This window comes from Hevea brasiliensis, chromosome 3 (assembly GCF_030052815.1).
Source record: "Hevea brasiliensis isolate MT/VB/25A 57/8 chromosome 3, ASM3005281v1, whole genome shotgun sequence".
NCBI classification, from domain to species: domain Eukaryota; kingdom Viridiplantae; phylum Streptophyta; class Magnoliopsida; order Malpighiales; family Euphorbiaceae; genus Hevea; species Hevea brasiliensis.
In genome coordinates this window covers 8,235,450-8,297,374 of record NC_079495.1, presented here as the reverse complement: position 1 = coordinate 8,297,374, position 61,925 = coordinate 8,235,450, and the positions used below count along the sequence as shown (strand labels likewise).

The 61,925-nt window shown below is 34.2% G+C and overlaps 3 protein-coding genes across 5 annotated transcripts; 2 read left to right on the top strand and 1 right to left on the bottom strand.

The window, feature by feature from the left end:
- Positions 1–4,781: 4,781 nt before the first annotated feature.
- LOC110652048 (protein cornichon homolog 1) lies at positions 4,782–8,919 on the bottom strand. 2 transcript variants are annotated; one of them, XM_021807542.2, is made up of 4 exons: positions 8,567–8,916; positions 7,715–7,896; positions 7,177–7,299; positions 4,782–5,145 (listed from the first exon to the last, which is right to left on the bottom strand). In XM_021807542.2, the coding sequence occupies exons 1-4, from the start codon at positions 8,639–8,641 to the stop codon at positions 5,097–5,099; spliced, it is 429 nt and encodes a 142-aa protein (XP_021663234.1). In that variant the 5' UTR covers positions 8,642–8,916; the 3' UTR covers positions 4,782–5,096. The 2 variants fall into 2 exon arrangements, with proteins under 2 accessions (XP_021663234.1, XP_021663233.2); XM_021807541.2 differs by lacking the exon at positions 4,782–5,145 and adding an exon at positions 6,700–7,037 and having other exon boundaries at positions 8,567–8,919.
- A 2,205-nt stretch (positions 8,920–11,124) lies between these two features.
- On the top strand, positions 11,125–17,069 carry LOC110652047 (OVARIAN TUMOR DOMAIN-containing deubiquitinating enzyme 4). Of its 2 annotated transcripts, none has more exons than XM_021807538.2 (6): positions 11,125–11,341; positions 14,118–14,723; positions 14,850–14,971; positions 15,323–15,363; positions 16,553–16,651; positions 16,808–17,069. In XM_021807538.2, exons 2-6 carry the CDS (start codon positions 14,129–14,131, stop codon positions 16,977–16,979), a joined length of 1,029 nt encoding a protein of 342 aa, XP_021663230.1. In that variant the 5' UTR covers positions 11,125–11,341; positions 14,118–14,128; the 3' UTR covers positions 16,980–17,069. The 2 variants fall into 2 exon arrangements, with proteins under 2 accessions (XP_021663230.1, XP_021663232.1); XM_021807540.2 differs by lacking the exon at positions 11,125–11,341 and adding an exon at positions 11,382–11,515.
- Positions 17,070–26,827: 9,758 nt separating this feature from the next.
- LOC110642880 (receptor protein kinase-like protein ZAR1) lies at positions 26,828–31,284 on the top strand. Its single transcript, XM_021795064.2, has 2 exons — positions 26,828–28,428; positions 30,570–31,284. Exons 1-2 carry the CDS (start codon positions 27,102–27,104, stop codon positions 31,205–31,207), a joined length of 1,965 nt encoding a protein of 654 aa, XP_021650756.2. The 5' UTR covers positions 26,828–27,101; the 3' UTR covers positions 31,208–31,284.
- Positions 31,285–61,925: the final 30,641 nt, after the last annotated feature.

The window sequence follows — 61,925 nt, the reverse complement described above, 5'->3', positions numbered from 1 at the left end:
TATCCTAAAAGAGAGATCATCAAGATTTTTTTCTATATTATTATTTTTATTATTATTTCTGTACAAGCTAAAGCTACTTTTTTTTTTCATGCAATTGAATTATAATATTGAATTGATTAGATATTTTAATGTATAAAGTAATTCAATCACTTATATAAATCTATATTAAAAATGAATTAAAATGTAATTTGCTTAGCATCCTCTTGTAGCTTGTTTGAAATGAAATTTTTGAATGTTAGAGATAAGTTTTTAAAGTACCATACTTATTTGGGATAAAGGTCTTTTAAAGGAGATAAGGTTCTTGGAAGTTTCAAAACTTCCAAAACTCTTACTTTTCCAACCTATCAAATTGGTAGATTGAGAGGATTTTCTACCTTATTTTCTATTACTTTACTTTACTTTACTTTACCTTACCTTATTTTATGATACATTTTCTCACTCTATCTAAACACACTGTTAGAATTTAATATGGTATTAGAACATGAATTAGGTTATAAGTTTTAACCACTTGTAAAATTATATAATTGGGCCCATAATGAGTTAATACTATCCAATTATCAGGATAAATTTTAATAGCCATCATTGAACTTTAGATGTTGTAACAGAGTCCTTCCTAAATTTAAAAACATAAAACTTATTAAATTTTGTACAGAAAAACCCTTTTGACTCTCATAATTGATTTATAAATAATACACTAATATAGAAAATCCAAAGTGGCTATGTTATTTTTTGAAGGTCAAGTCTTTCTAATAAGTTTTTATATATTTAGTACTTTATTATCTCTTATGGCTGAAATTATTTTATTGTTAATCCATGAAAAAAGTCATAACTGATTTTACCACTATCACAGAAAGGATCGAGAATTATTCATATCACTGTTATTCTGAATTGTAAATCGGCTAATGAGGATTAAAAAGATTTTACTGTATAAAATTTTAAAATTTATGTGATTTTATATTATCTTTTTAACTTTAAAGATGATATTATTATAATTCTTAAAGTTTAATAATAACTCTTGAAAGACAACCGTGTAAAATTATTGGTCAAATATCGAATAAATATAAATGATAAAGTTATAATATTAAATTGATTAATTATTTTAATATATAAAATAATTTAATTATTTATAAAAATTTATATTAAAATAAATTAAATTATAATTTACTCAACATTTTTTTCAAATTTAACATTTTCAGAACGGAATCTCCCACGTGAATGAAGCACATTCTTTGAATAAAAGCTAAAATTGAAAATTTTTCTTAGCGTGAGAAGAGAAGCCCATGCATGGGAGTCGGCGGGGACAAGCCCTGTGCTCAGAACAAGTTTCCCAAACAGCAAAAGACGGAAGATAAGAGAAGTGGGTTCCACACCTTTATTCAGTTTCCCAAAAAGCCCTCAAGATCAAATTATCTGTAGGAGTAAAGCGTCGCTAAATTTAGTATTTATTTGACGTTACGATCGGAGATTTAAAATTATTTTTTAATAAAAATATTATTTTAATTATTATTAAAAAAAATAATTAAAAAAATATTTTATTATTTTAATATTATAATAGAAAGTTATATATATATATATATATATATATAACTTCCTATTAGCCGAGTGTTTATACAGCTGGGCCAATTGACGGTGACAGCGACAAGAATAAAATGACCCACCTTTGTGAGCGAGAGAAACCAGAGAAGGAGAGGTTGATAATGTTGGGTCCACAAAGGGAAAATAAAGAAGACAACTGCAGTCAAGTCCATGGAGCGAAAACGACCCAACATGCCAATAAAAGCCAGAGACCCATTGGTTAATGTAGGGTCCAGCCACATCAAGTGGTTAAAAATTTCCCATCAGGACTTGGACCCCTCAAACTCAGAAAGCTGAAGTAAGTGGGTCCCCATGGGCCGCCATGATGTTCATCAATAGGCCCAATTCTTCCATTATTAGTATTTATTTATTTATTGTGCATTGAAAGGCAAGCTGTTGTCAAGCTGCCTACAGTATGTCGGGTCTGGCAGCCTGTTGGGTATACGACATTTGTTGGACTGGAAGATAAAGTGGGCCCAGTACTTTTTTATGGCCTGGTCATTGTCAAGCCCAGCTAGTAAAAATAAAAGAACAACTTATCAAGGATTTTTATTTTTTAATTTTTATTTTTTTACAAGTTCTCACTTTATATTAAAAGGAATTTTAGAATAATCTGTTATACAGTATTATGATTATTAATCATAATAGATTTTATATGTGAGTCGTTGTAAAGCTATTTTATTATTTTAGTTTATGTTTATTTTGTGAAAAATAATTTATGTATGAAAAATATTTTTTAATATTTTTCGTTATTTAGTTGTAATGTTAAATCAATAATATATATTTATGTCACATATGTATAAGTATTTTTATATTTTAATAAAATTATTAAAATTTTAAAAATAGAAATAATTTTATTTTTTTTAAATGATTTAATTTTTTTTAAAAAAATATTTTCTGTTGACCTATTTTTTAATTACCTATATAGTAGAAAATGCGAAAAATATTTTTTATAAAATAAATAGAACTTTTGTGTTTTAATAACTAAGACTTATCAAATTTCAAGTACATTTGTTTAGTGAAAAATAATATATTTTTCATGAAAATATTTTTTTTTTATTAGATTAAATATTAAATTGATGGTATGTGTTTATATGATATATAAGTGTTTTTTAAATTTTAATAAGATTGTTAAAATTTAGGAAATATGTCGAGAGAAAGTCATTTTCAATTTTTTTAAAAATAATTTAATTTTTTTAGTTAAAAAAAATATTTTTTAATAATACATTTTTTAATGTCCCATGTTAATGTAAGCGTTGTTGTTCAAATAGTAACTGTAGCTAATTGCTTTTGTAAAGGATTTTAGAGAAACTTGTTGGCTTCCCTTGAAATAAATAGTAAAGAATTTAATTTATACTTATTTTCAATTCTTTAAATAAAAAAATTTAAATTAAAATAAATAAATTATTTTATTTTAAATATAAAAATTAATAAAAAAATCAATCGAATTAAATTTTTATATAATTTTACATTCAAAATTAGGGATCTAAACCGTGGATTTAAAGAATGTCAATTGTACATTTCTGCTTTAATTTGTATCTAATAAGAAATTAATATATATCTACAAAGAGATAAAAAGGAATTAATTTATCATCTTATGCACTTTTGAATTACATTGTGCAATTTCGTACTTTATATTATAATTTTATAATTCATAAGCAATTACATAATTTATCTAATAAATTATATAGTTAAATATTACAATCATATATTTTATTATATTGCAATTTTATACTAATTACATAATTCATTTAAACTTAATTATCAAACGTGTTTATTAACCACGTTCTTAAAGACCGAATAATTATTTATAAATAAAAAAAAATTATAATATAATTCTTAAAATTTGACAAAATAAACAAATTAATACATATTTTGTCAAACTCAAATGATTTAATCCCATTTTTATTTTTGTTAACATATTGATTCCTCTGTCCAATTTATCATTAATTAAAATAAAAATTACTAAAATACTTTTGATACTATTTTCATTCTAAAATAATTAAGATTTTAAATTTTATTTTATTAAAAAAATAATGTTTTTTAATTTAAATTTTATATTTAAATAGTTAATATATTTTATATTTAAATAATTCTATATATTATAATTAAAATATAATATAAACACATATTATGACTAAAATATAATAAAATTTATTAGTGAAATCTTCTCTTATGTATCATATCATCAAACAAAGTGAAGACATTACCTACCTACAAAAGTAAATACTAATTATTGTTTACCAAAGCTAACGAGAGAACAAGAATAACCTGATTGATTTTAGGTAAATAATAGTATTAGTCTGAAAGATAAAGTGGGCCCAGTACTTTTTTTTGGCCTGATCAACCCATTTGCATCCTAAACCGATCAATCTTGGGCTCCACCGAAAAGAACTTGTTCAACAAACAAGTGTGTGGACAATCCGCTTGTTCAACTCCAGTAAATGTTCAGACCAATCCGCCCGTTCAATTGCAAGTTGGGCCCAAAATCTTTGCAAATAATGTACCCCTCTTTTTCCTGTAATAGCATCATCTGACAATGAGCAGAAAAAGAAAAGAGAAGGAATTGACGCATTATTTGTGAACCAGGACATCTCTGAATTGAGCAGAGCTCGAGAAAAATCCATTACGAGGTGATCTAACATGGAGGAAAGACATTAAAATAGTAAATATCACAAGATTATTAGCCGTGCAATATTCATTAACGGATCATGCAATTGCTCATGAGGGAAGCAAAACCAGATTTGCCTCCAAGACAATGTGTGGGACTATTTATATTAGCTGCACATTAGAAAGGAACACCACAAACTCAGCCTGATCGGAAGATAACGGGCTGGTTAACTATAATACGGATGTGCCTCGGATCATTGCGTTAGAAACCCAATCTTCATTCATACTTCATAGAAACAAGGGCTTCTGCCTGTAGGCAATAATATGGTATTGCATTGCTTTTGTGAGGCTTGGAACCCGGCATTGAATTTCAAGGCACCACTTGATACATAATAAAATAGGTAAAGATAAAGTGAATGTTTCAGACATTCAAATTCAAATATTTACTAGATCAAAACCCTCACTGCCATAGATAACAGAGGCTGCCCACCTCTCAGTGGACCGTGCGAGCACTAAGAAAAATATAGCTCAAAAGACACACCATCTACTATCAAGCATTAGGTATTAGTGAAATACAGATCAGAAAATATAAGTAATTTAGAAAAAGGAATGCATCACCGTTGAATCATGAGTTGATACATGTTCTGTCTATAATAGGTCAGTCTTTGTTTTAACTACCTAATTATAAACTCATGCCTATAAGCATTTTGTGAATCATTGGAACACTTGAGATCAAAGTTCACCATGTCAAAAACAGTTCAATGAAACTCATCCTAAAATGAAAGTTTGAATACATCTAATTTTGTATATGCTACAATTCACTTCCTTTCACATGATTCAGGGATTTAAAAACCCACTTACAAGCAGCTATCACTCCTGAAGCCGTAGCGGTCAAAATACACTGAATGTCATCACTCATCATCTTCATTTCTTAGAATGTAGAAAGCATTCAATGTAATCCTGCAAGTTACGATCTTCATATCAGGGGATGGAGAGAGAGAGAGAGAGAGAGAGAATAGATAACGTCCCTCTTCAGGGAGGTAGATAAATACCATATTCAGATAAGTGGACACAAAATTGTAACCTACCCTCCTCTCCTTAAACAAAATAAAAATAATAATAAAATAGTAAACCCCCCAACCCACAACATCCTTCCCCAAAAAAAAGAAAACCAAAATAATCTTATTTTGCTGGTTTCCATAGATACATGTACAAGTTATAGAAAAAGTTGTAAACGACAAATAAGAGAATACTGTCTCATTCAAACCTCAAATGCAACCAAGAAAATATGCCTCCCAAGATGAACCCACTAGACCAAGTTAGGTCCCGAATGGCTCTCTAAGAAAGAATTCAAAAAAGTTCATAAGCAGTTCTAGCTATAAAACACCAAATGAAGAAGAGAAAGCAGTCCTCCTCAACCAGCACATGTAAATAAACAACTATCTAAATGCAACAGCATGCCTGAACTTGATGGTTTTGAATAACAAGTACCTGAATGATCATGCTTTCTTAGAGAATCAAAGAGGCTCCCCTAATCTTTATACCTAAAATGTTCAAACCTTTCTTCTCAAAAAAGAAAATGCACAAACATTGCTAGATCTACAGGGACCAGCATCAGACTTAATCATGGCCGATCTGATAATACAAATCACTTGTACTTTCATAAAAAATGCTCATGATTTCTTGGAGAATTGAAAAGGCTCCCTAATCTTTATACCCATCTACAGAGAATGCCATCAAACTTAATTATGCTTGATCTGATAATAAAAACCACAGCTTGTACTTTCACTGAAAAAATACTCATCCTTTAGCTTGATCTTCAATAAATTCCTTTGCTTAAACTTTTTTCAATACTCCTGCACAATCTTAATATTTTCATAATATGAGGGGCCAGATAGGGCATTACTCAAAATTCAAGACAGAGAAAAGATACCCTTCACTTATAAAGGCATATTTTTCTCTTTCTTTTATAGTAAAAATCAGGTTTGGATTGGACTTTGCAAATCCTTTATTGAGCAAATTGTATCACATCTACATCATTGGAATACCAAGTGAAGCTTTTCTTTTGTATGATGTGTGTTTGGCTTTCTGTTAGAAAAAACGTAAAAACTGCACCAGACACTAGCTCCTTATTCTGCCATGTCAGAAGTTCCCAGTTATAAAGTCATCTGTATATTTCAGTAGTTTCTACTTCTTTACACGTTAACATCTAACCAAATGGCATTTCATGTTCGTCAAATGAAAAAGTAATGCCACAACATAGATTAACATCATGCACATATTACATTCCTGTAACATTCTCGATGTTTTCTTCTTTGATGATCTTTTTCACATGACCTTATGCCTGGTGTAGAAGGAAGTAAATGCAAAAATGTCCAAAAAGATGCATATAATTTCCTACTATTGTGCCAAAAAATTAACAATGTGAGTTGACATTTTAGGCTAAGCAAGAATTCCAAATTTCAAAAATCAGATGCCTGAATCATTACACAAACACACACATATGCAAAGATGTACAAGATAAAAAGTGACCGAATTAAATAACATGATTGGAATGTTACTAGCAATCTATATAAACCTGTATACAAACATCGAAAAGAACATGGACCTATTACAAAAAGATTGGCCAAGCACTTCAGAACACGATTTTTTTCCTGCCCTTGAAAGAATCTAAAACAGAAGGGCAGAAATTTTTGAAACTTTCAAATTTTATCTAATGCTTAACCCATTTCAAAGCAATCAGAGAGTTACAGATCCAACGAAGATTACAATGAAGTTTCTATAAAGTGAGAAAAGAGGAGTGGAAGTCTATATCTTCAGAGCTGTAAATTGATAAGCTGCCTGCAATAATTCTATACCCAGCCAGTATGGAAAGCCTTGATTAGACCAGAGATAAGTGAAAGATGCTCTTACACCAAAGATGGGCATGTCAAAGGAATAAAATAACCAAATAAGAAGCCAGAATAATTATGTACTAAGGGCTTAACAAACCTGAACATTAAAATGGCGAAGAAAATCAAGTAGATACCAAGCTTGATCAGTCTAAACTTCTTCTGAGAATTAAGATTTCTGAAAACTTCAGTGACATCAATAAGATGCTCTCGTTTCATAAACCTGAATTTTGAAAGAGATCAGCTAGATTTTAGATACAATCAGGCAAGTGTAGAAAGCTTAAACAAAACACTAAAACATTTATGGTGGACTAGGGAATTTGCTCATTCTTACACTTTCCCACTTCTTTCCGGCATTTATTTTCACAGAAAAATGAAAACGATCATATCATTTCAACATAACTTATAGCAACATCACTGGCCATTATGAAAGACAATGGCCGCACCACAAGATAAATATGGGAAGTTTTCAAATGCATGCACTTTTTAAGCTATTACATATCTATTGGGAAGACATCTCTTGTGAATCATATCACGGTTAGTAATAGATTTGGGCTTCTGACTTCTAATTATTTCTCTACCGGTTAAAGAACTATACAAATTTAAAGCTTTTACATTTGATGACATGTTACACTTACAGCATCACATGATAGATAGTAAGGGGTGCTGCCATGAGAAACATAACCCAGTGTCCTGTCAAAAGGAAGAGAATGCAGATAACCCCTTGCAACACAAACTCAGGCAGAATCCACTTGTTAATGGAAGCTGTTGCTTCGAAGGGATTCATATGGTCAGCCTCCAAGTCCGTTAAGCACAAAAGCTACAAAAATTATCCACAGATGTTAAGAAGGAACTAATGCATCAATGATCCATCAGATATTCAACACATATCTTCCTGCCTCTTATGTAATGCTAACATATGAGGGCACAGCATTGAAAATTCCTAGAAATTTGATAAAAGCTTGAAGATGCATCTAATAACATGAGTCAAATTATATTGCCATACTATACAACAACTAATTGCGACAATGTCATAGTGTTTATATGAATTTCAATATGCACAATAGTTGTTTGGCATCAAATATCATATTGTTTGATCTATATTTTCCTAAATTTTCTTCTCTGCCAATAATTTAAGATGTAACAATCAAAGATGGAAAACTGGAAATAATTCCAAGAGAAAACAGATAGTGAGCAAATGTGTGTAATTTTACCGCTCCTTTGTCTAAATGCCGAGAAAGTGAAGGAAAATAAGAGCCGAAACCTCACGAATTCAGCTTTTTTCCTTCAGTAATCAACTTTAGCAGGAATATTCAGTCGAGTTGAAGTGATTCACTTCCTTTATCAAAAAATCAACACGAATAAACAACTAAAAAGGAAAAATCCGACATCAAAACTTTGAATCTCCGTTTGCGGAAACTCTTTTTTCCTTCTGGTTTTCTCAGGAACCAAACAAGGGTAGAAGCGGTGTTAGGTTTAAAGATGAATACCTCGTGAAAGACCATAGCGAGGAGGCCAAAGTTCGCAAGTAAAGAGAGAAGCCAGAAAACCAAGTCCAACACCATCTCCAGTTGAGCAGCCAAAGAGAATGGGAAAGGGAGGGTAGGGTTTTATATTAGTATTTGATTTAGTTAAAAGGAAGCAGAGGGAATGCAAGGGTTGGATGCGCAAAAATGGAGTCACAATGCCGTGTTCTGTGTGGCAGCACTAAATAGTGCAAGCCACACCGCAGTCCTCAGCTACGAAAATGTCGTTCCAGCCTTCACTCCATGTACAGAGATTTGAGAATTGTTGTGGTGTTTCAAACCAGTGACGTTAACACTGTGCTTGGAGCGGAGAAAGGAAAATAATAATAGGAAAAAAAAAAAAAAAGAGGGCAATAATGGTGAAGAAAAAAAAAAAAAAAATATATATATATATATATATATATATATATATATATAATATGTTTAGACAATGAAAAGAAGATATAAAATAGGAAAATTATAATTTTATTTTTAAATTAAAAGATAAAAATTTATATAATATAGGGTTATATTTATAATTTTATAAATATTTATTTTAGAGAGAAAATAGATATGGATAAAATTTTTTTATTTTTTTATTTTTTTTTTCCTGTTTAAATACAAAATAATGAAAAATAAAATAAAATTTTCTTTTTTTTTATTTTCTTTTTTATCTAAATATAGTGTAAGGATCTATTTGATGACGATAATAGAGTGGTAAATAAAGTTAAATTATTACAATATATCTAAATTTTAATTTATAATACACACCATTAAAATTATTTTATTATAAATTTATAATTTTTTATGAATCTGAGTATAACATTAATCTATATAATAGAATTTGATTTTACTCCCAAACTTCAAATGATTGAAAATAAAATAATTTTTATATAATCAATTTTATTAATTTAAATTTATTAAATAATGTAATATTATTATGGGCCAAGATGAATTTTGAAAAATAATGATACAATATAAATAAAAGTAAATTACAATTAGGATTCCATTTATTTCACGAAAATATTTTTTGTATCTTCTGATATTTGAAAGCACTCAAAAAAATTAGTGAATAAAAAATATTTTTCTGATCAAAGAAAAAATTAAATTATTTTTAAGAAAAATGACTTTTAATTTTTAATAGAGAAAGTCATTTTTTATTTTATAAACTTTGAAAATTTTATTAAAATGTGAATATACTTATTCATACATTAAATAAATAAATATCATTAATTTAACATTATAACTAAATAATGAAAAATATTTTCATAAAAAATTATTTTTTAAAAAATATTTTTCACATAAAATATTTTTCATATAAAGCCATTTTTCGTGAAACAAATAAAACCTAAGTCCTTGAAATTTAAGAAAACTCGTAAATTAATCACTAATGTAAATTTATAATAATTTAGTTTATAAATTTTATTTTCATTAATAAATTAGTTCTCATATTTTACTTTTATTAATAAATTCGTTGCTATGACTTAGTGAATTTCAAGGACTAATTTATTGATAAAAGTAAAGTATGAAAATCAGTTTATAAATAAAAATAAAATTTAAGAACTAAAAGATTAATTTATAAATTTTATTAAACCTCGCGACTTAATTGTAATTTATCCCATAAGTATATAGCATGTGGAAGTTTTAAAATAGGAAAAATTATTATTTAATTTTTATATTTTAACGAAATTAATTATTTAATTTTTGTATTTAAAAAATATATTATTTAGTCCATATATATTATTTTTATTAAACTATGTAGTTTATCTGTCAAATTTTTTATTATTCAAATTATTATTTAATCTCTATATTTTAAATAAATTAAATAGTAATTTGAATGTATATTTTTTTTAATTTTTAATTTTGTAGACATTATTTTTGTATATTTTTTATTGAAAAATAATTTTTTTTAATTACTTAAAATTTAAGAAAAGTTATTAATTTTTTTATGTATATAATTTATGTTGTTTTTATCAATAGATGAAAATAATTAGAAAATGAGGGGAAGAAGAGTATAGGCATAGATGATAAAAAATTACGAAAAATAATAAATAAGAGAAGATAAAAGAGAAATAAGGAGGAGTAGATTATAGGCGTAGATGAAAAAAAAATAGATAATGAGAAATAAGAAAAGATAAAAGAGAAAATATTAGAGTAATTTAAGTATAAAAAATAATTATTAAACTAAATAGTTAACAAAATTAAATTATGATGACTAATTAATATATTTTTTTAAAATATATGGATTAATTACTTAATTTATTAAAAATAAAGAAATTAAATAGTAATTTGACTAATATTACTAATAAAAAAATTAATGAAGTGACTAAATAATTTAATGAAAGTACATTATAGAAATTAAATAATATATTTTTAAAAATATAAAAAATTAAATAATTAGTTTTGTTAAAATAAGAATTAAATAGTAATTTATCCTTTAAAATAAACTCAAAAACAAAAACTGTGTACGTCGTCGTTTAAGCGTTTTCTCGAAGATACTGATTTTTGCTGCGCAAAATCTTTCAAAACGGAGTCGTTTCTGCTCTGGCATCGACGAAGCAACAGGGTCAAGGAGACGATTACGAACGAACAAGGCAGCGGGAGTGGAACAGTAAGCTGCAAGCTCCTAGTTCACTGATCCGGATCGAAAAGCAACTAAAAACTGAGCTGCTTATTTAACAATCTAAACCAAAATCGAAAACATTGAATCGTATAATCCGTTGCTTCTCTGATAAAAGTTATTTTCTGGGTCCAAAGCAGGTATAATTCTTTGCTTACAGGCCCTCCTTTTCTGTCCACTTCTATAATCTACACGTAACAGCCTTTTGTTGCTTGATTTCACGTGCTTCTCTTTCTGGGTTTTTAAAATTCTTAAAACCCAAATCATTTACTGTGTTTCTTCTTCTCCTTCTTCTTTCTATGACAATTCTTGAGGTTCTCTTCATTTATCCTTTCCATTTCTATATAGCTTTTAGATGCTAATTGAATTTTGGGACACTTGCATTTTTGAGTTCTTGATTCCTTTTCTTTGTGATGTGTTCATTATGTTACTGTGTGTACATGATTGAAATCCAGTTAGCATCTGTCCTTTCCTTCTTGTTTTCCCTTCTTTCTGTATGGTAGTTGGTATCTGTAATCTTAGCCAAATCATTTATTGAAATTGAAATCTTAGACCTTTAAATTTAAGTGAAAGAGTTGTGATGAATTTGATATATTTGTTCAAGGCAATTAGAGATTTGTTGGCTTTCTCTTTGATATTTCAATTAAAGTGAAGGTTTTGTAGGTTTCTATTCTCCACTTTCTGCTGTCAATTTTGATTAATTATTATTTTTTATTATTCTTAATACAAGAATTTTCAAAACTTAAATGGGTGCTTGCTTGTTTTCAAGGATTTCAATATGAATTAGGAGAGTTAATCCCCGATTACGGTGATTGTATCTCAGCTCGTGAAGTGTTTGCTTCTATGATAAATTCGTGATTCCTCAGAAGGCATTGGTAATTGCATTAAAGATCATATAGAATCTAGGTAAATTGCAAATTGTTGATGATGCCAGAGCATGCTAGGATTTTTGGTTTGTATTATGTAGGTGGATTCATATGCTTTGTTATACTTATAGCATGTGTAGCATTTATCACTTGAAAAGACAATAGATAATTTGACCTTAGGAATGATAACAGTATATATATGTGGCGAAACAACAGTTTAGAATGGTAATCATATAAGTGCATTGAATTAGACTTTATTCTTTTATGAAGTTGAGTTGACTTCAGGGCAGTTTATGATCATAATACCATTTCTTCTGTGATTTAGAAGTGAGCTGAGAGAATGTGAAAATCACAACTTTCAGTCGTCATGTGTAACTTATAGCTTACATGACTCTATCAATTATAAATGTCTGTAAGATAATTGGTTCGGTTTGTCGGTTTTGTACAGAAGGCCAAACACTATCATTTTTCACTCAAACAATGTTGCCTGATACCTAGTGCCTAATCTCCAATCCCAGCTGCCATCATCGAAACAAATCAATCCTAGCAGCCGAAAACAAAATCCCATCCAACAATCCCAATAATCACATCCAGAAATTACAATTAAAATTCAAATAACAAATTTAAAAATTTGAAGAACAAATTCAACAAAATCCCCATCTCATAATGAATTTCAAGAAAAAAAATCAAAGCTTGTGGGCTATGGGGAAAGAGGCATTGAGGTCAATCCATGAAGGCCGAAAGGTGGTGTCATGGTAGTCAAACTGTCCAAATGGTACAACAGTGGCTAGTGAGAGCATACATGGTAGTTGGCAAATGCATCAAGATGAGAGTCTGAGAGAGGGGGCAATGAGCGTCGTGTTTCTATAGGCAGAGCATTGGGTCTGGGCTAGAAATTTAGAGTGAGGAAGTGAGCAATAGCAGAGGACTTGAGGTTTTAAATATATGTAGGCAGATCTAGACGACGTATAATATTTCTGTTTGGTTAGTTCAGGTTTTCTGCGTAACTAACTGAATTGAACTGAAAAACTGAAATTTTTTAAAACGATAAGTGATATCGAACTGAATAACTGAATTAGATCGCTTCAGTTTGGTTTTTCAATTAAAACCAAAATCTACTCCCCATGGTGTGAAATGTGTGATGAAGAATGAAAGATACTGTCATTATGAATTCTGTGACTGGTTACCTTGTGCCTTGAATTTATTAATCCCTGCTTATATATCCTTCACTGCAATCCAAATGATGTTAATTGTAGCTGAATTTATGTGAGTGTGAAATCATCCAAGGTTAAATGTCAGGATGATATGATCTTATATATTATTTTAAGATTTATTTTGTAATCTCCTTTTAGTTTTGGGGGCAGTTGGGCTCTTCTTGTTTTGTTGGCATCAAACCTTAAACAAATGAAAGTACCATGTTTCCTATCAATAGTTTTTACATCAATTCAAAAGCTATCAAAATTTATAACTGGTCTAAGCCAAAACTTCAATCAGATTCAAGTGTTATGAGAACTAAACTTAGTAGATTTTAACCTATTAACATAAATGGAATGCCAATATATCCCTCTAAAATTTGCTTTTTGAGATGCTTAAGATAGCGTGATGGTAATGTCAAGGCTATATAACATCACATTTCCTCCAAACTAATGCCAAATACAAAAGCATCATAAACAACTTGGATTCCTTACATAGCAAACAACATAATAGCATCTTATTCTAGGATTTACGTTATTTTTCTATTTCCAAAGAAAATCAAATAATTCACAGAAGAGCATGTATTAGAACTTGCTTGTATTTATAGCTTATGCCTGGAGCAGTACCAGGAAAAGTAATGACTAAGTAGCATTTGCTTTTATATATTTCTATAGGAAGGAAAGGATTTCTCTATGCATGAAGGTTTGTGCATTTTGAGATCGCTGTCTTAAGCTAATATCTACCTGAAGATCTCCTTATATGGTTCTACTTTTAATAGCCTGTTATTTATTTACTTTTTTCTTTAACATTAACTAGTTGGTCATACAAAATGTCTCACATTGTACTTCTGCCTCAGGCTATGCCAGCATGATAGTTTGTTCTCCTATCACTACATGTGCAAGAAATGCTGTCTACCTGAGTGGGCATGTTCAACATATGGGTAGCACTGTTTTGAATTTGGTGTCCAGAGGACAATCCACTTCATGTTGTTTTTGTTTCTCCCCTACACATTCTAGGGGAAATTATGCTCGCTTATCTGTCTCAAAGACCTCTAGTCCATCTGTTAATAGTTTTCACACATTGCATAGAAGCTGTTTTGGGTCTGCCTCATCCAAGCAGAGTGGCAGTTGCCAATCGTTTACTGTGAAAGGTTTATTCAATGCTAGAGGTCCTTTAAAGAGACACTTCAATATTTCACTAGCATATCAAAATTTGAACTTGAGACTTTCAATGTCAAAACGAGGAATGCTGTCCAAAATTAAGAGTAATGTGGGATCTGTATCTTGGTCACAAGAATGTGCTTCAGCTGGCTTAATTTTTGGTCTCTTGGTTTGTCATTCAAGTTCTGAGCCAACACATGCTGAAGCAGCTGCAGAGAAGAAGGATGAAGAGGATGACTCTGACTTGCCATATGTTAAATTGTCGCATGGGAAGAAAGTCTATACTGACTATTCCATTACTGGTGGGCACCAACACATTGTCCGGATATTTACAGTTAGTTAATGATGTATTTATTTATCTAATCGTTTCTGCTCAACTTGAGACTCAATTTTGTTGTTTTTGATGTGCCTGTATCTGTGCTTTGCAGGAATACCAGGAGATGGAAGGTGTTTGTTCCGCTCTGTGGCTCATGGGGCTTATTTACGTGCTGGAAAACCAGCTCCAAGTGAAGGTCTTCAGAGAGAATTAGCTGATGACTTGCGGGCTAGAGTATCTTTCTAATGTCTTTTTCGTAATTTTGAGTCTGAAATTTGGTTTCTGTGAAAAACATGGTTCTTGGTGCAACTTGCAAGATTGCCATCCATTGCCTTTTCCTGAGTTTGCTTTTTGCTCTCTCTCTCTCTCTCTCTCTCTTCCATCCCTTCTTTGGGAATGTTTCTTCAAGGTAGAACTTTTGACTGAAAAATGATGACTGTATATAGGCTTAGATTGACTTATACATTACAGGCAGTTAATTAATTATATGTTTAAATATGCAATGCAGGCTTCAAATTTCAATTGTTTGCATTATGTTTTCATCAAAAGGACTTATGGTTTCTGTTGGTTTGTTAAATTTGTCAGGTTGCTGATGAGTTTATCAAGAGGAGGCAAGAGACAGAATGGTAAGAAATTTTAGTTGTAGTCACTGTTGTCAAGAGGTGCCCAGGTGAGGCAAAATCCAGGCACCTCTCCTGGGAAGCCTCTAGGCGAGGTGCCTTCAACTAGGCACGCCTAGGCGTCTAGGCCAGGCTGAGGTGAGGCCTCATTAGGCGCCCCAAAGCGAGAAAAAAACCGAGAAATTAAAAAAAAAAGTTGAGAAAAAGAAAAGTTAACTTGATTTGTTTTCACCTCTAGGCATCCACACAATGACTAGAGAATTAGGATTTTGAGTTTGCCTGACATAATGAATTAAATTGAATAATGCCATGTAGAATTTTAAATTATATTATGTGCTTTATGGTTTTTGCTTTAACATTTTGTGTTATTAGAAGAATTGCTTTTTATCTTAAAATTTAAAACATATAATGTATCATGAAATATGAACATGAAATTTGGTAATTTATTGATTGTGTAATATGTTAGACTTTTTTACATTATATATTTAATTATTTATTATTTTAGAATAAACTAGTGCCTCACTTCGCTAGGGCAAGTGCCTAGCACCTCGGGTGATGGAGGATCTTCTCGCCTTAAAGGTGCCTAGTGCTTTTGACAACACTGGTTGTAGTCTCATATCATTTGACAGTAAACATACTAATGACATTGACCAGAACCAACGTATATCTTACAACCAATTAAAAAAAAAAAGAAAGAAGACCTTATATTCATCTAAGAAAATCTTGAATACTGGTTTGATGGTTTCATAAAACCTGATGGAACTTTTCCTACACGGCCTGTTCGAAAACTAGAAATTTGCAAGAATTTAATTTAATTGATTTCTTGTTATCAAATCTCACACATGAGAACATAATAAGTGAAAGAATTCAATTCATTTAACTTAAAAATGAAAGAAATCATTTTAAAAGAATTAGAAATCAGGCCAAAAGTTGTATGATTGAGTGGGAATTCAATTTAATTCTTTTCTTGCATATGATTTATTCCAAAGAAAGCCATAAAGAACCTACAGATGACATTCTAGTCACATTTAGCAATTTCACTTACAGAAAATTTTTTTTTCAAGCATGTTATACCTTTTTTATGGAATTTAAAGAACTCATAATAGTTTTCCAGGTCAAATGATATTACATTGAGTGAAGATGCTGTTGAAACTTTACTTATTAATTGTTTTTATGGACTTCACCGTGCTGATAGGTTTGTGGAAGGTGATTTTGACACCTATGTGGCACATATGAGGAAGCCACATGTATGGGGGGGTGAGCCTGAGTTGTTCATGGCTTCACATGTTCTGAAGTAAACTCTCTCTCTCTCTCTCTCAACATGATGCCTGCTAACTGAATACTCTTGGATAAAGAATGTGAATATGCAATATTTTATATTTTCTTTTTTAGTCTTTGGAAAAATGCATTGACATTGTATTAATGGAAGCCATGATACTGATAACTGTAGGATGCCAATAACTGTTTACATGTATGACGAGAATGCTGGTGGGCTTTTATCTATTGCTGAGTATGGTCAAGAATATGGCAAGGACAATCCAATTCGAGTTCTATATCATGGTTTTGGTCATTATGATGCATTACAGATTCCTGGAAGGAAAGGTGGGAGATCAAAACTCTAAATTACTTTTTTTATTGAAAGGATTGTTAATTTTTGTACCAAGAAAATATACTGTGAGAACAATCATATATTAAATTTCTTCCTTCTAGCATATCTTGCTGTGATTGGCGACTGCTAGATGCTAGAATTGATATAATCCTATCTAAATTAGTGATATTTGGAGAGAGAGAGAGAGAGAGAGAGAGAGAGAGAGAGAACAAGTTTTTCTAGAGAAGAAAACCACATGAATTACAAATATGCAAGGGAAAATTATTATTAAGTCCTTATATTTTAACGAAACTGACTGTTTGGTCCCTTTATTTTCAAAAATACACTATTTAATCTCTATACTTTGTTTCCTTCAAATTATTTAGTACCTCCATCAAATTTTTCGTTATTTATGTTATTCAAACTATAATTTAGTTCCTCTATTTTAAGGAAATCAATTAGTTGATTCCCGTATTTTGCAATACATTACTATTTAGTTTCTCTATTTTAGTGAAACTAATTAGTTGGTCTATTTTGAAAAATACAATATTTTAAAAAATATATTCTTATTTTAGTGAAACTAAATAGTAATGTTTTTCAAAATAAACCATACTAGACTAGATAAAGTTAGTAATGAGAGTATTAGAGTAAAGGTAGGAGTGGTGCCAATTGAGGATAAGTTGAGAGAAGGTAGATTGAGTGGTTTTGTCATGTGAAGCGTAGACATACGGAGGCTCCAGTTAGACAACTAGAGCACATTAGGTTAGAGGATAGAAAGAAAAAAAGAGGTAAACCTAAACTGACTTGGAGGAGAGCAGTACAACATGACCTAGAAGCATTACACATTTTCAAGAATTTAACCCAAAATCGTTTAGAGTGGAGAAAAAGAATCCGTACAGCTGACCCCAAATTTTTGAGATAAAGACTTAATTGAGTTGAGTAGAGTATTCTTAGATAAAAATATAAATTTTGCTATGTAGAGATTAAATTTGAATTTATATAAATATCTAAGAATATATTTTTTAAAATATTGTATTTTTCAAAATAGACCAACTAATTAGTTTCACTAAAGTAGAGAAATTAAATAGTAATGTCTTGCAAAATAGGTCATACTAGACTAGATAAAGTTCGTAATGAAAGTATTAGAGTAAAGGTAGGAGTGGTGCCAATTGAGGATAAGTTGAGAGAAGGCAGATTGAGTGGTTTGGTCATGTGAAGCGTAGACATACGGAGGCTCCAGTTAGACAAGTAGAGCACATTAGGTTAGAGGATAGAAAGAAAAGAAGAGGTAGACGTAAACTGATTTGGAGGATAGTAGTACAATATGATCTAGAAGCATTACACATTTTCGAGGATTTAACCCAAAATCGTTTAGAGTGGAGAAAGAGAATTCGTATAGCCGACCCCAAATTTTTTGGATAAAGGCTTAGTTGAGTTGAGTAGAGTATTCTTAGATAAAAATATAAATTTTTCTATGTAGAGATTAAATTTGAATATATATAAATTTTCAATTCTTTTAACATCATTTTTATGTTTTCTCTATCAGAAAATAATTTTCCTTAATTATTTAGAAATTTAAGGAAATTAATTAACTTTTTGATGTAGACAGCTTGTACTATTTTTATCAACAGATAAGAATAAAGAGAGAATGAGAAGGAGTAGGGTATGGGTGTAGAAGAGAAGAAACATGAAGAGAGAGAAATAAAGGAAAATAAGAGAGAAATATTGGTGAGGGGATTAGGCTAGTTTAGATATAAAAATTAATTGTGAGACTAAATAATTAACGAAGTTAAGTTGTAGAGACTAACTAAAATATTTTTTCAAAATATAGAGATTAATTAATTAGTTTTATAAAAATAGAGAAATTAAATAGTAGTTTGACTAGTATTGACTAATAGAAAAAATTTAACAGAAGTAAAATATAGGGATTAAATAGTATATTTTTTAAAATATGGGGATTAAATAGTTAGTTTCGTTAAAATATAGGGACTAAATTGTAATTTATCCAATATGCCATTACCATAGGAAAACATGGTCATTGTGAATGAATATTTGTCTTGAAATACTATCTCTAATCAGCAAAGTGGCCTTCAAAGCATAAAGATAGGTCATTTCAGCGACTGAATACACAGAAAGGATGAGTAAATTCCACAAGCTATCACTTATAAAGAGCTTTTTCTGCACTCCACTACCTCTCATTGAAAAGAAGCCATAACCAACTTTGCGTGGTGGATGTATCTCAAAAGATTTACTTCATCAATGGAGGAATCAAACAAATTTATTCATCAGACGTGCGTACGTGTGATAGATATGTTACTGATATGACAAAATTGTGCTTAGTTTTCACATCTTTTATAAGAAATTTTTCAAAAAATTGAGAGAGATGATGAGATAAATTATATTACCATAATAGTTTTACAAATCAGTAGATAAGATTTATGGTATGTTTGATTTAGCTATAGCAATTAATCATGAGTTTGATGGTTAGTGATTAGTAATGAGTGGCCAACTATTTATAATCAAAGTCTATTCAGCAATATTTACTGTTTTAGTAGCTATTAACTATTATAATAGCTATCAACTGTTTTGTTTTATTAATGGTTAGCTATTAGTGATTAGCTGTTTATATAGCAATTTAAAACATAAGTGTTTGATAAAAATAAATGTAAAAATAATGGTATCATTTTTTTAACTTTGATCAAAATATTTTTTCAATCATTCCCTAAATTTTTAAACACTAATATACACACTATATCACCGAACAATAGGGGTGTGCAAACGGCCGGTTCGGTTTTGAACCGAACCGAACCGATAAAATCGAAAACAGAAAATAAAAAATTTTAAAAATCGAACCAAATCGATTAATAAGAGAAAATCGAACCGATAAATATCGTTCGGTTCGGTTTTAAACCGATCAAATCGAAATTTATAAAATTTCATATTTTTAACATTCAATCTAAATAATAAAACATAAAAACAAAAAAAAAATTAGAAATCAAAACTAAAAAATCTTAAGGTTCGGTTCAGTTTTCTTTGATTTCGATTCGGTTCGATTCGATTTGATTCGATTCGATTTTCTTTGATTTTCTATATATATTAATAATTTTGGTTCGATTTGATTTTTTTTTAATTTTTTATGAAAATAACCGAACTGAATCGATTAACCAAAATTATCAAAATTATAAACTGAATAGAACAGATTGAATTTTAAAACTGAACCGATTGAACCGAATTGAATCGGTTCAGTTCAATTTTTCGGTTAAAATTGAAAACTGCTCTCTCCTACCGAACAATATAAATAAAAAAGATAGTGTTTTGTCTATGGTCAGAACACTTAATACTACCTTAAAAGTTATTATCGAACAAAGCCTTAGTTATTGTAATTATTCATAAAGTATTTAATTATTAGTGATTAAATTTAATTTACTATAAGTTTGAATTTATAATATTACTATATGTTAATGGTGTGGTGTGATAGATTCTTCAAACTCTAACTTCATTTGAAAGAACCTAACCATCTTCTAAAAGATGGGAAAATTAGATTCAGTATCTAAAATCTATATTTAAATTTGATAAGATTAAAAAGTGTGTTGGAAAGTTATTTTTGTTAGAGTAAAATAAAATAAAATGAAAAAGAAAAATCAATAACAAAATAAAAATAATTCAAAAAATAAGAAATCCAAAAGAAAAGGAAAATAAAAATATCACCCACATGATTTAAAACTAATAGTCCAAGTCCCATCTCCACCTTCACATGATTGTAATGGGCAAAATTCCAACCATGACATCCACTTTTAATGATAAATGAGGAAACTATTTAAAAGTGAATGGAAGTAGAATTCTCTTCACTAATGTTAAAATAATAATAATAATAATAATAATAAATATTAAGTGCAATGGCAATGTCCATTAAATTTATAAGAAGATAATTCAGATTTAATTTTTGAATAAAACATTATTGAGAGACAGTCATGAATAGAGACCAAACCTTATTAGAACATGACCCTCAAAAATTTACAAATTTTATTGATATGTAATATATTATAGTATTATATAATTATTGTAATATATTTTTATTGATTTGCCTCTCTAAAATATATACTAAAAAATATGGGCTAATAATATAAAAATTACAATTTTAAAAATTTTAAATTAAAGCACTCTAACTCAATTTATTAGTTATATATATTTCAAATATTTGATCATTAATTTTTTTTAATAGATTAGTAATATTTGAATTTGTTTTATTAGTTATTTATTGATTAATTTAAACTTTATTTATTAGAAAATTTGTAAATTTTTTTATTGTAATAGAATTACTTGTACAATAAAATTTTACATATCACTTTAATCACATTATACTTCTTATTTAACCCTTCAAAGCATCGAGCTTTGCCACTAACTACAAATCATGAAATTATTGTAGGAGTCCAACTGTATGAATTGATTTTTTTTTTAATTTTAAATTTTCATTAAGAATTGTAAAAAAAATATATTTTATACATATATATTTTTATTTTTTTAATATATTATATATAATTAAAATTGTAATACGTGTATATATATAAATTAATTTGTCTTTAATTATAAGTATATATATTATCTAATTTATTATTAATATATTATATAATATGCTTTTTAATATGAAGAGTGTCGAATGAAAATTGACTTTATGTCATACTTGTTGATTTAACATTATTTTTATAATAAATGTCTGGTATTATCTATGTTTTGATGTGAGTATTTTTAGTTTGATGTTAGTATTTTTTTTAATTATATATTTTAATTAGTTTTATTTCGTGAAAAAAAGAATAAGAGAGTATTTGATTTAATTATTTTTTTAATTTAAAATATATTTTTTAATTTATAAATTAATTTAAAACTAAATAATTAACTGTTTAATAAAATTATTTAAGATTAATTTTTAAATGTTTAAGCATTTGGTTAAAAGACGTTTAAAATTAATTTGACTTGTCAAAATAATAAAAAAAAATATTATTAAGTGTTGTGGTTATTAAAATGAGAATAATATTAATATTTTAAAAAATTATTAAGATAATATAACTTTTTACCTTGTTAAAATATAATTTTTTAAAAGAAGTAGATAAATAAGAAGTTATAAGTCATAAATAAGATGTGACTTCTTATTAGGGCTATGCACGATTTTTGGGGTATTAAACAAAACTAAAAAATTGTAATGAACCAACAGAAATTGTACCAAATCGAAGTTATTTTAATACTTTGATTCGATTTTTGTTATTCATTAAGAGCTGAACTAGAGTCATACTCAAACCGAACCAAGAATTGAATTTATTCATATATTTTTTTAATGTATTATATACTTTAATATATATATATATATATATATATATATATATATTTAATTATAAACTAAATACTACATAATATTATATTTTATTTCTCTATATTTTCTTAATAATTTTAGTTATAGATATATTAAATTATCCTATAATTCTTAATTATAAATATGTTATTATATAAATATATATTAATTCATAATTATATTTTTATCTTGTAGTTAAATATTATATAATTAATAAATAGTTAAAATATATATCATACAATATATTTATATTATTATATTACATAATATACTTAATACTAAATTATATATGCAGTTTATAGTCAAAGATTATATGATTTAAAAATGGCTAACGTATATATTATGTAATATTTTATGTATTAATAATATAATTCAAATTTTAAATATTAATTTAAATATAATTTTTTTAAAGAAATAATTAGATAAAATATTTCAAGAACTGAGAGTTGTATCGAACTGGAACTAATTGAGAACCATATCGAATCGGAATTAAAATAATGAAAAATCGAACTGAACCTATACCAAAATTTTATGATAAGCACCAAAATGAATATTGCCTAAGGATGCAGACCTCTAATGGAACCCAAAGATCATCAACACTAAAACAAGTTTTATTTGAACAAAATAAGATGCAATCTTTATGGAAAAAGAAGCACCAGAATATATATTTCAAAGAGAAACAGATTAAGTGTCAACACAATAACCCAACTTGTGGGAGATTACATTGATCATCAAGTAAAATAGGCAAGTGATCAAGTTGCCTAAATTTTAGTTCTTCTAGAAACTAGTAAGAAAGAAAACTCAAACTCTCTCTAAGGGAGGCTCTCTTCTACAGCATAAAATGAAAACCGAAGGAAGAAGATAGTATTCTCTTCCTTATAAACCTAGGGTTACAGAAATACAAACTAAAATTATTAATACAAAAGTTACAAATAATTGTGCCATGTTGGCTATCCTAACAAGAATAGTAAGTGTATTAATTATAAAGACAAAAGATGGCAACAACATTAATTGCAAAAGGACAAAAGGTGGTAGCAATTAATTCTTATTTGTAGCAGAATATTAGGGCCCACTTGGTCAAAAAGTAGCTCTATTTAATTCAAATGAACAAATGAGCTCCCTCCACGTGGTGTGAACCCTACAAACACCTAGGTGGCTGCCAAGTAGACTCCAAGGTGGCATGAGGCATGTCCAAAGTGGCTGGTGATGTGGCTAGTGACGTGGCAATGGAATCTGACATGGCTGGTAACGTGGCAATGGTAGCTCCAACTTGGCACATGGTGATCCACTTAAATTCTTGGAGCAAGCAAGTTAGGTCTTCCTTATGCAGCTTCCCTCCTAAGCCGAAAATCCTTTTATGGTTCATGAACATGTTTTGAAGTTGCTTAGCTCTCGCCCTAGTGATTGCCTCTTTGAAGGGTGGTGGTACTCCATAATGATCCTCATCATTTTAGTTTGGTTTTGATTCATAGGCAGACTCCAAATCGAATCAGAACTAGATACTCCTTCTTTTGACTTATTTTAAATAATATTTTTTAACCTATAAACCAAATAAAATACTAATCTACGTATGATTTTCAATTTATATATAGATTTGATAGATTTGTAAATTAAATCAAATACCCTTTAAAGTATTTATTATTTTATATTATTATGTTAATACGTCATTGCACCATTAAAAAATTAGCTTGAATCATTCAATAAAATTTTATATGATTTTTTTTATTATTTCTGTTATTTAGGAAAATTTATGTTAAAATTTTATAATTATTTTTAAAAAAATATAATTTTGAATATATAAATTGAGATTCAAACTAGAATTAAAATTAAAGTAAAACTAAAAAATAAATTAAACTTAAAATTAAATCAATATTATTTAAATTCGAATCTAATTTTAAAAAAAATTCTAATTTTAAATTTGGCCTGATCTGATCGTACAAGTTATTTATTAATTATTTTAGCGAAGCACTAATCCACATTAATTAATTTTTTTATCTAAGCTTAAGCATATATTCTCTTTAAGGAAATAACGAGAAAGGATTGGAGGATACAAATTTTTACTTTTTTTTCTCCCGTTGTCTTGTCTTTTCCCCTGGGCCTTTTTTGAATCTTACCTGCGTAAAATGACCAAATTAACCCTGTCAGTGGAAACTGAAAAAGCAAAACGCACAAGCCACAAGCATCTCTCGTGTCCGCATCTGTCCACTGCGGCAGTGATTTCTGACACTGTAAACGCCGAAATTACATGGCCGTCCCTACCTAGCACTTCATGGAATTGGATTACTTTATTCTCTTACCTTTCTTGGCTTTCCTTTTCAAGGGTGAGAGAAATTAAATGACTTAATTATTTTCTAATTACATCATAAAATATAAAAAAACTATTATTTAATTTTATATTTTAATAAAATTAACTATTTAATTTTTATATTTTAAAAAATATATTATTTATTTATTATATTTTACTTTCGTTAAATTATTTAATTGTTATGTTATTTTTTTTATTTGTAATTAAACTACAATTTAATCATTTTATTCAATGAAATTATTAGTTAATTTTTATATTTTTAATAAATTAATTATTTTATTTTATTATAAAGAAACTAATTAGTTAGTTTTTATATTTTAAAAAATATAATTTTTGAAAAACATATTTTTAAATGAAAAATAAAAATTTTTATCACATAGAGACTAAATTTGAATTTTTTTAATTATTTAAGTATAATTTCATTAATTTCTTAACATTATTTTTGTTTTTTTTTTGTTGAAAATTATTTTTCCTAAATTATTGCCTTGATTACTTGTAGATCTAGATAAAATAATGCTTGATAAAATATTATTTCTATAAATAATTAAATAAGAATACTTGAATAATTTTAAAAAATATAAATTAAGATTTAGTTTTCATTCAATAAAATTTTTATTTTCCATTTAGGAATATATTTTTAAAATATAAAGATCAACTAATTAGTTTCACTAAAATATATAATTAAATAGTGATATTTTTAAAAATATAATGACTAACTAATTAGTTTCACTAAAATATATCAATTAAATAATAGCTTAATTGATGTTAAAATCGATTGACTAATAGAAAATTTGATGAAGAGATTAAGTAATTTAACAGATTAAAAATAAAAAAATAAATGATGTATTTTTTAAAATAAAAGGACTAAATAATTAATTTTTAAAATGTAGAGGCAAAATAATAATTTTCCTAAAAATATAAATGTTGAACCATAAAATTAAGGAGTTAGTGATAATATAAACTGAAATTTTAATAAAAATTACAACAATATAAGATTCTGTTTGTTTAAAGAAAAAGGGGTGTTTAAAAAATTTGATCAAAGAAAAATAATTTTAAAATAAGCGAAAATAACTTCCCATTTTTAAATTTGAAAATCATTTTCTTAATTTCTCTTTCTCAATTTTTATAATATTTAACTCCATAGATTTTATAAATAATGACATAAAATATTAGGTATATATCAAATAGACATAAAATATTAGGTATATATCAAATAACAGAAAATATTTTTATCTTAAAAAATAAATTTTATAAAAAATATTTTTCACATATAAATTATTTTTTCGTAAAATAAATAGGACTTAAGAGATCAAACTTTTTATTTTTTATTTTTTTAAAAATTATTTGTCAATGTAAAAAATTTTAAATTTAATAACATTATTTTTTTATAAATTTTAAAATATAAAATTACATTAGTATTATTTAAACTTAATAATTGAATGATTGAATATTATCTTATGATATAATAAGTTAATTTTAAGTCTTAATTCTCTTAAAAAGAACTTAAATTATAATAACTCTCTTCTTTAAAAAAAATTAATACAAAAAATATAATGATTTCTGAAATAAAATTTAAAAACTATATGAGCACTTTGTTAAATATTTTTTGACTAAAATAGGGAAATTAGTAAATAAAAATAGCTCATGTAAAAATAAAAAAGGGAATAATTGCAAAATTATAATTCCATGATGGGTCAATCTCTCTATCTTCAATTTGTAATCATAGTTGCCTCATTTGTACACTCAATCTTCTTTGCTTTTCATGAGAAATGATTCAATTGTTTATCCAAAAGTAAGAAAATTGTATAACAATTATAATTTTTTTTGGTTAAAATTATTATTATGTTTAAAAAAATACTTCAATTAAAATTTAAAAATCAAGTGTGAAATATAATAAATTAAATTATTACAATTTTCACTTAATTAATGGTGAATTTTAATAAAATAATTATTTTATTTTACATATATATATAAACTAATTTATTTTTTAAATAAAAAATTAGGTTATAAATTTTGTAATACCTAAAATTAACTTGTAAATTGCATTTTTATTAATGTTCTAAATTCTAAACCTATAAATAAAATCTTTATTTTTGAAGGAAAAAAAAAATTAAGGTTGTCTAATTTAGTAATTTACCTTTATTTGTGTAATAAAAAATTGAAATTTTAAGATATTGAAATCATTTAAAAAAAAAAAAAAACTAAAAGAGGCTACAGTAAGTTATGCATGATTGGAGATGAGAATTCAAAATTTGCGTAGTCACAGTGTTCCACGTTCCTCGCCGCCTCGATATCCCCAGAAACAAAGTTCAAACTTGAAGCCCAGAGCCAGAAACCTTCGCTTCTTCTCTTCTGCTCATTCACTCCTGTCTCATTCTTAGTCTCCTTCGTCCTCAGCCAGACACCACTCAATTCTCTGCAACTCCTCGTTGCTTTCTACATTTCTACCTTTTTCTGAGATGGCCAAAGATTGATTCCTCATCTAAATCTTCAATAACCATTGAAAAATGCTACTCAACTCGCTTTCAATCATCACTGCATTGCCATTTCTGATTCTTCTCGCTACCCCACTCTCTTTCTCTCTTACAACAGATGGCCTAGCTCTGTTGGCTCTCAAAGCTGCAATTACCACCGACCCAACTCAAGTTCTTGCCTCTTGGTCCGATTCTGATCTAACTCCATGCCACTGGCATGGAGTTACTTGCATTAATCACCGTGTCAGCTCTCTCATTCTCCCAAACAGAGGCCTTACTGGTTACCTTCCATCAGAACTCGGTCTCCTTGATTCGTTAACTCGACTTTCTCTCTCTCACAATAACTTCTCCAACCCCATCCCTTCCCATCTTTTCAATGCCACCCGTCTATACTCTCTTGATTTGTCTCATAATTCTCTCTCTGGTTCCATCCCAGACCAGATAAAATTATTGAAAGCTTTAACCCATTTGGATTTATCTGCAAATTTCCTTAATGGATCTCTCCCTGAATTTATTGTTGAGCTCAAAAACCTCACCGGAACTCTGAATTTGTCTTATAATGCATTGTCTGGTGAGATTCCGGAATCATACGGAAAATTTCCAGTGATGGTCAGTTTGGATTTGAGGCACAACAATCTTAGCGGCAAAGTACCTCAGGCGGGATCACTGTTAAACCAGGGTCCTACTGCATTTGCAGGAAACCCCAGTCTTTGTGGGTTTCCATTGCAGAATCCATGTCCAGAAGCTTTTAACATTACGACCACCAGCGGAAACCCAGAAAATCCTGAAAACCCAAGGGACACTAACCCCGATTTCGTTGCTGGAACTGAAAACAAAGAGAATGCGAAAAATGGGTGGGTGACAGTTCCTTTAATTTCTGGTGTTTCGGTGGTGATCGGTGCCGTTTCGGTCACGGTGTGGCTGTTCCGGAAGAAATGGGGTTCTGGAGAGGAGAAGCGCGAGATGGGAAAAGAGAAGCACCTGGGGAACAGTGGTGACAACAACGACGAGGGGCAAAATGGTAAATTCGAAGTGATCGACGAAGGGTTTAACTTGGAATTAGAGGATTTGTTAAGGGCATCGGCTTACGTGGTGGGAAAAAGTCGAAGTGGGATAGTGTACAAGGTGGCAGTGGGCGGAAGAGGATCTGGTACGGTGGTGCCTGTTGTTGTTGCAGTGAGGAGGTTGAATGAGGGTAATGCCACGTGGAGGTTGAAGGAGTTTGAGTCTGAGGTCGAGGCAATTGGGAGGGTCCACCATCCTAATATCGTGCGGTTGAGAGCTTATTACTATTCTAATGATGAGAAGTTGATAATCTCTGACTTCATACGCAATGGAAGCTTATACACAGCGCTGCATGGTAAATTTCCTCTCAACTTTATTCAATTCTTGTTTTTATTTATTTATTTATTTTTATTTTATGGAATTATTCAATTCTTGTTAAGTAGAAATAATGTTAATAATGCTAGCAGATTAATGTGAAATTTTTACAATAAATTTCTGTGTTATGAGAAATGTGAATTTATTTTATATTTATTAAAATTTTTAATTTAAGGCTTTGTTATTTCATTAAAAATATTTTTCTGAAAAATATTTTTTTATATTTTTAATGTTTAAGACACTCAAGAAAATTAATTAATAAAAAATATTTTTCTGATCAAAAAAATAACTTTTATTTTTTAAAAGAGAAGTTTTTTTCGTATTCTAAATTTTAATATTTCTTATTAAAATATAAAAACAATTATATATATATTATTAATTTCACATTATAATTAAATAATGAAAATATTTTTTATAAACAAGTTAATTTTCGTAAAGAGGGTAATTTAGGACATGAGAAAAAATAAATTTCAATTATGAAATTATAATAAACATAAATTATATGAAATTTAATTTAATTATATATTTTAAGTTATGTCTATTGGTATTGAAATTCATTTCAAATAAATTTTAACTACAATTCAATTAAATTTTACAAAATTTTATATAATAGAATTGAACTGAACATCATATTAATCTAACTGTTATGAAATTCATTTTCATACGAAGATTGGCTTATCTTAAATGCATAATTTAATAAAAAAAATGTTAATTTAATATTATTAGCTTTATGCTTCATTTTTCCATAATATCACGATCAATTGTGTCATAAGTTGGACTAAATTTCGAAATTTTTTTTCTCGAGGTGCTCTGTGTAATGCTTATCTCCCAATTTAGTGAGGTTTTGCGTAGCATTCTTCTCTCAAAATGAATAAGATATGTTTAAGCGGAGCAAAATTTCGAACCAATAAGTAGTAACTTACTGTGAATATTAAATTTGGTTTTCATTTTTAAAGTTAGTTTTTTTTTCTCCATCTGAAAATTAAAATTTTATAAAAAATTTAATTTAATTGATTTTTTATTTGTTAATTTTCATGTTTGAAATGAAATAATTCAATTTTTTTAATTTAAAAAATTTTATTTAAAAAAATAATTATGTAAAAATTTAATTAAATTCTTTTCTTATAAATGATTTATTTTAAAAGAAGAATATGCTAATAACATAAGTTGGATAACTGTGTCAAATGTTGTTGTCCTAGATTTAGATGCATAGCAACAAAACTTAATTTGAGATGATAGAGGACCAATTTAACTTGGCTACTTCAATACTTGTTGGGGTTACATATTTCACTTTGGGAAAATAGAAGAATTAAAAGGTGAATATAAGTGGATAGGTTACGATATTCACTTGATTTGTAAAGTAATCTAAGCACTTATATAAGTTCGAATTATAATGAATTAAATTGTAATTTGATTAATACTCTACCTGAATTTAATATGGTATCAGATCTCGGACTGAGTTATGAATTTTTAGCCGTCTATAAGGATATATAATTGAGCCTATATTGGATTAAATATTAACTAATTGTCAAGTGATAACTATGTAGTTGCACTTGAAAAGAGTGCTGTAATTACATTTTTCACATTTTCACATCGAGAAAATGGAAAAATTAAAGGGTGAATATAAGTGGATAGGTGGATTCCAATGATAACTTAGCTAGTTATTGTGATGTGTAAAATAATATAAATATTTATATAAATTTAAATTAAAATAAATTAAATTATAATTTGACCAACACTCATTCTGAATTTAACAATACTACTTTTCCCTGTTTTGTCCTTTTTAATCAATTCTTTTGGTGATTATAACTCTATTTAGGCCTTAGTTTGAATGTTAGTTTTGTCTTCATTAGATAGTCTTGTCTTCCTTCACTAGTTTCAGAACTTATAATACTGATCCATGTGGTCCGCTTGATCAACCATTGATTGCTCTTTGAAAAATAAGTAGGGAACCCAAAAAACTTGGCTTTCCTTGATGTTGACAAAAAATGGACCACTGGTCAGAAATGCTGATGCATCACATGCATTTGTTGTTACTGTTTTCTCTTTGAACTCTTTTGATGGTTGATAGATAGCAATTTCAATGCTGTTTTTCTTCTATGATGTTATTAATCATTGCAGGAGGACCTTCCAATGCTTTGCCACCGCTCTCATGGGCAGCAAGATTGAAAATTGCTCAAGGAACTGCAAGGGGTTTAATGTATATTCATGAATACAGCCCTAGAAAGTATGTTCATGGCAACTTAAAATCAACGAAAATCCTTCTCGATGATGAACTCCAGCCTTACATCTCGAGCTTTGGACTCACCCGTCTCGTCTCAGGAACCTTCAAGTTCACAACTTCAACATCCAAAAAGCAGTATTTGAACCAAACCATTGTATCGTCTACAATTGGCTCTAGAGTTTCAGCTCCCTCTAATTGTTACTCGGCTCCAGAGGCTCGAGCGTTTGGCACCAAGTTCACTCAGAAATGTGATGTGTACTCTTTTGGTATCATCCTGATGGAACTTTTAACTGGTAGGCTACCTGATGCAGGACCAGAAAATGATGGGAAAGGACTAGAAAGTCTCACGAGGAAGGTTTTTCAAGAAGAACGCCCGCTGTCTGAGATTGTAGATCCAGCATTATTGAGTGAGGTTTATGCAAAGAAACAGGTTATTTCAGTGTTTCATATTGCACTCAATTGCACTGAGTTAGATCCTGAGGTTCGTCCTAGGATGAAAACCGTCTCTGAGAGTCTCGATCGCATCAAATTGTAATGAAAAAGATGGCTCTTGTAAAGTTTTGTTTGCGGTAGCTGACTTCTGGTGCTGAAGTTGTTTTAGCTTCAAACTCATAGTGTAAGTTTGTTTGCTGGGATGCATATGCAAGTTCCAATCATTTAGTCCGTGGGGACTTCTCAGGGACTATATGTTTGTTCTGTTAAATAGAATAAGAGCCTGTTTGATATTGCTATTGAAAACTGTTATTAAGAATATTTGATGTGTTCTGGTCATGAGAATTTCAAAATAATGAAACAGTTTTTTTTAAATTATTTTTTCAATAATATTTAAATGATTTTTTTTTTCTAAAAAGCATTTTTTTATCCAGAATTTCAATGCTAAATAGGGCCTAATTATTTTCAATGTATTTCTCAATGTGTTGATACCCTTTCTACCATCTTTACCTATATGGGTTTTCTCCTGCAAATTTGGGCTCTTAGTTATGTTTGGATGGAAGGAAAATTGCAGAAATAGGAAGAGAAGAAAGGGAAGGTCATAATGCTGTTTTGGTTGCAAAGAACATGAGAAAGAAACTATGTTTCTATATAATTATCAATATTATATAATATTTACTAACAATTTCATGAAATTTGTAATATCCAAAGTCAAATCAAGACAAGAGATCAAGAGAGAAATAGTTTGTGCTAGCCATTTTAGGGGATAAGGCTTGGGCCTATTCTCACAAAATTACTCCATACAAGCAATGTTAGAGCTACTGTGGGCCAAGAATGTATTTTCCAAAGGCTTGTATTTGACTTTTTTTAAAAAAAAAATTGGGGAATTTTCCATTATTTAAAATGCATGTGTAGTTGGTCTAATTAGTATTTTAATTGCAGAGAGTATTTTTATATTATATAATAAAATGGTCTAATATTTATTATTTAAAATTAGTAAGGGCATTTATGTTATCAAGGCTTTCATCTAAATCCATTTTATATTGCAGAAAGGTATTTATATATAAATTTAAGTTAATATGAGAATAAATTTAATAATTATTAAATTAAATATTTATATTAAAATTTATATAAAATTAATTAAAATATACATAATAAATAGATTAATTTAAATATAAATATTTAATTAAATAGTTGTTAAATTCATCCTCATTCTTATTAATGGTAGACTTGAGCCAATGAATCGGTGGGATGATTAGCCCTTAAAAGTTTTGATATTTTTCCAATTTCTTTTTCAAATTCCATTAATAAATAATTTATTATTGTTATTTGTTTACAATTTCAAATAATTTAATTTTTGAAATTTTATTTTATTAATAAAATAATTTTTATATCTAAATTTATATTTAGGTAGGAATTTATTTTAAATAATTATATATTTTATAAAACATTAAATAGATAATAATAATAACAATAATATGTTTTTGAGATAATTAATTTAAATAAAAATTTAATTTTGAATGTAATTTTTTAGATTTTTTTATAAATTATAAATAAATTATAAATTTAAACAATATATTATGTATTATCAAATAAATTATATTAATCACATCAAAACTTTTTCACATAATTTTTCTTTAAAATCATGTTAAAATAATTTTTATGATTATTTATTTATTAAAAAATATTACTATATATAAAATAAATTTTTTACAAAATTATAAATCAAAATATGAAAAATGTTTACAATTTAGTAAAATATATTGTTTAAAAATAAATAAAAATAATATATACTAACATTTACATTATAATTAAAAAAAAATCCATTTACTCTCAGGAGAAAAAAAGAAGGGATATTTTATTAGAAGGATCAATTTCGGTGACGATTATGTCCATTTAAGTTGTATTGAGTTGTATCATTTAGGTCTGGGCATTTAGCTCATTGTAAGTAGGGAACAACAGGGTGGGTTGGGGTAGAAATTGCTCCCCATTCCTTTTTCATTGGAGTTTATTGTCGGGGTGAAGATATAGGGCGGGATGGGACGAATATCCTTGTATAAACTTTTTATTTTATTTTAATTTTTCATTTTAATTTATTGTCATATAAAATAAATTTATTTATTAAAAAATAAAATATAAGCAAGAAATATAAGTTTTAATCATAATTTTAATAATAACATATTTATTTATTTATTTTTGTTAAAATTATAATATTTAAATATATGAATACATAAATAAATTAGCTTTTGAATTAAAATAATAATATTGTTATTGTGAGGGGTTGTCTATCAGGATTCAGAGCAGGGCGAAGGCCCCCGTTTCTATGCTAAAACAAGGTTCCAAAATACAAGGTTCCTATACTAAAACAGCTAAAAACTAGCCAATAAAAGAACAAGCCTAACCCAACTACAAAAGCCCATGCCCATTCACATGAAACCTTAAGCTAAATTAAAGGAGACAATCAAACTAGAAATCACCGACACTGTTATAGCAGATCCAAAGCACCTTTGGCGTCTCCAAAGATTCATCTTCAAAGAGTCCAAATGCTAAGTAGCACAATAGGACTAGCAAGCCAAAGGCCAGAATAAGAGATCCCCTATAAAAAGCAATCACCGGTAGAGCGAAGATGCTGGAAAACAAGAATCAAACCAAAGCAAAACACGTAAGACCTTGAGCCAAGTAAGTCGGTGGAGCATCAGAATAATTATCAATCGGTGAAAGGAGGAGAAGGCAATGCCCTTCGTCTATATTTAATTTGAAATCTTAAGACGTGAAATTTGAGGTTTATGCCAAGCTAAGAATTTGATTCTTACGGCAAAAACATTTGCTACTTTACATCACCTTGGGAGGTAGAAAAATGAGGAGTACTGGTTTTTTTGGGTAAAGCCAAACTGTGAGCTCTTCACCGAACTCCCATGCTCTCTAAAAAATAGGAAAGACAAATTCTTTATTCTTCGAAGCAAAAATCCTTGTGGTTTCAAGGGCGTTCCGAGGAGTTAGAACTATCTAGCTAAGAAACCTCGGGGAGTGATTGTCTTGAATCGGGGTGAGGATGCAGATGTGTCGGAATTGAAAAGTTAGGCCAACACCTGTTGGTATTTAAATGCCAATATTGTGAGTGCCGAACTGAAACGCTGGTTGGCCAATGTGGTGAGCACATCCCCTTGCAACTTGCCGATCTCGAATCTAGAAAGGGTAAAAACCCTAGTTCTTACTCTTTCAACTTAATATAAACTCACTAACTTCTTTTTATGTGCAAATGTGGCTGAGATCGAAGCTGAGAAAACTACAAAGGAAAGGAAGAGGGAGCTTGCTAAGCGAGTTCTTTAGAAAAAAAAAAAGGCAGCCTCTCAAGTTGTTGTTGCGAAAGCTGGTAAACAACCGCCACAGAAGAGGATTTGAACTGAATAGACGAGCTAACTAGCTCGTGCTTAGAATGAGCCTACCAATATTAGATCTCTTTTGATTCAGGATCGGCTTTCGAGTCAACTGTTGGTTTCTACCACCTCAAGTGGTGGTTCGTCTGGGCAGCTAGTCTCAAGGGGTGCTCAAGTTCTTTCCCAATCTTTAGAGAGGAATCAATTTATGAAGAGCAACATTAATCTGGCTAGGGTTACTGCTAGGACCCTATATCTCCCTAAAGATCGCTTTCGAATGGGATCAGAAAGTATCGAAGATCTCCTTAATCAATCCATGAGCCCAAACCTAGATGTTACTGCCACTTAGCATATGGTGAGGGAGAAAGTGAATTTCCTTAGGCAAGAGATGTCTAAGGCGATCAATGAGGCTATAGCCTTAAAAAATAACTTGACCGTTACTGGTGCTAAGGTGCAGGAGTTAGAAGACAAAGTGAGCATGTAGCTCGGCTGTAGAAGGAGTTGGAAGATGCTAAGGCGAATCAGGCCACTGATCTTCCTAAATTTGCAACGAAGCTTAAGGAGAAAGAAAATGAGATTATTGAAAAGGAATGCCTATGTGCAGGTTCACAGTGATCTTCTTGCCGAGCTACTGAAATGCTATTCGAATGAGGACTTCTGCTAGCTTAAGAAGCTCGACCTTGGTGCTGGAGTAGAGAGTGAGAGTGAGAATGAGGAGGCCAAGGTTCTACTAGTGTAAATGATGATGTTCAGACCGATGGGGATCCACCTGCCAAATGACTTGTACTTCTTCTTTTAGTTTGATGAAATAACTCTTTTGATCACATCTTATTTTTCAATTGATCCTTTATTTATGCTAACCTATTGATGTTTAATTAGAGATCTCTTTTGATGGTTGTTATAATCTTTTTTAGCTCGAAAGTCTTTAAAAGTCCGTGTCTTAGGTAGGATAGAATTTTAATACTTTTGGTATTTTTTGGTGCTAAGAGCTCAGTTTGTCGGATGAGATCCTGGTGACTTAGAAACGTCTTAGTGCCTTAGATGAGGTTTGTACCTCGGATGAGGTGTTAGTGCCTCGGACAAGGTCTTTGTGCCTCGAATGAGGTCTTGGTGCCTTAGATGAGGTCCTTGTGCCTCGGATGAGGTCTTTGTGCCTTAGATGAGGTCTTAGTGCTCGGATGAGGTCTTTGTGCCTTGGATGAGGTCTTTTGTGCCTTGGATGAGGTCTTGGTGCCTCGAACGAGGTCTTTTGTGCTTCGGATGAGGTTTTAGTGCCTCAGATGAGGTCTTGGTGCTTCAGATCTTTAGAGATAGGCAAAGATTTATGAAGATCAAATGTCTCTTTAGAGATCAGATAATGCTTTTTGAAGATTGAATTTATTAAACTAATCTCATTTATTGATAATATTTTTTCAAGTTGCAAACATTCCATGCCTGCGGGAGCTTACAAGCTCTTGGTCAAATTACTTTAGAAATTACATATGGTCCTTCCCAATTGCTTCCTAGTTTTCTTACTCCTGTTACTCCTCCTGAAATATCCAGTCTTTCATAACTAGATCAGCAATGATAAAGGATTTATTTTTTACCTTTTGGTCATACATGCTTGTCATTTTCTGACGATACTTTGCCATTCTGATGAAAGCTTGGTCTTTTATTGTTTTTGCTAGATCAAGATTGAATCTGAGGTCTTCATTGCTCATCACTGCTTCTGGATTCTCTGTTTGGGAGCTTAATATGCTAATATCTGCAGGGATTACTACCTTTAAGCCATATGCTAGGGAGAAGGGGGTTTCACTGGTTACTGATCTGGGAGTTGTTTAGAATGCCCACAATACTAATGGGAGTTCTTCTAACCATCTTCCTTTTACTTTATCTAATCTTCTTAGTAGCCCACTGAGGATAGTTAAGTTGGTGACCTCTGTCATGCCATTGGACTGCGAATGATATGTTGAAGTAAATCTAAGATCGATTCCCCATTCAGTGCAAATCCTTTGAATTTGTGTCCTTCAAATTGAGTTCTATTGTCCGTGATGATAACTTTGGGGATGTCGCTACAGTAAAAGATATTTTTCTTGACAAAAGATATAGCCTCGTCGGCAGTGATGAGTTGTGTTGCTTCTGCCTCAAGCCATTTAGTAAAGTGGTCTATGGCAATGATTACATACTGCCTGGATCCAAAAGCTTTGGGAAATGGTCCAAGTACATCAATTCCCCATTGTTAGAATAGCTAAGGACTTTCGATCGCTGTTAATTTTTTTACAGGGGTCCGAGGGATAAAACTGTGCTCTTGGCATTTTCTGCATTGCTGAACTAAATTTTTTGCATCGTCTATTGCTGTAGGCCAGAAGTATCCTTGTTGGAATGCTTTTTCAGTGATTGTCTGAGCTCCTTCATAACTTCCACACAATCCCTCATGAATATCTATCATGACCTCTGTTCCTTTTTCTGACGACATGCATTTTAACCATGGCTGTGTGAAAGGCTTCCTATAGAGCCATCTGTTGAGAACACTGTAGCTTGATTACTTTTGTACAACTTTGATCGCCTCCATAGGCTCATCGAGTAAGGTTCCATACTCAAGATAATTAAAAATTAGGGATATCCATGTTGAACCGATGTGATTGGGAGGATCTCTTCTTGGTTAATTATTGGTTGACTTATTTCCTCGAGGTAGATTGGCTGAGATAGTGGCTGCTCCCCTGCTACTACGATTTTGGCTAGGGCATCTGCATCATAATTCTCTCCTTTGGGTACGTACATGATTATGACATCTCCAAGGTTTGATCAGATTTAGGTTATTAACTTTTGTATTCTGGCTTTGTATTTCCCCAGGTTCAGATCTCGCACTTAAAAGTTACCCTGACACTGATTTACTACTAACTGAGAGTCAGAATATGTAGTAACATTAGGGGTTCTTACCTCCTTAATGATGCGTAGGGCGATAAGTAGAGTTTCATACTCGGCCACATTGTTTGTAGCTTTGAAGCTCAGCCATGCAGTATACTTTAGTTTTATGCCTTGAGGGCCCTCCAAAACGATCCCAATTTCTAATTCATTGGTACTTATTGCTCCATCGACCCAAACACTCTATGTTGATTTCTATTCTGTCTCCGCTTTCGGCAGTGGTGTGAATTCAATAATAAAATTGGTAAGGACCTGTGCCTTTAGAGCTATTCAAGGAAATACCTGATATCATAAGCTCCCAATATTACTGACCAAGTGGCTATGTGACCTGACGTGTCCGGCTTCTATAAGATCTTCGTTAAAAGGTAGTTTGTGTGTACTTTTGTAACACCCTCATTGTAGCAACTCCGTATATTCTACTGTTTCGGTGATCGGTGTCGGTCCCAACAGCTAGAACGTCTGAAAAAATATTTAAACTAAAGTGAGGAACCATAATTAACTCAAACATTAATAAGAAAAATTTAGGAAAAATTTTAGAAATAAAATACAACCAAGTTAAATGAGCCGGTGCCCTAGCGATAGGTAACCCAATAGAAAGTTGCGGTTCTCGCAACTAGAAGCCATAGACCAGGGAGAAAATTTATAAAATAATTTTTGGGACTCCAGAGAAGAGTCATTGAGGGTTCTATGGAATTAGAATGCCAAGAAAATGAGATTAAATGACAATTTTGACATCACATGATGTCATCAACCTTTTTTCATCAATCAAAATTAAAAGTCACTAAATTAAATAATAAAAGAAGATAAAAGGAAACAAAAATCAGAAAAAGTTATCAGCTTCTCCTTCATCAAACCAGCCGAAACACACCTCCCATACCCAACCTCCATTAAAGCTTACCAAAGCTTTAAACCTCACCAAATCTCACTTGAAACCCTTACCTAGCTTCACAAAAAATTAATCTTGCAACTTGAACATTCTCTAGGCGGCCAAAAGATGAGGAAAAAGGAAGTTTGGTTGACTTGAAATTCAGCTCCAACAAGGTTAGTGTCCAAACTTTTACTATTTTGATTTAATTCATGTTTAATGGCATGAATTGTGTAGGAATTATAAGAAAATAAAACAAACATGTGTGCGTGTGCACCTTTCAAATTTCGGCAGCTAGGGTTAGTTAGGGTTTGATGATTTTTCTTGATAGCAAAATGATTATGAGCAGCCTTTGGTAGTGGATGAGTGATTGAACATAGTTAAATAAGTGAAATGCAAGAATTGTGCATGTAGGAACATGAAAAATTGGACACTTGAACAACTTTAGGGTTTGCTCTTGTAATGGTATGTTAACCTTGTAATGGTTAATTAGTGACCATTTAAATGTGTGTGAGGAGGAATCGAAGTGAGTAAGGATGTTGGAGTTGAAATTTGGTGTGCTGCCCTTGGTGACCTATAAGACTAAGTGTGAGTCCAGCAGGTTTGGGCAGTTATAAATGGAGTTGTAGAGGTTGAATTGGTGCAAGGCCAATTGAACATGAAACTAGACACATAATGGCACAACTTTGGTGTAGAAACCCTAACCAGAAAACCAAACCAAGTTGACCTAAAAATTATCCTAATTCGGGTGACTTGCATTCTGCCTGGGCAAAATGACCAAATGAACAGTGTTTATTCATTTGGTCATAACTCAGTGTAGAAAGATCTAATTGACCTAAAATTTTATCAGTATAAAGCTGAGAATAGACCTATAACTTTCATGAAGAAACTAAACCCAAATTTTGATCATAACATGTTCAAAAATTGATCTGCAGTCAGTATATAAAACACTGTAGATTTGGTTCTGACCTGAAAATCTAGAAAGTTTGCAGTCCGGCTAGTTATGGTGTTTAGGCCATAACTTGAGCTATAAAACTCCAAATGGAGTGATTTAAAAAAAAGAAATGTAACTAGACACAATAAGGAACAACTTTCATGAAGACAACTTTGCCAAATTCCTACTGTACAAATGACCAATGGAACAGTAAATATAATGCTTGAAATCTGAAAATTGTGAATAACTAACACTAATTTTAGAAATGGTATTGCTAACCAATACCAACAACTTTAAAATGCAAAATGTGGTATGTTGGGAGTATTAGAACCAATATACTTATTGTCTATGCAAAAGCGAACATTTTAGTTGACTAATGAAATGAATAGTAATACCTAAACTTAAATTTCAAGAATTGAAAAATTTAAAAGTATAACATGCCCTAGTGCACCTAACAAGATTGGTTTGGATAGGTTGATATGCCACTAGGGTTCAATTAGCAGTACTGCACATGGCATTATGCCTTTCTATGATTTCATGGCTTTTAGCCATTCTGAAATTGTGTTGATACTTGGCCTTGTGCCTAATGTTATTACAGCTTATTAGCTGTTCTGTTGCACACCGGGAGATACATATGTGACCGATGGTGTGACAGCCGAGGTACTTGATACCCAGTGCCAGTTTATCCGTTTATCCAGTCCAGTCATCTAGTATAGGTTACTTGGGCAACCAAAAATAAAAGTGGATAAATTTCATGAAATAAGGAATATAACAAGTAAAAAATAAATAAGACTACAAATAAATATCGAAAAATTGTCTGCAATAAGACATCGATGCATTCATTGCATATTTATTTCCTGTTAGTTTTTTTATTTTATTATTAGTACCACTAAGCATTATTGTTTAGCGCATTACTTTTTGCCACGCGTAGGTTCTGGAGAGACCAACAGAGAGCCCAGTAGACCACAGACTGGGTGAGACCATCTACCGCTCTGCATAGTATCCGTGTCACCACACCGACTTCAGTGCATTGGTAGGACACTAGGTTTCATTTGGTATTTTGTAAATAACTTTTATTTTCTCATGTATAATTGAGACTTATGTAATATATTTTGGTATTAATATAAATAGTGGAAATTTGTGTTTATAAATGAAAAATTGAGTATTTATTTATGACTTATATATGAATATCATGTGAAATGAATGAATGAGAAATGGAAATATTGTTCAAAAATATTGAGACTTTGTTGATGAAATAGAGTTTGGGAATAATTGAAAACATATTGAAAGTGTTTTTCATAGATTTCGAAGAACTGTTTTCTCCGTTTCTAGCCTGTACTCTGCCGGATTTTTTTATAAAATTTGTGAAACCTCAAATAAATTTATGATTTCAATAAATAACTTAAACGAATTATACTTCATAAATTGTACTTCATAACTATATAAAAAAAAAATAAATAAGGAAGGATAAAAATAATTGAAATAAAATATGGTGTTTCGGTACACTGTGTGGCATATCTTACTCGGCTACACTGTAGACGGGTAAGGGGTGTCACATCTAGTGGTATCAGAGCACGGTTTAGGCGTTTTTGGGTCTAGATCGAGTCCATACCATGCATTGCATTTGTAAGAGTTGAGGTGACACTAATGCAGATCTGTTTGTCTTTGTTATTTTGAATAGGATATGGACCCCACATCTCATAGGAAAGTTGAGGAGGAAGTGGAGAGTCATGCTCCACCTGCGGCAGCTGAGACTGGGGGTAGGGGAGTACCTGCTCCACCAGCTCCAGCAGAGCCTGCTCAGCCTTCACAGGCTATGTTTCAGTAAATGGCCGAGTTTTTCAGGCAAATGGCTGAGTTTTTCAGACAAATGGCTAGGGTAATGCCACCACCACCACTACCTCCACAGCAGAAATCACATCTGGAAAGATTAAGAAAATTTGGAGCAGTGGATTTCTTTGGCAAGAGAGAAGAAGATTCTGTTGCAGCCGAAAACTGGTTGAACAGAACAGGGAGAGTTTTAAAACAACCCCACTGCACTCTAGAGCAAAACCTAAAAGCTGTTGTATCTCTGTTGCAAGGTAATGCCTACCAATGGTGGGATACAGTGTCTAGTGAAGTGCAGCCAGAATTAATAACTTGGGACTTCTTCCTCTCAGAATTCAAGAAGAAGTATGTGGGTAGTGTATACCTAGAAGAGAGAAGAGAAGAGTTTATTAACCTGAGGCAGAGACAGTTGACAGTGGCAGAGTATGAAAAGGAATTTATCAGACTGAGTCGTTATGGAAGGGAGATAGTCCCTAATGAAGCCGAGAGGTCTAAGAGATTTGAAGAGGGATTACATGACAATATAAAGATAATGATCACTACCTTGGGAATCACAGACTTCACCAAGTTAGTGGAAGCTGCAATAAAAGTTGAGAAAGTCAGAATAAGTGAGCAGATCAGGAGAGAGAGACAGCAGAAGAGGGGCCCAGGTCAGTCTTGTAACAGCCCGATCCTTCTCCAGTTAGTATTGTCCGCTTTGGCCCATGGGCCTCACGGATTTGTCCCTTGGGAGGTTTCATTCCCAAAAGCGCGCTGACCAGGTGAGGAAGACTCCCACATATATGGCCCAAATCTTTTCTTCCCGTTTCCTATGTGGGACATGAAGTTTTCACCCCAGTGCGTAGCTGGTTGAACAAGCATGTCCCAACCCCATCCCTGGGCCATGACAAGCCCACCAGCTTCCGCCTGGTGCGTCCTCGCACCACACATCGTACTAGAGGGAGTCCAGCTCTGATACCTCAATTGTAATGGCCCGGCCCACTAGTGATATTGTCCGCTCTGGGCTGAAGCCCTCACGGTTTTAAAACGCGTCAATAGGGGTTACGAACTATCAACTTATGAACCCAGCATCTCTCCCGTGTTTTATCGATGTGGGATTTGCCTAGGGTGTTACAATCCACCCCCCTTATGGGACTCAGTGTCCTCGCTGAGGTTTGCCCCACCATCGTTCAAGGTTGCACGCGGAGCGGCTCTGATACCACAAATGTAATGGCCCGGCCCACTAGTGATATTGTCCGCTCTGGGCTGAAGCCCTCACGGTTTTAAAACGCGTCAATAGGGGTTACGAACTATCAACTTATGAACCCAGCATCTCTCCCGTGTTTTGTCGATGTGGGATTTGCCTAGGGTGTTACAAGTCTAGCTCATCTCCTGCACTAGGAAAGAAGTTCAAAGGTCCACCTGCACAGAGTTCAAGTCAACCACAAGGTCAGGGTCAGTCCCAGGGGTCCAGGCCACAGTTCACCCCTAGAAGAGGTCAGTCCACACCATCAGTGGGCACCTATCCAGAGACGGGGTTCAGGGGACCAGCCCTAGCATCTTCTGCATGTCTGCATTACCTGAAGTGGCATAAGGGAGAGTGTTGGAGAGTAACAGGTGCCTACTTAGGGTGTGGGTCAACAGAGCATCAGTTAAGGAACTGTCCATGCAGAACTGTTACATTTGCTCCAACACAAGCAGACAGACCTGCTCTTGCACCTCAAAGGGGTAGGAAATCTGGTAAATCTGAGGCAGTGGGACCATCACAGAGGCATGCATCTGAGCCAGTAGAGAGGCCAGAGGCCAGAGCACCTACCAGAGCCTATGCCATAAGAGCTTAGGAGGAGCAAGATGCCCTGGACATCATCAGGAGTATGTTCTCCCTCTACAATACATCTGTGCATGCATTGGTGGATCCAGGATCCACTCATTCATACATCTGCATCAACCTACCCGTAAAAAGGGGGATATTAGTAGGGGAGAGTGACCAAGACATCTTAGTCACTAATCTATTGGGCCACAGTGTAGTGGTAAACAAGGTGTACAAAGGTTGCCCGTTAAGGATTCAGGGGTATGAATTCTTGGCAGACCTGATTGAGTTGCCTTTCCATGAGTTTGACGTGATTTTGGGAATGGACTGGTTGTCATATTATCAAGCAATGGTTGATTGTAAACTGAAGAGGATTTCTTTGAAAACTCCTGAGGGTAATAAGATCATAGTTGTGGGGGAAAGGATAGATTTCTTGTCCAATATCATCTCAGCCACAGTTGTAAGAAAACTGATGAGAACAGGCTGTCAAGCTTACCTAGCACACATGGTGGATACTAGGTAGGCTAAGCCAGATCTGTGTGACATACCCACAATAAGAGACTTCCCAGATGTGTTCCCTAAAGAATTGCCTGGCTTGCCACCAAAAAGGGAAGTCGAATTTGCTATTAAGATACTGCCAGATACAGCACCAATATCTATTGCTCCTTATACGATGGCACCCACAGAATTGAAGGAACTGAAAATTCAGTTACAGAAGTTACTGGATAAGGGGTTCATACGCCCCAGTGTGTCACCATGGGGAGCTCCCGTACTGTTTGTGAAAAAGAAGGATGGGACTTTGAGGTTATGCATTGATTACCGGTAATTGAATAAAGCAACAGTGAAGAACAAGTATCCATTGCCTAGAATTGACAATCTGTTTGATCAATTGAAGGGAGCAGGAATATTTTCTAAAATTGATCTCAGATCAGAGTATCATTAGTTGAGGGTGAAGGATGCAGATGTGCCAAAGACTGCATTCAGGACCCGGTATGGGCATTATGAGTTTCTAGTGATGCCCTTTGGCCTAACAAATGCACCAGCAGTATTCATGGACCTTATGAACTATATCTTCCATCCATACCTAGATCGGTTCGTAGTGGTCTTTATTGATGATATTTTGGTGTATTCCAAGACTAGTGAAGAACATGATGAGCATTTGAGAATTGTCCTACAAACCTTGAGAGAAAAGAAGTTGTATGCTAAGTTGTCCAAGTGTTACTTCTGGTTGAATGAAATTGTATTCCTTGGACACATGGTGTCAGCTGATAGAATTAGAGTGGATCCCAAGAAAATAAAAGTAGTGATGGAATGGAAGCCTCCCAGAAATACAACTGAGGTTAGAAGTTTATTGGGGCTAGTTGGGTATTACAGAAGATTTGTGAAGGGATTTTCTTTAATAGCTGCTCCAATGACCAAGTTGTTGCACAAGAATGTCAGATTTGACTGGAATGACAAGTGTCAGGCCAGTTTTGTGAAGTTAAAGGCTATGTTGACTGAGGCACCAGTGTTAACATAGCCAGTGTTGGGAAAGGACTTTGTGGTCTACAGTGATACCTCTCATAATGGGTTAGGGTGTGTATTGATGCAAGAAGAGAAGGTGGTCGCCTATGTTTCTAGGCAGCTAAGGCCGCATGAATAGAATTACCCTACCCATGATCTAGAACTTGTAGCAATTATCTTCGCACTGAAGATATGGATGCACTACTTGTATGGTGAAAAGTGCTATATTTACATAGACCACAAAAGTCTGAAATACTTGCCAACCCAGAAGGAGCTCAACCTTAGACAAACGCGATGGATTGAGTTCCTGAAGGACTATGATTGTGTGATTGACTACCATCATGGGAAGGCAAATGTAGTTGCAGATGCTTTGAGCAGAAAATCCATCACAGCTTTAAGATCATTGAATGCCCGTCTATCCTTGGCTCGAGATGGAGCTATTTTGGCTGAGTTGCAAGTGAGGCCAAACCTGCTACAGCAGATTTTAGATGGGCAAAAGGTAGATGAGAAATTAATGACTATTGTGAGTAAAATCTCAAAAGGGAAAACAACTGACTATGAAGTGAAATCAGATGGGTGTCTGTACTACAAAGGAAGAGTATGTGTACCAAATGATGGGAAATTGAAAGCCAGTATTTTGAAAGAGGCACACACCAATGTTTATGCTATGCACCCTGGAAGTACAAAAATGTATCATGATCTGAAGCTTCATTATTGGTGGCCCAGTATGAAGAAGGACATAGCTGACTATGTGACTAAATGCTTGACATGTCAGCAAGTCAAGGCAGAACATCAAGTTCCATCGGGTTTGCTACAGCCTATATGCATACCTGAATGAAAATGGGATCGGGTCACCATGGATTTTATAAGTGGTCTACCTCTCACCCAGAAGAAGAATGATGCAGTATGGGTGATAGTAGATAGATTGATGAAGTCAGTACACTTTCTGCCAATTAGGACTGACTACTCACTGGATAGGTTAGCAAAATTGTATATCAGTGAGATAGTTAGACTGCATGGAATTCCACTTTTTATCATATTTGATCGAGACCCAAGGTTTACATCGAGATTTTGGAAGAAATTGCATGAATCTTTGGGTACACAACTCCACTTAAGCATAGCTTTCCATCCTCAGACGAATGGGCAATCCGAAACAGTAATCCAGGTAAACAATTGAAACCAATTGAACTAATACAAATATTGAACTGAAATGATAATAATAACATGAAATATATGTCAGGTCCTTGAGGATATGCTGAGGAGTTGTGTTATTGAGTTTGAGGAAAGTTGGGATAGATATCTTCCACTGGCAGAATTTGCATACAACAATAGCTACCAAGCTAGCATCCAAATGGCCCCGTATGAAGTACTGTATGGAAGAAAATGTAGAACTCCAGTATGCTGGACTGAATTAGGTGAAGATAAACTAGTAGGGCCAGACCTGATGAAACAGACTAAGGAGAAAGTAAAACTAATCAAAGCCAATCTGAAGGTTGCCTTAGATAGACAAAAATCCTATGCTGACCTGAAGAGAAAAGAAATAGAATATGCGGTTAGCGACAAAGTGTTCCTCAATGTGTCACCATGGAAGAAGGTATTAAGGTTTGGAACAAAAGGTAAGTTAATCCCTAGGTTCAGTAGCCCATATGAAGTCATTGAACGTGTGGGTCCAGTAGCCTATAAGCTAGCTTTACCACCAGAGCTGGATAAGATTCACAATGTGTTCCACATGTTTATGCTAAGAAGATACCGCTCAGATCCTTCACATGTCATCTCCATGAAAGAAATTAAAGTATAACCAGATTTGACATATGAAGAAGAACCCATACGAATTCTGGCTCGGGAAGTGAAAGAGTTAAGGAATAAGCAGATTCCACTGGTGAAAGTGCTTTGGAGGCACTACAACACCGAGGAGGCAACTTGGGAAAGTGAAGAGACGATGAGGCAACAGTTCCCTCAAATTTTTGCACCAGGTAAATTTTGAGGACGAAATTTAAATTAAAGGGGAAGAGTTGTAACACCCTTACTGTAGTAACTCCGTACATTCTACTGTTCCGGTGACTAGTGTCGGTCCAGATAGCTAGAACGTCTGGAAAAATATTTAAACTAAAGTGAGAAACCATAATTAACTCAAATATTAATAAGAAAAATTTAGAAAAAATTTTAGAAATAAAATACAACCAAGTTAAATGAGTCGGTGCCCTAGTGATGGATAATCTAGTGGGAAGTTGCAGTTCTCGCAACTAGGAGCCCTAGACCAAGGAGAAAATTCATAAAATAATTTTTGGAACTCCAAAGAAGAGTCACTAAGGATTCTATGGCATTAGCATGCTAAGAAAATACTTAGAAAAAATTTTCAATCGGTACAGATAATTTTAGTCTGTTAAGTCAAACGGAGGGCATTTTGGTCATTTCGCCATTAGAAGTGATTTTTGGCCGACTTTTCCAGTTAACTAAATAATTATTATGACATAAAATATGAATAAATATTGCTAAAAATTAAATTAAAAATGAGTAGAGAAGAAAATAAGAGAAAATGAGATTAAATGACAATTTTGACATCACATGATGTCATCAACCATTTTTCCACCAATCAAAATTAAAAGTCACTAAATTAAGTAATAAAAGAAGATAAAAAGGAAACAAAAATAAAAAAAAGTCATCAACTTCTCCTTCATCAAACCAGCCGAAACACACCTCCCATACCCAACCTCCATTAAAGTTTACCAAAGCTTTAAACCTCACCAAATCTCACTTGAAACCCTTACCTAGCTTCACAAAAAATTAATCTTGCAACTTGAACATCCTCTAGGCAGCCAAAAGAGGAGGAAAAAAAGAAGTTTGTTGGCTTGAAATTCAGCTCCAACAAGGTTAGTGTCCAAACTTTTACTATTTTGATTTAATTCATGTTTAATGGCATGAATTGTGTAGGAATTATAAGAAAATAAAACAAACATGTGTGTGTGTGCACCTTACAAATTTTGGCAGCTAGGGTTAGTTAGGGTTTAATGAATTTTCTTGATAGCAAAATGATTATGAGCAGCCTTTGGTAGTGGATGAGTGATTGAATATAGTTAAGTAAGTGAAATGCAAGAATTGTGCATGTATGAACATGAAAAATTAGACACTTGAACAACTTTAGGGTTTGCTCATATAATGGTATGTTAACCTTGTAATGGTCAATTAGTGACCATTTGAATGTGTGTAAGGAGGAATTGAAGTGAGTAAGGAGGAATTGAAGTGAGTAAGGATGTTGGAGTTGAAATTTGGTGTGCTGTCCTTGGTGACCTGCAAGACTAAGTGTGAGTCCAGCAGGTTTGGGTAGTTATAAATGGAGTTGTAGAGGTTCAATGGGTGCAAGGCCAATTAGACATGAAACTAGACACATAATGGCACAACTTTGGTGTAGAAATCCTGCCCAGAAAACCAAACCAAGTTGACCTAAAAATTACCCTAATCCGGGTGACTTGCATTCTGCCTGGGCAAAATAACTAAATGAACAGTATTTATTCATTTAGTCATAACTTAGTGTAGAAAGGTCCAATTGACCTAAAATTTTACCAGCATAAAGCTGAGACATAGACCTACAACTTTCATGATGAAACCAAACCCAAATTTTGATCATAACATGTTCAAAAACTGACCTGTAGTCAGTGTATAAAACACTGTAGATTTAGTTCTAACCAGAAAATCTGGAAAGTTTGCAATCCGGCCAGTTATGGTGTTTAGGCCATAACTTGAGCTAAAAAACTCCAAATGGAGTGATTCAAAAAAAGAAATGTAACTAGACACAATAAGGAACAGCTTTTATGAAGACAACTTTGCCAAATTTCTACTGTACAAATGACCAATGGAACAGTAAACATATTGCTTGAAATCTGAAAATTGTGAATAACTAGCACTAAGCTTAGAAATGGTATTGGCAACCAATACCAACAACTTTAGAATGCAAAATGTGGTATGTTGGGATTATTAGAACCAATGTACCTATTGTCTATGCAAAAGTCAACATTTTAGTTGGCTAATGAAATAAATAGTAACACCTAAACTTAAATTTCAAGAATTGAAAAATTTTTAAGTGTAACATGCCCTAATACACCTAGCAAGATTGGTTTGGATAGGTTGGCATATCAGTAGGATTTAGTTAGCAGTACTGCATATGACATTATGCCATTCTGTGATTTCATGACTTTTAGCCATTCTGACATTGTGTTGATACTTGGCCTTGTGCCTAATGTTATTACAGCTTATTAGCTATTCTGTTGCACACTAGGAGATACATATGTGACCGATGGTGTGACGACCCGAGGTACTTGATACCCAGTGCCAGTTTACCCATTTATCCAGTCTAGTTATCCAGTATAGGTTACTTGGGCAACCAAAAATGAAAGTGGATAAATTTAATAAAATAACGAATATAGCAAGTACAAAATAAATAAGACTACAGATAAATATAAAAAATTTGTCTGCAATGAGACATCGATGCATTCATTGCATATTTATTTCCTGTTATTTCTTTTTATTTTATTATTGGCACCACTAAGCATTATTACTTAGCACGTTGCTTTTTGCCACGCGTAGGTTCTGGAGAGACTGACAAAGAGCCTAGTAGACCACAGACTGGGTGAGACCATCTACCGCTCTGCATAGTATCCGTTTCACCTCACTGACTTCAGTGCATTGGTAGGACACTAGGTTTCATTTTGGTATTTTGTAAATAATTTTTATTTTCTCATGTATTGTCGAAACCATATTTTGGCCAATCCCCGAAATCAATAGACTTTGAAATCAATCCCCAGCACCAAGTCTCCATGTCATTCAATTCATTACCGATCTCTCTTCATAGGGATCAAACAAACACCAAGTCTTCATTACCGATCTCTCTTTATAGGGGTCAAACCAACACCAAGTCTTCATTACTGATCTCTCAAACCAATTATCGGGTCGCCTCGCCAGCCGATCACATTTCCGATCTCCCGTCAAACAAAATCCAACCGACATTAAGTCTTCATGCCATCCAGTCTTATTTTCGACCTCCATTTTATAAATATTGTGGATAATCGTTAAATAAAGTTAAGGTTTCAATCCGATCCAATCTCTGTTGTGGATAATCGTTAAATAAAGTTAAGGTTTCAATCCGGTCCAATCTCCGTTGTGGATAATCATTTAATAAAGTTTTCAATCTGGCTTAAGGGTGCTTCCGATCTTAAATGTTCAAATCAGGTTTCCAATTTTAATAATCTTAAGTTCCGTTCGGTGTTTGTTCTTGGCTTAGGCCGATCTCATGCTTACAATGTTTTTCCGACCTCTCATACATAGATTAATAATCATTTTCAAGTTTGGTGTTCTAATATGTTCAAACAATCAGGCGCTTATACAACTTAGATACTTTCCGATCTCATCAAGTCATTGAACAAAGAGAGAACTTCATTTCATTTCAAAGAAAAAAATACAAGTCATTTGGCTGGAGGATCACCCCCAGCCTGTTCTACATTTCGCTCACCCTCTCTATCTCCCTCGGCCTCCTCTTCGTTCTCCTCTTCGTCTTGGGGAGCGAGGTCCACCATCCAGGAAAAGTCCTCTTCAGGATAACGCTTCTTGAGCTCGGCCAAAAGATCCCTATGGGCGTTCACATAAGCACCGGCCTCCCTCGTCACTGCCTCTTCTTCTTTCGCTCTAAGTTTTTCAGTGAGGCGAACGACATCAGCAGCTCGGAGAGCCCGAGCTTCTTCAAGAGGATGAGACTGCTCGGCCAATTTATCCTCATAGAATTTCATCCACCCCTCAATTTCAACTATATATTCCCAGGCAGATGAAAGTTGGGCTCGGGCAGAAGCTGCTTCCTGACCCGCCTTCTGGATCTCCTACCTTAAATGATGAGCCTTTTCCCTGATGATGTGCTGGTTCACTAAGCTCTCCACACTCAAGCTCATCGTTTGGGCCATGAGATCATCGATGTTGCCACTGGTCACCGGGTGTCGATCGGGAGCTCGGCTGAAGAACCTTTGCCAAGCCCGGATTCTCCCGGTCGGTTCTTTCGAGGAGTGAATCGACACGAGCCACTGGGAAAGGGTCTTCGAAGTAGGTTGGGAAGGACCCCCTTCCTCACTCGAAGCAACTGGTGGAGGTGGTGGCGGCTCTTCTTGTCGAGGAGGAGACCGAACCACTTCTACTTTAGGGATCGGTGGACCCGAGGGTCGAGACGAACCTCCCTGCGTCTCTCCTGGATCGTGCCTTGGCGTCTGTGAAGCCTCGGCACGCTTCATCTCCTGCACTTTCTTGGAGACCTCCCTCTTACGCTTTTGGCTCTCTTTGGAAGCCTCGCTGCCCGCCATACCTACACAAAGAAAAGTCAGTGAGTTCGCTAAGGCCCAGAGATCAGAGATGTAGAAAGTACCGAAGCCAAGGTCAGAGAGCTGAAGCCCTCGTTCTTCGCTGGTAACCAGCAGCATCATCCAATGGTGCAGTTCGGCCATCACCGCGTCTAAACAAGAGAAATTTTGAGTGGACGCCTAATCCTTTAACTCCATTACCATTGCGCCTTCTTCCCTATTCAGGGTGATGTGCTTCGGGAGTGATGGGCCCAGATGCAGCCAGCTACGCGGGAAACCCTTAAAACCGTTTGGAATCTTGCTCCTTAGAATAAAGAAGCGATTCTTCCAATTCTTCAGTGAGGAGGGCAGATCGGTAAAGAGCCCGCAATGCGGTTTCACCTGAAAGAACCAGTACTCATCGTCTTTCGACGAGTTAGCCTATGTAGCTCAGCGAACACCTTCGCCATAGAACTGAGTCCCTTAGCTCGGCAGAGGCCTCGGAAGGCTACTAGGATCCGCCATGAGTTTGGATGTACTTGGGCTATACATAGTTGGTGGAATTTCAGAACTTCCTTAAAGAAGTCATCAAGAGGAAACCGCAGCTCGGCTTTTAATTGCTCTTTGTATATCATAATCATATCATTCTCTTCGAAGAAGTGATCGGCTCGGAGATCGCCATGACATCTGATCAGCTCGTATGAATCGGTCCGAAGGTTGTATTCTTGGCTAATCGTCTGCAGATCGGTTTCTTGAAGGATTGACGGCAGCTCATCCACGGGAAGGTTTTCTCTCCCTGAGGAATGCGTTCGTCTTGAGGGTACCGCTTGACCACAGGCTGGAACGGAGGTTATAGGAGGTTCAGATCGCCCGCTTGGTCCGACCACTTCAACCTCATCTGACGACCACGAGACATGAACGGAAGGGGGGCTCGCCACTCTCTGATCCTCGGCGCCGCTCATTTTCAAAGAAAAGAGAAAAATTTAACTAAGAGAAAGATCAAAACCCTTACCGGAGCGTGATTGGTGTCGGAAGAACTTGAAGAAACGAGAGAATTTTGGAATCGCTTGCGAGGTGCTGAAAATGACATAAGGGAGCAACTGGCTAACCCTTCCCCTATTTATACCTGTCTGAGCATTCAATGCTCACAGTGTCCCAAGTGACGCATCGGTTAGCAGAATTTACCAGCTTTTCTGACACGTCGCAAGAACATTCCATAAACTCCATAAATAAATAAGGGGAGATTGGCATGGTTAAAGATCGGCAGATTAATGAAGATGTTCAAAATTACAGATCAGCTAAGGGCTATTCAGTTAGGGATTAGATCGAATATGCACATTAGAGATCGGAAAGTAATTAATGCAATAATAATAAAATGATAATTGTCAAAATAAAATTTCATTTCCAAAAGAGCAGATTACATCATTTGGTCGATCTCAAGAGATCGGATTACATCCTTTAAAGAGCAGATTACATCATTTGGGCGATCTCAAGAGATCGGATTATATCCTGTAAAGATCAGATTACATTATTTGGGCGATCTCTAGAGATCGGCAGTACATTCTACCTAGTAAAGACCTATGTCAAAGCCCAGTCTCGAGGCTAAATCAAAAGATGTGTCTGATCAGAAAGCCAGACATAGGTGGCAGATAGATGTACAGCTCAGATGGAGTGACTATGACTCTCATGAGGATGAGGAGTCGCCGTCAAAGTCATCGACCAGAACCGAGCTACAGTCGGGACGCCTGATATGGTGAGGAGCCAAATGAACTTCAAAGGTTCAAAGGGCAGTCACCGATGTTAAGCGGGAAATTAGCAGCCTTCTCGCTCGAAATGGGCTCACCGATTATATCAGTAGATTGACTCGAGATCGGTATGATCGATATTTTCGATCTTGATCGGTAAATTAGTCTGGTTCTCTCACTGTCATCAAATATGGTTATCATGATTTTCCGATCACGGGGTTGTAAATTTTCAGTCAGGGAGCAAAGAAAATAGTCAGAAAAAGATCAAAAGTAGTCACCATAGCCATAATGTTACCAGAAAACTAGAACAGAAGAAGAGAGAAATAGAAAGAGGAAGGAATGAAATGTGGGAGAAATTCCTTGATTGAAGCATATATATATAGGGAGGGTCTGAGCATTTATTACTAGCGGAAATCGAAGCGGATGCCTCGAAAATCGAAGTAATAAATGCTTTAACTGAATCAGCTCGGATAGGGGAGAAGGTGCGAGAATGGGAGAGATCGAGAAAGGGACTTGACATGAGAGATCGGAAAAAGGTCATGATGGAAAGATCAGAAGGGATGAGAGATCGAAAAGCAAGGAGAGGATGAGACAACTTTCAATAACTGTCGTCATAATCAGAGTCGAGTTAGTTAAAGCATTGCAGACTAGATCAAATCTTCACCGCACGCCTCATTTGCAGAATCGCCCACATTGCTGACAGGTGCCAGGACATGTCATGACAGTCCTGTACATCTCGATCTCCACTGTTGATCTTACTTGTAAGGACAAGACCGGAGCCCTTGGATCAAAGAGAAGACGACAAGACCGGTGCCTTTTATTCCCGACCCTCAGATCTCCCTTGACAAGAAAATTTTGAACCGTTGGATTAAAAAAGAGAATGGACAAATATTCTAAATAGGATCCTAGCCGTCCATTTTGATTCTCTTCAATTCTCAGGCATCGGATCATGTCCTTTAAAATCTAAACCTTCCATCTCCCTCAGAGGAAATCCTGATCCTTCATTGAGATCATGTTCCCTATAAATGCCGGCATGCAATACTTTGGGGGGACGGAGAACAAAAAGGATGGTGATTATAGTGGAAAGGCTCTGAAAATTGATTCAGTCTTACTACTCTGCTATTTTTAAGCTTCCAAAATAGAGAAACTTCAGAAACCAGTTTTCTAAAGTATTTCCATTGAAGGAGTATTGGACACTAAAACTCTTCATTTTCAGTTTGTTCATTACTCTGTGATACCATCTCTCAGTTTCAGTTTTGTCTCCATCATCTTTATATCCACCTTTTATTCTCCAAGCTCAACCTCATTCCAACCCGGTTACTGTCACTTCAGCTCGATTACACTCTAACTTGCTATTCTTTATTTCAAGGCAAGCATTAGTCCCCAGACTATTAGCACGCTGCTCTACAACATTTGTGACTCCATAGTTAGTTCAATAGGTTCAACTCCTTACAGGTGAGTGTCTAACCGTTGCCCTATCCAGTGTTTGTTTTTATTTTCTTTATTTTCATGCTCATAATTTTCATCAAATTTATGTTATGTTAGAAAGCCCCACGTAGGTGGTTATTCTCTTGAGTTTATCTTTTGATACATCAGTTCATGTTATTTATTTGTTCTTAGTCTTTATTACCTCCAAATGTAGGTGTTCTGGTTACGGGTAACGTATAGGTAGTTTAATAAAACATTGGTAGCTATATCTTAACATGAGAGTTTCTTTAAAATAATTAAAGTTTGGGTAATAAATCGGAGGAAAAGTTATGAAGTCGAACCACTAAACACGCTCAGGAGATAGCCTGTATAGTAGGGGATCGAGGTAAGACCGGATCCTAGACTAGTAAATGAAAGAGATCGAACATTGCCTGTCAAAAGGTACTGGTAAGGCGATCATAAAGGAGATCGATAAAAATTCAGTCTAATATTCCCTACCTAGTTATAAGGTATCTATGGGTTAAGCCTTGTTCGGGTTCCCAGCGTTTTGGATGCCAGAACCTTTAGTTTAAGGTTCTTACGGTATACGATCGTAATCAAATTTTAAGAGGTCGGGGGAGAGTTCTTACTCGATCCTCGTTCAAACAAAAATAGGAGATCGGAGAAGAGCTCCTATCCGAGATCCTTCATTAAAATTAAATATTTAAAGAGATCGGAGGAGAGTTCTTATCCGATTCTCAATCAAAATTTTTAATTAAATATTTAAAGATATAGGAGGAGAGTTCTTATCCGATTCTCAATCAAAATTTTTAATAAATATTTAAAGAGATCGGAGGAGAGTTCTTATCCGATTCTCAATAAAAAATTTTCATAAATATTTAAAGAGATCGGAGGAGAGTTCTTATCCGATTCTCAATCAAAATTTTTAATTAAATATTTAAAGAGATTAGAGGAGAGTTCTTATTCGATTCTCAATCAAAGATTTTCATAAATATTTAAAGAGATCGGAGGAGAATTCTTATCCAATTCTCGATCAAAAATTTTCATAAATATTTAAAGAAATCGGAGGAGAGTTCTTATCCTGTTCTCAATAAAAAATTTTCATAAATATTTCAAGAGATCGGAGGAGAGTTCTTATCCGATTCTCAATCAAAATTTTAATAAATGCTTAAAGAGATCGGGGGAAAGTTCTTATCCGATTCTCAAATCAAAATTTTAATAAATATGCGAAGATCGGAGGAGAGTTCTTTTCCGAGATTCCCCACTCAAACTTTAAACAGATTATTCCTAGAGATCGGGAGAAGCTTTTACCCAGATTCCCTCAAATCCAAACTAAAATAACACAATAAACAAAGTAATCCTCTAAACCAAAACCGCTACGCAGCATCAACTCACTAAGGGTCGTCTCATGTACTTATGTATCTGGGTAACCCGAACTAGTGAAAAATCAAATTTTCCCTTTTATCTAAGGGATTAACATCATCATCCTAACCCCCCTAACTATCGATTTCAATTTGCAAAGAGCATAATATTAAATCTGTTTGCCCTTATAGAGGGACGAGGCGGGGTGCCTAACACCTTCCCCACCCGTATATGGACCCCGAACCTAGAATCTCTGTTTTCGAAGTGGTTTCATTTTAACTTATTTTCACAAATAGTTTTCTTTAATTTTCCTCAAAATTAATGTGGCGACCCCTCACTCTTTCCCACTTCGGTGAGTGTTCGTCCAGGCGACCGCAAAACACCTTACGACAGCTTGGCGACTCCACTGGGGACTTCATTTCACCTTAACCCCGGATTAGAGGTCCAAAAGCAGATTTAATTTTATGCTCATATAAACTAAAACTATAGTTGGGTGGGTTTAATTTACAAAATTCGAAAATCTCAATCTATTGATTATTGTTATTTTTACTAACCGTTTTGCTTATCTCGATTGTCTTATTCCCTACAGCACTCTTCGTCTAAAAAAAAAGAAAGAAAAAAACTCCCCCATACTGGGAAGAGGTAAAGGTGTCCCTTCACACACTGAACACTCACACAATGTCCTTACACACTTCAGCCCTATACCCGGGCTTTCTTACCTTTTAGGAAAGTAGGAGGGAGTCATGTAGCGGTACCCGTGGGTTTTACCCCGTTAGTATCCGTGAAGGCTTCTGCTCAGATTGAAACTCATTCTATTTACTGTGATACCCGTGGAACTCTCCCGTTAGTATCATGGTGATGGAATGGGGCTCTACTGTTTACAGTAGGGGCAATTTGGGAACCTGTGGCTTTTAGAAAAATTAGACCTTGAGCTAAACCATCACAATAGCTGAAAGCCGTAGCAAACTACCTCATAAGATAGAACTATCCAATTAGGTAGCACTTGTCCGGTACTAGGATTCTCCTTGTTATAGGACAAGAGGGACATACTTGCTCTTACCCTATTTATGTTTTCTTATGTTCTTATTTCTGAGGGTAATCTTGGATCATACTGTTAGGAGGAGTTACACATTTTACTACTTTGACAAATGTGTGGGTGTTACCCTGTCAACAATATAATTCAAAATTACTCGAATTTACCTTGCTAATAAGTTTTCTATTTTGGCATCACAGAATTAAGGTCTGTAAAAAAAATAAGCATCATTTTTAACATGGCATCCTCTAGTCAGTCGACAGAAGAAGTTCCTAGGCAAGAACAAAATGCTAAACCGTGGTCCAGACTACCTCCTAGTTCAGTGCCCCGGCAAAGTGATGTCACCAAGGCAGATACTAGCCCATTACATCCATTGGACCTAAGCAAGGTTGAAGTCAGAATGACCGGTCTCGAGGGTCTATCTAGTAGTTGGAAATCGCTTCTTGATCACATCAAGGCAAAGTTCGAGGAAAAATACGGAAGGATTGCGACCTTGATACTAGTCAAAGTCCAAGTTTCGGCATTAAAGGCCATGCTGTCGGTTTGGAACCCCAAGTATGGAGTATTCTCCTTCAATGACATCGATACGACCCCCACTATGGAAGAATATCAGGCACTGCTAGAAATTCCTTGTGTGGCGCAGAATCGGATCTACCTACACCTCGAGCATAGGCAGACCTGGAAACGATTCGCACATATGTTGGGGATTCCCCTGGAAGAAGCAAAGGCGAGAGAAACTGTCAAAGGAAACACGCATGGATGGTATTGGACTTACCTCAAGAAGTAGTTGGATCAATACATCCAGGATGAACAATGGGAGCAAGCTTCATTGACACTAGCTTTGGGGATCTATGGGCTGATCTTGTTCCCTGGGCCTTCGGGAATTATAACCTGCAGTGTAGCAGAGATGTTTTGGGCAGTGGAGAAACAGAAGATCAACCGAATACCGGTAATCCTTGCAGAGACTTTATTGACTCTTACTTACTGCAGACAACAAGGCAAGGGATCCCTTAAGTGCTGTTCTCAATTGTTGCACCTCTGGATCATCAGTCACATGTGTCCTGTAGAGACAAAGGGGTTAACTTGGTATCTTGACCAGCCTCTTATTGAGAAGATGACCAGATTAGTAATCAGCCCAAGGACGAGCTACAGTAGCAAGAACGGATTCTGAGCTTCAACAGCCATGACTACTGTTGGAAGAAATTATGGACGTCGGGTCAACCCATCTTGTTCAGCACAGGGGGTAATTATTCAGTCCCTCTAATCGGAGTGACCGGATACACAAGTTACATCCCAACATTAGTAATGAGGCAGTTCGGTTCAACCCAGTCCACAATCAGTATTGAAGAATACCACCAAGGTCATTTTTATCATAAGCTCGATAATGAAGAAGAATTAAAAATAGCTCGCAAATCCTGGGAAAACATCACTATGATGGAAAGGTCGCCTAAAGGTCCAAGTGCCACGGGCAATTATCTTAAATGGAGAGCCAGCAGGGATCAAGGACTCCTAACTGCCGATCCTATTGAACTCGGAGGTAGCAGCCCCCGTCAGAACGTCCTTTTAGAAGAAACTAGCAGTCGTTTCACCGATGCTCTACAAGAGGCGGATACCGAAAACCGAAAATTACTGGAACGAATTAGGCAGTTGGAGGACCAACAACACATCCTCGGAAGAGAGATAAAAAGGCTGAGGAAAGAAGCAATGGCCGAAAAGACAGAGTTTGAGGAACAAGAAATACAGTGGGAAAAGGAAAAGATCTCTCTCCAAGCCACAATAAAAGAGGTAGAAGTTCGGAATAGTAAGCTCCAAGAGAAAGTGGAATACCAAGAGATACTTATGGGAGAGTATAAACAAGAAAGCAAAAAGAAGAAGCTCGAACTGCAGGAACAAGTACAGCTTATCAATGATATTCTGAGAGAATGTGCTAAAGAAAGAAAGGAAAAAGAAAGATAAGCCACTCTCTATCAAGAGCTAAAAGAAAATGTTGACCTGCTGGAAAGAATGATAGCACAGGGGAAACAAGAGCTCTTGCCAGAATCCGAGTATGCCCTGAAGACATTCAACCCCGCCAGACAAGAAGAAAGGCTTTATGAGTATCTCAAAAAGTGTCATTACATCATAAAGAGTCTCCCTGAGCCCAGGCCAATGTAAAGAGTGCTATGTATGAACTATTCGATTAATGGAATAACTTTAGGCCATTGTTTAGCAAATTGTGAATGAATAGTATGATTCCCGTAGGAACCGCCCTCGCTAGGGTTATGCGAAAAGTTGAATGCGCCATATGGACAAGTATCACAGATACGCATTCAATCCAGTCATTCACCGTCAGACTATCGAACGATGCCATGATAAAATTGCTGCAATTATTCTTCTGTAGATTTCATTCTCGGCTTTCAGATGCCACCGTATCCTTTGTCCAAACCAAGACCCTTTTAATTTTTAATAAAATTCAAAATTCACTAAAAAACTTTTTTTACTCCTTACAAAAAATCAATATTGCTTCAAACAAAGCAAGCTTGACCAGACACGCAGTTCAACCAAGACTAGTATACTTAACAAGGTCATGAACAAGAAGGCTGATGGAAGACCAGGAACAAGTCCAAAACCTACAAGGACAAGTGTCCGAATTGAAAGACCAAGTCTCAGAGCTCATGAGACTAATGAGGGAGATGTCCCAAAATAAGCCTGCAACAGAGCCCAATTTACCACTACCTCCCCCACCTCCTACAACGGTTGATTCTCATCATGCTTCAACCTCTTTCACCTTCCAGCCACCTATCCCGGATCCGACAATCATCGTCAATCAGGCTCCCCTAAATAATGACCCACCCTTCTCCTATTACCCGGCTGTCCCAAATGCCGAGATCCTGATCCCTCCGATTCATTCTGCCCCTCATTTCCCAACTGGGGGAGTATCTCATGCAGTAGGAGGAGAAAGCAGAGCCAGAGAAAATGAGAAGCTATCCGCTCTAGAAGAGAGATTAAGAGCAATAGAGGGCCTTAACATGTATGGTTCAGTTGATGTAGCATCACTAAGATTGGTGCCAGATGTGGTGGTGCCGCCCAAGTTCAAAGTCCCGGACTTCGACAAATACACTGGGAATTCAGATCCCCGCATCTATCTAGCTACTTACATTGCCAAAATGTCCACTCTGATAAGAGGACGATCGACTCCTAGTCAACTTCTTCCACGAGAGTCTCTCCGGGGCAGCCCTGAGATGGTGTATTCAGTTGGACAGGAGCAAATTGCACTCTTGGAAAGATTTAGCTGATGCCTTCTTAAAACAGTATAAATTCAACTGTGATGTTGCCCCCACAAGGAGAGACCTCCAAAATCTGGTGTAGAGAGACAGGGAAAATTTTAAAGAGTATGCTCAGAGGTGGAGAGAAAAGGCAGCGGAGGTGCATCCTCTGGTTACTGATAATGAGCTTTGCTCCCTGTTCATTGAAACGTTGAAGGCTCCTTATTTCAATCTAATGATTGGAAATACCTCAAACAGCTTCTCAGACATTATTCAAGCTGGCGAGAAGATTGAAGCTAACCTGAGAATGGGACGGCTGCAGGAGTTGACTGAGAATCCTGCGAAGAAAACTGCCATTTTTGGCAAGAAGAAAGAGGGTGATGTGACCGACAGAACAACCACTCCCCATTTCCTCCAAATAACTACCGGCCATATCCTCCCTCTCACGGCCTGATAATTGCCAACATTCCACCCCCTTTCCCAAATTATCCTCATCCATGCCCACAGTATCCACCACCAACAACCTATCAGCCTAGACCACCTCCTCAACCTGCTCAACCCAGACCACCCCAAAATAACCCAAGACCACAAAGAAATCCTGATCCACCCCTTCCCCTCCCACTCAGCGAAATATACCGATACCATGTCAATATAAATCAGATAGTGCCGATCCCCCTTAACCCAATTCAGCCGCCATACCCCAGGTGGTATGATGTCAGTGCCCGGTGCGAGTATCTTGGAGGGGCACAAGGGCACTCAATCGATAACTGCGGGGCACTCAGGGGGAGAGTGCACGCCCTAATCAGAAATGGATGGTTAAAAATCGAAGAGAATGGCTTCTTTCCCAATGTCACCTCAAACCCATTGCCCAATCATGGTGCGGGCAATGGCGTGAATATGATAGATTCAGAAGAAGAAGGGTCAACCTTGGAGGTAGATCAACTGATTCCTCACTTTGAGGAAATTTTTACAATGGCAGTGAGGGAAGGTTACCTCTACCCTCAAACACCAGAGCCTGAAGATAATGCAGGATGCCCCTATCACGGAGGAGCAGCTAACCATAAGCTTCAAAATTGTGGGGAGTTCAAACAAGAGGTCCAGAACTTGCTGTCCCTAAAATTTTAAGATGCCAAGCAAGGTCGAAAATGGAGGGCGAAGTAAATACAGCCAGATTCGGCAAGAATGCCTCCACCTCTAGTCCCAGAATGACCTTCTCTGCCCCAGCATCATCACCACCAGTAACAATCATCCGAACCCTGCCCCAGCTCCCAGTCACAAACACTCGGGCTGTGCCCTGGAACTTCAACTTCCAAGTCTTCACCCAGGGAGCATAGAGCAGTTCATCGACTCCTAGCCTTGATCATGCCCCAACCTCAGCACCTCCTAAACCATGCTTCGCTCCTCATGAGCACTTCAAGATGACTTGCGTTGGACCCTTCAGTGATGCTACTTCCCAACCAAACCCCAAACCTGTCACAACCAGTAGCTCCCACCCACCTGAGCAAGAGATAGAATTTATAACCCGAAGTGGGAGATGTTACGGGGATGATGGGAAGGAAAAGAAGAGAGGGAAAGTAAAAATGGGAGAGCCGCAAGAGAACACGGAAGAGGTTGAGAAAGGGGAGAGAGGGGAACCTGCTAGACCAATTGAGGAAGAGGAACTGTTACTTCAAATAATGAAGCAAAGCGAGTACGACGTTGTTGAACAGCTAAGGAAAACACCTGCTCGGATTTCACTGTTGTCACTGATTCTAAGTTCGGAAGTGCACCGTCAAGCCCTACAGAAAATTCTGGATCAGGCCTTCATTAACCCCGATATCACGCGAGGGCAATTTGAGAAAATAGTGAGACAAATCCAGGCATCCAGTTTTGTCACCTTCTCCGAAGAAAAGATAGACCCGGCTGGCTTGAAGCACACCAAGGCTTTACATGTGACAATAAAATGCAAAGGCTGCATAATTGCTAAAGCCTTAATTGACAACGGGTCTGCGCTTAACGTCTTGCCCAATGCCACTTTGGCGAGGCTGCCGGTCGACCGCTCAAACATGCATCAAAGTGCCATGGTGGTAAGAGCTTTTGATGGCACAAGGAGGGAGGTACTGGGAGACATTGACTTGCCGCTCCAAATCGGCGCATGCACTTTCAACGTCACGTTCCAAGTGATGGACATTGAACCTGCAAACACCATGCTACTAGGGAGGCCGTGGATCCATTCAGCAAATGCCGTACCTTCAACCCTGCATCAGAAAATTAAATACATCATGGACGGCAGGATCATCACTGTGAAGGGGGAGAAAGCCAAGCTGGTTACCAAGCCCCAATCACTTCCTTATGTGGAAGTAGCTGAGGAATCATTGGAAAGCTCTTTTCAGGCCCTTGAATTGCAAGATACCACCTCGAGAAATGAAGGGGCCATGGCTATGGTGGCAAAGATAATGCTGAAGAGCGGTTATGAAAAGGGCAAAGGATTAGGTGCCACATTACAGGGGATTATCGAA

Excerpts from the sequence above, each read along its gene's own strand:
- LOC110642880 (XM_021795064.2), top strand. The coding sequence starts at position 27,102 with ATGCTACTCAACTCGCTTTCAATCATCACTGCATTGCCATTTCTGATT. Across the intron at positions 28,429-30,569 it reads CTTATACACAGCGCTGCATG|GAGGACCTTCCAATGCTTTG; the intron begins GTAAATTTCCTC and ends TAATCATTGCAG.
- LOC110652048 (XM_021807541.2), bottom strand. The coding sequence starts at position 8,641 with ATGGTGTTGGACTTGGTTTTCTGGCTTCTCTCTTTACTTGCGAACTTT. Across the intron at positions 7,897-8,566 it reads TCGCTATGGTCTTTCACGAG|CTTTTGTGCTTAACGGACTT; the intron begins GTATTCATCTTT and ends TAATTTTTGTAG. Across the intron at positions 7,300-7,714 it reads ACTATCTATCATGTGATGCT|GTTTATGAAACGAGAGCATC; the intron begins GTAAGTGTAACA and ends TTCAAAATTCAG.
- LOC110652047 (XM_021807538.2), top strand. The coding sequence starts at position 14,129 with ATGATAGTTTGTTCTCCTATCACTACATGTGCAAGAAATGCTGTCTAC. Across the intron at positions 14,724-14,849 it reads TACTGACTATTCCATTACTG|GAATACCAGGAGATGGAAGG; the intron begins GTGGGCACCAAC and ends TGTGCTTTGCAG. Across the intron at positions 15,364-16,552 it reads AGGAGGCAAGAGACAGAATG|GTTTGTGGAAGGTGATTTTG; the intron begins GTAAGAAATTTT and ends CCGTGCTGATAG.